The sequence below is a fragment of the Cupressus sempervirens genome, chromosome 5 (assembly GCF_028749045.1).
Source record: "Cupressus sempervirens isolate cs-2001-9-10 chromosome 5, ASM2874904v1, whole genome shotgun sequence".
NCBI classification, from domain to species: domain Eukaryota; kingdom Viridiplantae; phylum Streptophyta; class Pinopsida; order Cupressales; family Cupressaceae; genus Cupressus; species Cupressus sempervirens.
Window position 1 is genome coordinate 1,011,714,946 of NC_143122.1, and position 72,089 is coordinate 1,011,787,034.

The window sequence follows — 72,089 nt, forward strand, 5'->3', positions numbered from 1 at the left end:
AAATTTGCACTAAAATCAAAAAATATATGAAAACATTCATAAATGTTAAGCAACAAAGGATCTTGATGACTCATCTATTGACACTATAGTCATGTTTGTTATTAGTGGCATACAATTATTCAGATTTTAAGTATCTTTCAAGCACATTGTATTGTTAATAGTGTTAATGAAGCATTTTAGTATCTACCAAATTCTACAGTTGCTACCAAGTCCAAGGGATAGTATTCAATTTGTGCTAAGTAATTACTACCAAGGTGTTGATTAGTAATATAAATCAAGCATCTTAGTTTGCTAAGTTTATCAATGCAAACCGAGTTATGCAGTGCTTACTGAGTTCATAGTTGATGTGATGTGAGTCTAGTGTTAACTGGGCCACTCAATGTTAACCAAGTGACTCAGTTTATACCAAGATTGTAGTGATAGCATTGACTGAGCTATGTAATGAGAATCAAGTGATTCAGTTTATATGCTAAGATCTATAGTATTCACCAAGTCGCCAATGTAGACTGAGTTCAAGACTACTTAGAAGTGATCAGTATGATTTGACCTTCTATGTCTACCAAGTTCATGATGATGTCAATCATTGATAGTGGATGTTGAGTATTAGCACCTCACTAAGGTAGTCTTCAAAACTTGAGTTCCTATAGTTGGGCTGAATTTTTGGTTTTCATGTAAACTTGAATTGCGATTGACTTTGTAATTTGTAAATTGGATCAGTATATATGTAACATATTGTATCACATCCAATCTATGGCATGAAGTAATGTAATTTGTAGAGAAGATTAGAAGAGAAAATTATAAAGGCTACATCAGTATAAGGAGCAATAAATATTTATCTACAATAACAAGGTGATTACTATACTCAAAGGAATCTCATTCAGCAAACCATGTTGTAGATTAGAGATCAGCTACTGTTTCATTATAATAGGTGGATTAGTCAAATTCATTCACAAGGTAGACTTAATAGTCTTATGTAAATCTCTTTACTAGGTGCATACCATTGGAATATTCAAATGGGAAGAGTACTTTTGAGAGGCGGGGGGGGGGGGGGGTGGTTGTGAATCAAAAGTACCACACTTTTAACCTTTTCCAATCCTTAAAAATAAATAACTAAAAGTAAACTAACTGCATGTAAATAATCATAAATAAACATAAAGTAAACACATTCATCAATACACATAACACAAGACTTGGTAACCCAAAAACCCTCTAGGAATAAGAAGGTAAAATTGGGGTGGGGATGATACCCACAAAAATCATTGCAACAATAATTGTTTGACCACTTTTAATAGTCTACCCTATGAAAGGCCTACCCTTTAAAAGGCTTTACACTATGTCAATAGTGACCTAATTAAAGGATTTATAAAAACTTTACATGAAGTGCCACCCTATTAAAAGATTTAGTCACCTCTTCAAATGATCTACAAAATAGCTATTAAGTTAACCTACCATAGGATTTTCACTATCAAATACAATTGCTAGAGAGCATTAGAAACCTTTGACCTGATTGCTTACAATCTTCAATTGCTGATTTTAGGCATTTGATTTACTCATTCTGATGTGATCCTTGATTGATCTAGTATCTATTTGTATCCCTTGTACTATTTTGACTAGTTGGATGTGTAATTGTTGCTCAATTCATTAAGCTTGTGATGACCCTGTTGTTTCCTCTATTCTAAAACTTTGATATATATGTAGCAACTTCCTTAACTTCTATTCAGCAACCTAAAATCATGGGGTCTAATCCTTCTTATAAAGACCTCGTAGACTTAGGCTTAGGTGTGGATCTATGATCCATATTGAATCTTGAATTCCCACTCATTCCTTGCATTTTTCTCATTGGTTGCATGCCTTCTCCATTTTTTTGATTGGTTGCATGCTGATTGCATAGGAAATATACAAGATTCATTCTTATCCTTATTATTCTTCAAAATCCTTCTATGTCAACTCAAAAAATGGTTTACATCTGAGTTTGTGAGGGCACAAACTCATATGTTGATTCTATGTTACTTGACAAATATTGGATTGTTGGTGCTCAACACATATACTATCCTTCTTTGCTTGGCACCTATTGCATTCTGTCTTGCTCAACATCAACTATGACTTGCCACCTATATATCACTTGACATTTGTATGATGCTCGGCACCTAAAGTTACTCAGCATCTGTTGGACTTCTAACTAGGAACATACTGTGGCTCGAGATACATAGTGTACTTGGCTTCAATGTAGAAAGTGGTTAAGTGTGTTGAAACTCAAATGTCAAAACCATTCTAAGACCAAAAATATTGCCCTATGACATGAGTGTCAAAAACACTTAACTAAACATTATTCATCTGTACGTATGAGTACCCTATCCAATCTATTCTACATATGTACAAAATTTCAAAATTTGCTCAAAAAATACATTATAACTCTCTTGAGCTGATTGTGCCATTTCATTCTTGTAACCCAAAATTTTGTGCTAGATGTGCCTGATACTCTTTGTCTTTACTCTGTACCGATGTGCTGAGCTATTTTGTCTACTCTATCTATACTTTTTGGTTTTATTCATATCTCCCTCAAAACATTATTTCTCCCCCATACTATTTACACATTATGACTTATCTCCCTTTTGGCTATCTACAATTCTTTAAAAAGAATGAAAAGAATGTAATCAAAAATTAGTATTCTCTCCCTTTGTCATATCTTCCTTATTGTTATTTCTCCTCCTATCTCCTTTATTATTTCTTCCCCTTTTTGACACTTATGTCAAAGGGTGCTAAGGAGTAATACCATATTTAGCCAAAAATGTGTTGTTTACCTCCATTATCATTTTTAGAGCTGCATCCAAATTCTCCAAAGCATTGTCTAGTGACTTGTGTTGTATGGTAGTCTATGTAGCAAGATGTACAAGTCCATGAATAAACACATAATATGGCTTGGCATACATAGTGTACTTCGCTTCAGTGTAGAAAGTGGTTAAGTGTGTTGACACTCAAATGTCAAAACCATTCTAAGACCAACAATCTCCCCCTTTGACATGAGTGTCAAAAACACTTAACTAAATGTTATTCATATATACTTATGAGTACCCTATCTAATCTATTCTACATATGTACAAAATTTCAAAATTTGTTCAAAAAATACCTTATAACTCCCTTGAGCTGATTGTGCCATTTCATTCTTGTAACCCAAAATTCTATGCTAGATGTGCCTGATTCTCTTTATCTTTACCCTATACCTATGTGCTGAGCTATTTTGTCTACTTTTTTTTTACTTGTTGGTTTTATTCATGTCTCCTTCAAAACATTATTTCTCCCCCATACTATTTACACATTATGACTTATCTCCCTTTTGGCTATCTGCAATTCTTTCAAAAGAATGAAAAGAATGTAATCAAAGCTTAGTATTCTATCCCTTTGTCATATCTTCCTTATTGTTATTTCTCCTCCTATCTCCTTTATTATTTCTCCCCCTTTTTGAAACTTATGTCAAAGGGTGCTAAGGAGTAATACCATATTTAGCAAAAAATGTGTCTTTTACCTCCATTATCATTTTCAGAGTTGCATCCCAATTCTCCAAAGTAATGTCTAGTGACTTGTGTTGGATGGTAGTCTATGTAGCAAGATGTACAAGTCCATCTAACATAGGAAGATTAGGATCTTTCTTTAAGATAGTTTTAGCATAGACTTTCTCTTTGTGGAGGACCTCCAAATGTGGGGTTATGGAGGATTGAATCTGCATTAATTTGGCCTTTATATTGGCCTCTTCACTTGCTAGTGCAGCTAATTCTCTTTGAGTGTGAAGCGATTTGGAAAAATGCTTCTCATTTTGAGCTAGATCCCTTGGCAATTGCATGCTATAAATCTTCAAATTTCTCCCCAAGTTCAATATCCTTTGATTTTTCTCTTGTGTGGAGTTGGAAAAATCACATAGCTTTTTATACAATGAGAAAATATTCTCAAGTATAGTTTTGACCTTGTCAATTTTCTTGGCCAATCCTACCTATTCAAGTGCTATACCACTTGATATTTTCTCATTCACCTTCTCCTAAAATTTCCTCTTAGACCATTCAATAAGTTTAACATTGGTATCTTGGTCTTCACTAGTCACTTGGTCAACTATATCAGACAGTTGTTCTATTATGGGCTTTGCCTCATCTGGTGACTACAAGCTTAAGGCATCCATACAAATTTCCTTAATCTCATTTAATGCTTGCTTGTGTTTATATTATTTTCTAAGTATTTCCTGCCTTTTTCTCCTATTTAATGCATCTTGCATTTTTGTGATTTGGTCCATGGTGATGGTCTTTGAGTCATAGGCTATAGAGGTATTCAGACTTAACAAGGCTATTGAAAATGAGAAGCTAGATTTGAAATTAGCTATTGGACAACTCAAAAAGGGAAAAAAGAAACTCTTTCAATCCCTGAAAAGAAGAAAAGATCTTGTAATCCAGATGAATAACCAACTCTACATTGTAGAAAGAATTGAAGACATCCATTCAAGTAATTTAGATAAAGCTAGTGAAGCAATCAAAGAACTATTTGAAATGAATAGTACTCTTTAAAAAGAAGTAAGAAAAGTGAGAAGAGAGCAAGAAATTTAATCACTAAGATTGTGTAAAGCCATGGAAGAGAAGAAAAAGATAAAAGCAGATATGGAAGGAAAGAACAATGAAATTCGACACCTATCCCTTCAATAGAGAAACTTCATTGATTAGCTCACTAATGCAAATGAAGAAATCATGAATCCAAGGCTAGAGAATGAAAGATTACAGAATTATCTAAACACTAAAAGGAAAAAAAATGAGAGGATGATAAAATCTCAAGCAAACATAAATCAATTGAATGAACAAATTTATCACAAACAAAAAGGAAAAGTAGGAATTATATATATAGAAGAAAGTGAATCATCCAAGCAAGGAGCTCAAAGGAATTAAAGGCCTACTTGCAGTCATTATGATAAGATAGGTCATACATCAAACCGATATTGGAGCAATAGGAAAGAAAGTTCTACAATTGCAATTAGCATGACCATATGGTAAATGAATGCATAGAGAAACCTAGGTTTGAAGGAAAATGTCATAAATGTAAGAAGCATGGGCACAAATCCTCATAATGCAAAACTAAGATATTGAACCCAACAGAACTGAATGTGAAATATATACTTGGTTGGGACTATAACACTTGTTACAGATGTCATTACTATGAAGAATTTGGACACATTGGAATGAATTGTGTAAAACATCACATTAGGATAAGAGACACTACCAGAAGATGTTTCATTTGTACAGAACTTGGTTATCTTGCCAAGAACTATATGAATACTAGAAGAGTTGAAGTTAAAAAAAAGGCAAAGGCTAATAACATCAGAAAGTAGATGAGATAGAAATGGGTTCCAAAATCTTCTAAGAATGCAAATGTGAGAAATGATGACAATGTCACTCAAGAAATGGGTGACTCCAACATTTTCACTTGATCTCTAAAAGGAGAACTGGAACTAGGATTCTGAAGATATCTCACATCAGTTCCAATTAGCAGAATGGTAAGATAAAAATCAGCATTTAAGATGCAAAGGAATCACTAAGTAAATAATACTAGCCTTTACCAATCATGGTTGGGTTAAAGACCTTATTGAGTGAGGTCATGTTCTAAAATCCAATTGAGCAAGGTCAGGAGATACTATATTTGTTGTGTGGTTGTCGAGTCATTAAAGACTCTATCAAGCATTCAATGCAAGCAAAGTGGATGAGAGTCTGTCATTTCAGAAAATAATCATACCAGACATTTATGGTAAAATTTGATGAAATATTTGTTGAAATATTCAAAATGGGAAGAGTAATTTTGAGAGGGGCTTGAATCAAAAGTACCACACTTGTACCTTTTTTACAATCCTTTTAAAATAAATAACTAAAAGAAAACTGCATGCATTAAACATATTAAATGAACATAGAATAAACACATGCATCAACACACATAGCAATAGATTTGGTAACCTGGAAACCCTCCAAGAATAAGAAGGTAAATCTAGGGTGCGGATGAGACCACAAAAATTACTACAGCAATAATTGTTTGACCACTTTTGATGGTTTATCGTGTGAATGGTCTTCCCTGTTAAAGGCTTTACACTATGTCAATAATGACTTGGTTAAAGTATTTACAAACACTTTACATGAAGTGTCACCCTATTAAAGGATTTAGTCACCTATTCAAAGGATCTAAAAAATAGCTATTAAGCTAACCTATCAACATAAGATTTTCACTATCTAATACAATTGCTACAGAGTATTAGAAACCTTTGACCTCATTGCTTACAATCTTCTATTTCTCATTTCAAGCACTTGATTTTCTCACTCTAATGTGATCCTTACTTGATCTAATATCTATTTGTATCCCTTGCTTTGTTCTAATCAATTGGATGTGTAAATTGTTGCTCAATTCACTAAGTCTGTGATGCCCCTCCTATTCGCTCTATTTTGCAATTTGCTATCTACTTAGAAACCACCTTAACTTCCCTTCATGAACAAAAAATCATGGAGTCTAAGCCTCCTTATAAAGACTTTTTAGACTTAGGATTAGTTATGAATCTATGATCCATATTGAATGTTTAATTCCCACTCATTCCTTGCATTTTTCTCATTGGTTGCATGTCTTATCCATATTTTTGATTGGTTGCATGCTGATGACATAGAAAATATACAAGATTCATTCTTATCCTTATTCATCTTTGAAATCATTCTTATGTCAGCTCCAAAAATAGCTTACATCTGAGTTTATGAGGGCACAAACTCATATGCTAATTATGTGTTACTTGGCACATACTGGACAACTGGTGCTTGACACATATGTTATCTTGCTTTGCTTGGCACCTATTACATTCTATCTTTCTCAGCATCAACTATGACTTGGCACCTAAAGTCACTCAACACACATTGTGGCTCAGCATACATAGTGTACTCAGCTTCAATGTATGAAGTGGTTAAGTGTGTTGACACTCAAATGTCAAAACCATTCTAAGACCAACAATCTTGCCCTTTTACATGAGTGTCAAAAACACTTAACTAAACATTTCTAATGTGTCCTTATGAGTACCCTATCCAATCTGTTATGCATATGTACAAAATTTCAAAATCTATTCAGAAATACCTTATAACTCCCTTGAGCTTATTGTGCTATTTCATTCTTGTATCCAAAAATTATGTGCTAGATGTGCCTGATATTCTTTATCTATTGAGTAGTTTTGTCTACTCTATCTGTACCAGCTGATTTTGTTCATATCTCCCCCATACTATCTACACATTATGACTTATCTCCCTCTTAGTCATAACTTCCTTATTATTATCTCTCCCCCTATCTCCTTTATTATTTACATCTTCCCATTTTTTATACTTATGTCAAAGGGTTCTAAGGAGTAATACCATATTTAACCAAAAATGTGTTGTTTATCTCCATTATCATTTACAAGCTTGTGTCCCAATTTTCCAAAGCAATATCTAGTGACTTGTGTTGAATGGTAGTCTTTGCAGCAATATGTACAAGTCCATCTAATCTAGAAAGATTAGGATCTTTCCTTAAGATAGTTTCAATGTAGACTTTCTCTTTGTGGAGGACCTCCAAATGTGGGGTTATGGAGGATTGAATTTGGCCTCTTCACTTGTAAGTACAGCTAACTCTCTTTGAGTGTGAGGCAATTGGAAAAATGCTTCTCACTTTGAGTTGGATCTCTTGGTAATTGCATGCTAACATTTTCAGATTTCTCTCCAAGCTCATTATTCTCTGGCATGTCTCTTGTGTGAAGTTGGAAAAATCACACAATTTTTTGCATAGCGAGAAAATGTTCTCAAGTATAGTTTCAACTTTTTCAATTTTTTTGTCCAATTCTACTAGTTCAAGTGCTATACCACTAGATATTTTCTCATTTACCTTCCCTTGAAACTTCCTTTTAGACCATTCCATAAGTTTAACACTTGTATCTTGGTCTTCACTAGTCACCTAGTCAACTATATTAGATAATTGTTCCATTATGGGCTTTGACTCATTTCATGACTACAAGTTGAAGGCATCCATAAAGATGTCCTTAATCTCATGTAGTGCTTGCCTATGTTTATACTCTTTTTTGAGTATTTCCTACCACTTCCTTCCATCTAGTGCATCTTGCATTTCATTAATTTGCACCATTGTGATAGTCTTGGAGTCATAAGAAGGAATGATTATCTCTTCATCCAACTCAGGGACTCCATAGTGAAGTACCTTGGACAACTTGGTTGAACTTGAGCCTGGTGTGGAGATTTTCAAAGGTATGGCTTCAATGCTCAATTTCTAAGGGGTCTTTGTGAGAGTGCTTATTTTTGGTAGTTTTACCAATGTCTAAATAGCGGCCTACTCCTCTTCCTTTGATGTTTCCTCCTTCTCATCAGACTTCCCTTCTTCTACAATTGGCTTCTAAATGGTGTCACCTATTTCTATTGCAGTTGTTGGAGGTGGTAGAAGCATTAGAATTTTAGTGCTAGTAGCTATATAGGTCAAAGGTGGTTCATGTGGTTTCACCTTGTCTCTTTTTGGTTCTACTACTACCTTCTATAGCTCATCTACACTCACCAATATAGGGTTTGTGAATAACTATTCCTATAAAGTGGATTGGTGAAGGATGTTGGAGAGATCCTCTACAATTAGAGGATTTATGTTTTGGGTTGAATTGTTAGGAACATCCTTGATAGTTATTATATCTGCAAGTGTGATGGTTACATGTGGAGGGCTAGGAGGTGGCATTTGTGTGTCTTGAACACTCTATTCCTCTTCTTACTATTTTTCAACTATTGCCATGTCTCCTCCTTCATGTGATTCTTCTTCCTCACCTTTTTCTTTATCCTACTCATCTTCTTATCTTCTTCCTCTTTCTTCTTTTCTTCATCTACTCTTGCTATTGCTTCCTTCTCCTTCTCTTCCTCTTATTTCTTATCTTTTCTTTTCTTTTCTTTAGCACTGACCTCTACCTTATTTTCTTCCTCTTCCTTTTCATCAGTTATTTTATAAATTATTTTCCACAACTGTGTGGATTTATTTACTACATCCTTAATCTTGTTTTGTATGATGTTGAAGGCTCTGTATTTGGGTGTAAATTTGCCACTATGTTTCTTGTTAGCCTTTTTCATTTGTCCTCTTGTTAGGTCAGACATCACTTGTGCTAAGATAGATTCTCTAATCTCCTTTTCCATTTTTAGACAATAATGCCATTTATTTTCAATTATCTCATATAGCTCTCTAGGCATGGTATTGTCTAGCTCTAAAGGTGTATTCTTAAGTTTAGCCATCATGGCATGTACTAATTCCTCTATTTTATCTTTCTCTTCTCTACTTAGCTTGTTGAAATCAATATTTTTCAAATCATTCAAATTTGCATTCTTAATATTCTCACAAATCTTATCTATGGTAGATTTGGGAGGATAGCTTACCACTCTAAATTGGCTAATATCCTCTGATTTTGTTCTCTCCTCATCATCAGTGTCTAGCTATGCCACATACCTTCTTCTTTTCTTTGGCATTTCATCATTCAGTTTAGTGGCCTTTTTCGTCTCTTTTACTTGCTCCTTGGCCTTTCATGTGGATGCCCTTGTGCTAGCTCTTGTTGCTTGTGTTGGCTTGGTTTGTGTAGGCTTGGCACCTTCTTAGGTTTGGGCTGAGCTAGAGACTGAATTTTAGCCTTTCTATTCTTTGACTTGGCTTCTACCTCTTTTGTACCTTCCTCCTTGTCTTCTTCTGAACCTTGGTTCAACTCCATTGGGCCTTGCCCTTGTTCTTCTTCTTCTTCACTCTCTCCTTCTTCTTCTTCTGCACTTGCTTCTTCTTCAATATCTAAACCAAAGCTCATTTTTATCTTCCTCACTAATTTTTTTTTCTTTTTTATTATAGAGGTTATCTTCAATTTTGTTTCAAATTTGTATTTGACAACATCATATGTTCTGTATTCGCTTCTGGGTGTGATTGTGTATGTTTTTTTTTAACATCAATGTTTCGGATCATACTCTATGATCCGTCATCAGGATGATAAAGAGAGCTAAGAAACAAAATGATATGTTGCAGACCAAGCAAAGCAATAAGAGGAGAGGGAGAGGTGGGTGGGAGTGACACATAAATCAAGAAAAACTACCCACTGAAGAGAGAGAAAAAACTTGAATAATAAGTTGAAAACTAAAACTAAAGAATTAAAATAACACTAATTAAAAACTAATAAGAGAAGAAAGGGAAACTAGCAAAAAGGCACTGAAGGAAAAACCAAATAAAACGATAAGAAGAATACAAATTAGGCTATATAAATGTATAAACAGAAAGGAAAGACCAAGTAAAGAAGCAAAAGGAAGGATAGGGAGAAGGAAGGACAGAATGGAGAAAGACAAAAGCAAAAAGAGAGGGACAAGGATTGAAAAAATTAAAATTAAAAAATTAAAATTAAAATTAAAAATTAAAAATGACAATAAATTAATTAATTAAAGGGAAGGAGAGACACAAAGAGTAGGAAAAAGACCAAAAAAGAGAAACCAAATATAAATATATATGTACCTTAAAAAATAAAAGTCAAAGCCTGCAAAGGAAGCGATGGGGAAAAGGGGAAAAAGGAAGACGAAAAATTAAAAATTAAAAAATTAAAAAATTAAAAAAGGAATCAAAATAAGGATTAAAGAGGAAGAATAATAAAGAAGGATAAATAAATAACTAAAAAATAAAAGGATAGAAATGGAAGAAACCCGAAAAAAATAAAGGAGGAACAAAAGGAGAAAGAAAGACAAGAAAGACCAACGAAGCACGAAAGAGAAAAATGAGAACTGACACAAAAAAGATTTACAAAATATAAAATAAAAGAACACAACGAACAAGAAGGCTAAAAACTAATAAAGACAAAACCTAGCCTATAAATCAACAGAACCGCCTGAGGGAAAGGAGGGGGTGGGGAAGAACAAGGCCAAGGAAGGAAAGGGGGTGGGGAGAGAGAGAAGGAGATTGGAGGCCGGAGGGAAAGGAGAGGACAAGGGGGTAGGGGGGTGGCAAGAAAGACGCAAGTGCTACAGAGATGAGAGAAGGAAGAGAAAAGAGAGATAAGGGGGAGTCAACGGGGGGAACGATGGGGTCTGTTGATGGAAGATAACAGAGGGTGCCACGCTAGGCTAAGGGCCCAACCATCATCACGATTGAGGTTGGAAGGGTGGTTGAAAATTTCAATCGCTTCCTTCATCTTCCTCTTAAAATAGCTATCCTCTTTAGCGAGGATCTGAGTGTTCTCCAAACAAATGTGATGTTTGGTGGAGGAAGAATGCTCGGCTAGGGCTGATTTGTACACTCTATCGTGCTTGATGTCAGCACTATGCTCCCTAATTCTTGTGGAGAACGATCTACCTGTTTCTCCAATGTACGGAGTCCCACAAGAACAAGAAACTTTATACACACTTGAATCAGCGAGAGCATTTTGAGAGTCTTTGAGAGGGGGCACGTGATTCCTGATAGTTGAAAGGGGTTTGAAGGCACAATGAACTCCTTTTTTGAGAAGGATTTTTGAAATTTTATGCGAGATGCCCTCAATGAAAGGAAGGATGATGAAGGGGGTAATGTTGTGCTGGGAAGGGGGGGTTCTTGGGGTGGAGTGAAACAACTTGGCTAGCTTGAAAGCTTTGGAAATATTTTGGTTGGTGTATCCATTGAGCCTGAAGACTTTGCGAAGGTATGAAAGCTCATCGTCAATGTTGTCCTTGTCACAAATGCGAAGGGCCCTAAGAGCCAGGGTTTTGAGCACTCCAACTTTTTGGTGAGGGTGGTGATGGGAAGAAGAATGGAGATACAAATCAGTGTGGGTGGCTTTACAAAACACTTGACGAGTTAACGAGCCGTCCGATTTCCTTGAGAGTAAAACATCGAGAAATGGCAGACGCCCATTCCTCTCTAGCTCCATGGTGAAGGAGATATAGGGTGACACCATGTTAAGATGTGCGTGAAATTCTTCTAATTTTTGGAGACCATGAGGCCAACAAATGTTGGTGTTGTCAACATAGCGTTTCCACCACTTAGGCTTGAAGGGGAAGGAGTGTAAAGCCAAATCTTCGAAGTACTCCATGTAAAGATTGGCAATGATAGGAGAAAGCGGGGAGCCCATAGCTACACCATCGACTTGTTCATAAATAATATCTTGGAAGGTGAAAAAGGTGGATCTTAAACATAACTCCACTAATGTGGCCACCTCTTCATTGACCTTGCATTTGACAACTTCGATGGAGTCCGAAATGGGGACCTTGGTGAAAAGGGAGACCACATCAAAACTGACCAAAATGTCATCATTTTCTAGTTTGACATCTTTGATGAAGTCAACAAAATGGCTGGAGTCTTTGATAAAAGAGTCACACTTACCCACTAAAGGGGAGATCTGCTTCGCAAGGAACGAAGCGAGAGGGTAAGTGGGCGAGCCAATCGTATCAACAATGGGCCTGAGAGGGACGTTGGCTTTGTGGATCTTTGGGACTCCGTATATGCGGGGAGTGACTTCTTTGGAAGGAATGAGAAGTCTCTTGGTGGAATCATCAAAAGAAGAACCATTGTCTGCATCTTTGACTTTTTTGAGGATTTGGGAACATGGGTTGCGGGCTAAGATTTTGTAGCTCGCCGAATCAGAGAGGAGAGTCCGCATCTTGGAGATGTAGTCTCCCTTGTTCAAAATGACCGTGGTGTTGCCTTTATCAGCTCTAGAAATAATTAGGTCATTGTTGCGCAAAAGGTTCTTGAAAGCAAGAAATTTAGGATTAGGGATGTTGCGCTTCGGAGGCTTGGCTCGTCTAAGAGCCACAGCGCAATCTTGTCTAACCTCCTCACGAACTTCAGATGGGAGAGCACGAATGGAGTTTTCAATTTCGGCTAGTAAGTCCACACAAGGAATGAAGCGAGGAGAGGGTGAAAAATTAAGGCCACGCTTGAGGAAATTGAAGCACAGGGGATCAATAATGGCATGCAAGAGGTTAACCACCAGCTTTGAATCCCAGTCATTAATGATGGAATGTGAGGACGAGGGAGCTGGTTGGAGAATGTTGGGGCAAGGCTGGGGTGGCTTATGATGAGAGGATAGGGTGGGCAAACAAGAGGTTGAGAGGCTTGGAAGAGAGGACCACGATGGACTCCTCACGTTGTTGGGAGTAATACAGGATGGGGGAGGGGCTCGAGAAAGGTTGAACTGGCTGGGAGCAAGATCACAGTCATAAATGCGATGTGAAGCCAAAGGAGAAACAAGAGAGAAAGGAGTGGACGTACCTGGCAATCCCAAGAAAGAGCCGTTGGTGACAAGACTGATCTGAGGAGCGGCTGCAGGAGAGCCATTGGAGTCGACTAGAAGCGTGTGAGAGCCCACCTCAGCAACGGAGGGAATCCTAGCGAGCGAGTGGAGGACAATGGAACACGAGCTAGAACCCACAAGAAGGGCTGCTGAAGAAGCAAAAGGAGGGAGCGGGGAGGGAGAACCCACTGGAGGAGAGGATGACCCAGGCCCAGGTCGCGAAAGGAGGGAGCTCTGTTGCATGGAAGAATGAGAACTAGTTACGTGCGACTCGGGCAGAGGTGAGGAGTCAGGCTTGTGGCTAAGCAGCGGGGAGGCAATGATGGAGCTGCCTGCGTTACGAGGGGAGGCAGCTGCACATGAGGAAGGGCAGGATGAGCGGTCAACCAACATGAGGGGGGCAGTGATAGGAGATCCGAGAAGAGATGACGAGCCCAGATTGCGTCGCTGCAGAGAGGCACGAAGAAGGTTCCTGCCTACACTGTGAGGGGAGGAAGCTATAGGCGAGGAGTGAGAAGAATAGCGGACCCACATGTCAGGGGAAGAGGGAGGGGATCTATGCTTGTGGAGAAGACCGAAGAACTTTCTCTTTTGCCTGTTGATGGAATCCAGCTGACATCCTTGGGCGCGAGCGAAAGATGTTGTGTCAAAACTGATCCATAAGTCTGAGCGGAGTGTAGATGCGAGCTCCAAATGAAGAGGAAAAAGCTGCGAGTTGAGAGCATTGATCTTCCTCCTAGAGGAAGAAATGATAGATCTGAGGAGGGCCAAGCCTGCACGGATGAAAATGCGATCAGTGTGGCAGTTACGCAGGTGATGCACAACAGACACGAACGAGGGAATCAGCCGAGAGTCTCTGCATCTTTTTTGAAAGGCTAGGTCTGCAACAAGCTTGTAAAGCTTTATTCTTAAACTCTCAAACTGCTTGCATTTCATGAATATTTCCCTCCCATGAAGGGTTTCAATTAATTGTAACAGATTTCCACAATCCATAAAATTCTGTATTCGCTTCTGGGTGTGATTGTGTATGTTTTTTTTAACATCAACGTTTCGGATCATACTCTATGATCCATCATCAGGATGATAAAGAGAGCTAAGAATCAAAATTGTATGTTGCAGACCAAGCAAAGCAATAAGAGGAGAGGGAGAGGTGGGTGGGAGTGACACATAAATCAAGAAAAACTACCCACTGAAGAGAGAGAAAAAACTTGAATAATAAGTTAAAAACTAAAACTAAAGAATTAAAATAACACTAATTAAAAACTAATAAGAGAAGAAAGGGAAACTAGCAAAAAGGCACTGAAGGAAAAACCAAATAAAATGATAAGAAGAATACAAATTAGGCTATATAAATGTATAAACAGAAAGGAAAGACCAAGTAAAGAAGCAAAAGGAAGGATAGGGAGAAGGAAGGACAGAATGGGGAAAGACAAAAACAAAAAGAGAGGGACAAGGATTGAAAAAAATAAAATTAAAATTAAAAATTAAAAATAAAAATTAAAAATGACAATAAATTAATTAATTAAAGGGAAGGAGAGACACAAAGAGTAGGAAAAAGACCAAAAAAGAGAAACCAAATATAAATATATATGTACCTTAAAAAATAAAAGTCAAAGCCTGCAAAGGAAGCGATGGGGAAAAGGGGAAAAAAGAAGAAGAAAAATTAAAAATTAAAAAATTAAAAAATTAAAAAAGGAATCAAAATAAGGATTAAAGAGGAAGAATAATAAAGAAGGATAAATAAATAACTAAAAAATAAAAGGATAGAAATGGAAGAAACCCGAAAAAAATAAAGGAGGAACAAAAGGAGAAAGAAAGACAAGAAAGACCAACGAAGCAAAAAAGAGAAAAATGAGAACTGATAAAAAAAAGATTTACAAAATATAAAATAAAAGAACACAACGAACAAGAAGGCTAAAAACTAATAAAGACAAAACCTAGCCTATAAATCAACAGAAGCGCCTGAGGGAAAGGAGGGGGTGGGGAAGAACAAGGCCAAGGAAGGAAAGGGGGAGGGGAGAGAGAGAAGGATATTGGAGGGCGGAGGGAAAGGAGAGGATGAGGGGGTAGGGGGGTGGCAAGAAAGACGCAAGCGCTACAGAGACGAGAGAAGGAAGAGAAAAGAGAGAGAAGGGGGAGTCAACGGGGGGAACGATGGGGTCTGTTGATGGAAGATAACAGAGGGTGCCACGCTAGGCTAAGGGCCCAACCATCATCACGATTGAGGTTGGAAGGGTGGTTGAAAATTTCAATCGCTTCATACATCTTCCTCTTAAAATAGCTATCCTCTTTAGCGAGGATCTGAGTGTTCTCCAAACAAATGTGATGTTTGGTGGAGGAAGAATGCTCGGCTAGGGCCGATTTGTACACTCTATCGTGCTTGATGTCAGAACTATGCTCCCTAATTGTTGTGGAGAATGATCTACCCGTTTCTCCAATGTACGGAGTCCCACAAGAACAAGAAGCTTTATAGACACCCGAATCAGCGAGAGCATTTCGAGAGTCTTTGAGAGGGGGCACATGATTCCTGATAGTTGAAAGGGGTTTGAAGGCACAATGAACTCCTTTTCTGAGAAGGATTTTTGAAATTTTATGCGAGATGCCCTCAATGAAAGGAAGGATGAAGAAGGGGGTAATGTTGTGCTGGGAAGGGGGGGTTCTTGGGGTGGAGTGAAACAACTTGGCTAGCTTGAAAGCTTTGGAAATATTTTGGTTGGTGTATCCATTGAGCCTAAAGACTTTGCGAAGGTAGGAAAGCTCATCGTCAATGTTGTCCTTGTCACAAATGCGAAGGGCCCTGAGAGCCAGGGTTTTGAGCACTCCAACTTTTTGGCGAGGGTGGTTATGGGAAGAAGACTGGAGATACAAATCAGTGTGGGTGGCTTTACGAAACACTTGACGACTTAGCGAGCCGTCCGATTTCCTTGAGAGTAAAACATCGAGAAATGGCAGGCGCCCATTCCTCTCCAGCTCCATGGTGAAGGAGATACAGGGTGACACCATGTTAAGATGTGCGTGAAATTCTTCTAATTTTTGGAGACCATGAAGCCAACAAATGTTGGTGTCGTCAACATAGCATTTCCACCACTTAGGCTTGAAGGGGAAGGAGTGTAAAGCCAAATCTTCGAAGTACTCCATGTAAAGATTGGCAATGATAGGAGAAAGCGGGGAGCCCATAGCTACACCATCGACTTGTTCATAAATAATATCTTGGAAGGTGAAAAAGGTGGATCTTAAACATAACTCCACTAATGTGGCCACCTCTTCATTGACCTTGCGTTTGACAACTTCGATGGAGTCCGAAATGGGGACCTTGGTGAAAAGGGAGACCACATCAAAACTGACCAAAATGTCATCATTTTCTAGTTTGGCATCTTTGATGAAGTCAACAAAATGGTTGGAGTCTTTGATAAAAGAGTCACACTTACCCACTAAAGGGGAGATCTGCTTCGCAAGGAACGAAGCGAGAGGGTAAGTGGGCGAGCCAATCGTATCAACAATGGGCCTGAGAGGGACGTTGGCTTTGTGGATCTTTGGGACTCCGTATATGCGGGGAGTGACTTCTTTGGAAGGAATGAGAAGTCTCTTGGTGGAATCATCAAAAGAAGAACCATTGACCGCAGCTTTGACTTTTTTGAGGATTTGGGAACACGGGTTGCGGGCTAAGATTTTGTAGCTCGCCGAATCAGAGAGGAGAGTCCGCATCTTGGAGATGTAGTCTCCTTTGTTCAAAATGACCCTGGCGTTGCCTTTATCAGCTCTAGAAATAATCAGGTCATTTTTGCGCAAAAGGTTCTTGAAAGCAAGAAATTCAGGATTAGGGATGTTGCGCTTCGGAGGCTTGGCTCGTTTAAGAGCCACAGCGCAATCTTGTCTAACCTCCTCGCGAACTTCAGATGGGAGAGCACGAATGGAGTTTTCAATTTCGGCTAGGAAGTCCACACAAGGAATGAAGCGAGGAGAGGGTGAAAAATTAAGGCCACGCTTGAGGAAATTGAAGCACAGGGGATCAATAATTGCATGCGAGAGGTTAACCACCAGCTTTGAATCCCAGTCATTAATGATGGAATGTGAGGATGAGGGAGCCGGTTGGAGAATGTTGGGGCAAGGCTGGGGTGGCTTACGATGAGAGGATAGGGTGGGCAAACAAGAGGTTGAGAGGCTTGGAAGAGAGGACCACGATGGACTCCTCACGTTGTTGGGAGTAATACAGGATGGGGGAGGGGCTCGAGAAAGGTTGAACTGGCTGGGAGCAAGATCACAGTCATAAATGCGATGTGAAGCCAAAGGAGAAACAAGAGAGAAAGGAGTGGACGTACTTGGCAATCCTGACAAAGAGTCGTTGGTGACAAGACTGATCTGAGGAGTGGCTGCAGGAGAGCCGTTGGAGTCGACTGGAAGCGTGTGAGAGCTCGCCTCAGCAACGGAGGGAATCCTGGCGAGCGAGTGGAGGACAGTGGAACACGAGCTATAACCCACGAGAAGGGCGGCTGAAGAAGCAAAAGGAGGGAGCGGGGAGGGAGAATCCACTGGAGGAGAGGATGACCCAGGCCCAGGTCGCGAAAGGAGGGAGCTCTGTTGCATGGAAGAATGAGAACTAGTTACGTGCGACTCGGGCAGAGGTGAGGAGTCAGGCTTGTGGCTGAGCAGCGGGGAGGCAATGATGGAGCTGCCTGCGTTACGAGGGGAGGCAGCTGCACACGAGGAAGGGCAGGATGAGCGGTCAACCAACATGAGGGGGGCAGTGATAGGAGATCCGAGAAGAGATGACGAGCCCAGATTGCGTCGCTGCAGAGAGGCACGAAGAAGGTTCCTGCCTGCGCTGTGAGGGGAGGAAGCTATAGGCGAGGAGTGAGAAGAACAGCGGACCCACGCGTCAGGGGAAGAGGGAGGGGATCTACGCTTGTGGAGAAGATCGAAGAAGTTTCTCTTTTGCCTGTTGATGGAATCCAGCTGACGTCCTTGGGCGCGAGCGAAAGATGTTGTGTCAAAACTAATCCATAAGTCTGAGCGGAGTGTAGATGCGAGCTCCAAATGAAGAGGAAAAAGCCGTGAGTTGAGAGCATTGATCTTCCTCCTAGAGGAAGAAATGATAGATTTGAGGAGGGCCAAGCCTGCACGGATGAAAATGCGGTCAGTGTGGCAGTTACGCAGGTGATGCACAACAGACACGAACGAGGGAATCAGCCGGGAGTCTCTACATCTTTTTTGAAAGGCTAGGTCTGCAACAAGCTTGTAAAGCTTTATTCTTAAACTCTCAAACTGCTTGCATTTCATGAATATTTCCCTCCCATGAAGGGTTTCAATTAATTGTAACAGATTTCCACAATCCATAAAATTCTGTATTCGCTTCTGGGTGTGATTGTGTATGTTTTTTTTTTAACATCAACGTTTCGGATCATACTCTATGATCCATCATCAGGATGATAAAGAGAGCTAAGAAACAAAATGATATGTTGCAGACCAAGTAAAGCAATAAGAGGAGAGGGAGAGGTGGGTGGGAGTGACACGTAAATCAAGAAAAACTACCCACTGAAGAGAGAGAAAAAACTTGAATAATAAGTTGAAAACTAAAACTAAAGAATTAAAATAACACTAATTAAAAACTAATAAGAGAAGAAAGGGAAACTAGCAAAAAGGCACTGAAGGAAAAACCAAATAAAATGATAAGAAGAATACAAATTAGGCTATATAAATGTATAAATAGAAAGGAAAGACCAAGTAAAGAAGCAAAAGGAAGGATAGGGAGAAGGAAGGACAGAATGGAGAAAGACAAAAACAAAAAGAGAGGGACAAGGATTGAAAAAATTAAAATTAAAAAATTAAAATTAAAATTAAAAATTAAAAATTAAAATTAAAAATGACAATAAATTAATTAATTAAAGGGAAGGAGAGACACAAAGAGTAGGAAAAAGACCAAAAAAGAGAAACCAAATATAAATATATATGTACCTTAAAAAATAAAAGTCAAAGCCTGCAAAGGAAGCGATGGGGAAAAGGGGAAAAAAGAAGAAGAAAAATTAAAAATTAAAAAATTAAAAAATTAAAAAAGGAATCAAAATAAGGATTAAAGAGGAAGAATAATAAAGAAGGATAAATAAATAACTAAAAAATAAAAGGATAGAAATGGAAGAAACCCGAAAAAAATAAAGGAGGAACAAAAGGAGAAAGAAAGACAAGAAAGACCAACGAAGCAAGAAAGAGAAAAATGAGAACCGACACAAAAAAGATTTACAAAATATAAAATAAAAGAACACAACGAACAAGAAGGCTAAAAACTAATAAAGACAAAACCTAGCCTATAAATCAACAGAACCGCCTGAGGGAAAGGAGGGGGTGGGGAAGAACAAGGCCAAGGAAGGAAAGGGGGAGGGGAGAGAGAGAAGGAGATTGGAGGGCGGAGGGAAAGGAGAGGACGAGGGGGTAGGGGGGGGGCAAGAAAGATGCAAGCGCTACAGAGACGAGAGAAGGAAGAGAAAAGAGAGAGAAGGGGGAGTCAACGGGGGGAACGATGGGGTCTGTTGATGGAAGATAACAGAGGGTGCCACGCTAGGCTAAGGGCCCAACCATCATCACGATTGAGGTTGGAAGGGTGGTTCCCTCCAAGAGAAAATGTGACTCCCTCGAGTTCATTGACAATTTCATCAATCTGCTGCCCTAGTGTCTATAGCACTATGGATTCAACATGCCTCAAACTCTAATCCAAAGCACTATTGGCCCTTTCAAACTTTATCAAAATGAACCCCTGTAATGGCCAAGTATAGAGTGCTACAATCTGCATAGTGCTGAAGAAGTGTTTTAGCTTTCTCAAGTGCTAGATGCAATGCACACAAGGACTATATGGCTGATTGACACCTAGGGAATGCCCCTCCTACTACAGGAAATATTTTCATCATCCCATATACAACTCTAGCTTCATTATTTTCAATTCTTAGGCTTACTCTGTCTGATAGAATTAGTTGGACCCCAAAGTGGGTCCAGCTAATTTTTTTTTCATTTTCAGACAATTGAACCTTCAAACTAATCTATTGACCTTCTCAGACTAATTAGAATCAAGTTTTACCACTGATTAATCAACTAACAAACCATTTACCACTGATGTGCATACTATCATATTTGGTGCCAGAAGGTCTATTGACTACCCTTAAAAACTGATCTAAACAGATAACTGGGCTTTGAAATCCAGCATACCGATTCTCTATTCTGCACACTTCTATCTTGCCAAATCTCGTCTCATGATGAATTCCCATTCAAAAGATATTCAATGTCAAATTTTCCTTCTTAGAATCACCTGCAGATTAACATGTTAGAAAATTGAAAAATACATTTGGTTTGAGCTCTGAAAACTGGGCAAATGGACACTTGGGAAAATGAAACTTGGGGCACTGGTTCTCTATCATGAAGACATTATGAATCTATGATTTTGGCTTATGATGAATAACAAAACATGAATGGCAAGCGGTCAAAGTGGGCTACTTGGATTTTGTCAATTGGAACAATTATTAAAAAGTGATTTTGGCAAACGGAATGGACTTGGAAAAGTGTGCAAATGGATTCGTCATGACTTACAAACTGACACACTTGGAGTATTTTTAGTATAGAACATAGGGAATCAAACCATTAAATCTCACCTATCATGGATCAGAAGATATGATGTCATGAATAGGGGTTCCAATTAATCTGTAAATAATGACACCAGTAAAACTTTAGAAATTCCATTTGGAATCGCGTTTGAAAAATGATCAAATGGATTCCTCAAGAGCTGAAACTTGAAGCATGACAAGTCTTTGATGTCTACAGTACAATGCAATAGGAATTTCAACATTTTGGTCAATTGGTCAAAAGTTACAACACGTCAAATAGGGTTTCCCAGAATTGTGAACAACTACACAAATGGACAAAACAGTAAATGACCAACTTTAAGGGGTTTAAAACCTAGTCAAACAGACTCGAAATGACTCAAAATCTGAAACGTAGGCTCTTAGGTATGGAACTAGGTACTCCCGAAGTGGTGAGTCGTAAAATTTTTTTGGGTGTGAGATATTCAAAGGCAAACACAGCCTCCTTTCTCTGTTTGATACTTAGGGTAGAATGTAGATTTGGAATTTGCTCAAAACGAGACTTTGCCAAATAGCTTGGAATGATGTTTTAACTTCATGGAACCGGTGGACATGCTAGATGGAGGGTGTTAGAAACATTAAACACCACAGGGGCTTCATAGGTATAGTTGGGTACACATGCAATTATGGGCATTCATAAGGCTTGATTTGACTCAAAATTTTAAATGGTCGCTGAAAATGAGAACGCAATTTTGAACACCAATAGTGGCTCTATCTGGGGATGCATGTCCCTTGTGGGCATGGCAAGATTTCAGATCTCTAGGAGAAGCAGACCACACAATTGACAACAAAGACTTCTCTCGAATAGCTTATTGAAAGCAAGGGAAAACTACACTACTATGTACAAACAGTGCCCCCGAACTTAGCAAAAACCTTTACCTCTGTCATATACTTGATTTTCATTCATGTCTTCATGAGGTAAATTATGATTCTCATTCTCCCTTGTTTCACCACTCAGATCAGCATATTGAAACAACTTACTTGGCAAAATGAAACAACTATAATCTTCATAGTGCGTATGAAAATCATACATACTTTCTTCATCTTGCCCACTATGAAAAAATGGATCAGCATGACCATAACAACTGATATCAAACTGAAATTGGTCACTACTGATTGAATCATGGATTCTTTCAAATAGAAACACAAAGTGCTCAAATTCAACTTCATTCAAAGAGTTACATGGAGCAGATTGTAACTCACCTTGTGCCTCTGTAAATGAAGAGTATGTGAAATCTGATCATTGCCTACTTGCAACCATGTTACTCATCGAATCAGATTTATCCTTTGCTGAAACCTCTTCACATTCAAACAACTGATTAGTCACCAAAATTGAAAACTCATTCTGAAAGTACTGATCCAAACTATGTTGATCACTATCATTGTCTTCATCAAACTGAAAGTTAGAATACACCTTGAACTTATCTTTACGAGACTTATCAGCACATGAAGAAAATCTATAATCTGATTGACAACCTTCACTATTTTCCTCCTCATCATATGAAACATTAAAACTATGTTTAGCAAGATCAACATAAAAAGAATCTGAAATAGCATTAACCTTCCCTTCATTAACATAATCAGCATTTAACAAATCGTCATGTGCAAAGACATTTGAGGTACTGTCATCTACACCTCCAAAGTCTAACAAAGATTGTTCAGATTCTACCTCTTTTTCCACATCAAACTTTGGGGAATTGATTTGACTGAATGAGAAAGTATTATGAGAGAACATATGAAGATCCTTAGAGATACTTACATGCTTTTCAAACTCACGAGCCAACAATTTTGAGATTTCATCAGAGCTCAAGAAGACTGCCTCACAAATCTTCTCTTGGCTATGATTGTCATCTAGGTAACATGAAGAACTTGCAATAGGAAGATCATTAGTGTAACAATCTGGAAAATCAGAATTATTACAAAATTCTTTCTTATCATGGCAATCACTGGATCTACTATTGTTACAACTTTCTTCAACTTCATATGTACTGTAACATAATTTATCTTCTCTTTTATGTCCATCTTTTCTCATGCTGATTGCTATTACCTAATTCATTAACATTTGAATCCACCTCTTCACATTCAAAAGACAGATTATCTTTCTCTACGGACTCATTGTATTTGTTCCTACCTTGGCTTTCAACACACTTGTTATCATTAAGAGAGATAACTTGAAATCTATAATCATCACTCTCCATCTCCTCAATGAATTTTTCAATTTGTAAAATTATTTGTAACCTTATAGGTGCTAGCCAATTGACTGAATCAGGCACTAGAACATCAAGGAAAACATTTGGCAGGGAAGATTCATCAGGTCTACAATGAAAAGCCTTAAAAAACATTGTTCAGCAGTTAAACCTTGAGTATTTCCTACCTCAATCCTTATAAGATTTATAATCCTTTTGTAGACCAGTCTATTCAATATAGCAATGTTATTATTCACAATTTCCAAACTCTTAGAATTTGGTAAACTAATCTCAGATCTGAGATCTGACTCTATTATAGAATGAAAATTGTACCTCTTCTTTCTAGTGCTAAAAACCACTTAATAGAGGCAACTTTTGTAAACACTTGATTTCCATGAAAAGAAATATGAAAATCAAAATACTTCAAGTACTGATGCTAAACTTCGATCTACTAATTTGGCATAGGTGCAAGACTAAAAATCCTTTGCACCACTGGTCAAACTTTGTAGAGTCGCCACCTCCTTTCAAGAGGATAAAGAGATCACTACTATGATCTACTTTTTACATTTCAATTTCTTTATAACAGTAGATTTCAAATAGCACTTTAAAACTTATCAAGAATTTAGAATTCCTTTTCAAGAAACTATCAACAATTTCAGATCTGCCCATACAACTGAAAGTCCTTCAAGATTTTGCAATGAAATCAACTAGTAACAAACTGGTACAGAGATTTGAGAGTCGCCACTCACTCATGTGAGAAAATAAAACATAATTTGTCACTTAACAAATCTGAACCAGACCTTCAATGTAGGAAACATGCAGATCACTAACATCTTGAAAATAATTTACACTTTATAAATGAATTCTTGACTCTGGACTTTCTCAACATCACTTGCAAACTGAACTAATTGAAGATAGACCTATAATAGTCATAGCACACAATTTTAATCCAATTTTACAGCATACTATTGTCTAGGGATAAAACTTACTAGGGTGCATGATATTTGAGTAAGAGACCTAGAAAATACATCAGATAACCTACTACTGTAAATCCTTTATGCACTTTTTCTACTGTATTGAATCTCTTCTTTTAAATTCTCAAGGTTTGTCTTAAATCTGATTCAATACAATCCCCAACAGAGTCACCATTTTGTTGGTGTTTGAAAACGTTACCCATTTTCAATTACCCTAATGAGAACAAAACACATCTAGGGGCAGCTAACTCCCATTTTCAACATGCCCATTCAGACACCAAGCCAACTATAAGGCATGACCCTTCTTCTTCTTCAGGCTCTACAAAACCTAGGTGGGTAGACTTATAGATTCTTTATATGGTACCAATTATCAAAGCATACACTAAATCTATTGAAAGCAAATAAAAACCTTAAATCTCCTGATAACTCATGAAACAACATCAATCTATAGTAGCTAAATGTAGATCTACAAACCTCATAAGCTGAGTGAGGGCATTATATTATAGCTCTTCAACATGAAAGGGGAAAAGCGTTTGATTATTGATGTTGATGTTCAACAAATCCTCAAACATGCAAAAAAACCTAATGATCCTATCTCTGATCAGTGCCTAATCCAGTGGGAAATTCCATGAATTGAAAACATACATCCGTGACATCAGGACATATTCTGTATACCCAGACATTAGATCTATCTAATCACCTTGTGATTCAGACATCAATGTTCATTCAAATATCATTCTTACAAAATATCCTTCTCAAGTAACTAGCAACCTTGTTAAACATATCAAGCATTTACTTGGCCCTTTGGTCCAACAGAAAAATACATCAAACATACAACCTGAAAGGGATGCAAATAGGTCTCAGATCTTTGTTCCAAAACCACATAAGACTTACTGATTGCTGACATAGGAGACAAGAAACAGAATGAAGCTAGTGAAACTATTGCTCATAAGTATTCATTTTCTTTGAAAATATACATTCAAGTGCATGAAATCAAAACATGAAACAACCTAGCATCTCAGAACTATCTATATTATCTTTACACTTGCTGTTAACATGAGAGAAATATGCTAAAGAAAATGGTGTCATAGTCATGGGAATGCAACCAGAACTGGATCCAAGACCTTGGTATCATAGTAATGTGAAGATTTTTCTCCAAAAGACTGGAACCAACTGGTTTCTCAGTAATAAAAATTGGAACCCCTAGAAAGAATGAAAAAGAGAAAGATATAGCAAAGGAAAGAATCTTGGATCTGATCTTCAAGTGACAAGTTTCCATTTGAAATGCAATCCTCTATAACTGAATAACTTCTTCCTTCCATCTCCCATTTTTATCCAATCTTGTTTCATCATTTCTGTTACTGACTTGCAAAATATCTCTTATTGAAATGATGAAACCTTGTTGAGTCACCAAAATATCTGATTTACCCATTGAAATGCTAGGGAAATCTCAATTTTCACTGAATGAGCACTATCAGAATTCGGCCCAAACTGCATTTCAACTTTCTTTTAACCACATTCAAGTAATTTCTTGGCTAGAATTCAATTTTGAACTTTCATACCTGAATACGGTTACAATCTGGGAACCTAGGAGAAAACTTGGTATAGCTCGAACACATTGCTACCTATGCAAAATCTGACTCCAAAAATGGATAGCTTGTATTTTCCTAACTATGGCGCTATATAACATTGCCTATTTTTCTTTCTAGAAACCCCTCAAAAGTTGGTTTGAAAAAGACTCCTCTGCTAGAAATGCTCAAGTCTGCAACTCATTTTTGAATTTTAAAAATCCAAAAAAAAAAAAAATAATCTAATGTCTTAACATTAGAATTAAAACCCCATTTGATTTTTAAAAAATTGACGTGCATTTTTGAGAGAAAACATTAAAAAATTTAGTTTTTCAAACTTTTTAAATTAGCCCTCTTCTTCAATCCAAGTCAATGAGTTTATACGAACTTGTCACCACGTGGCGGCCTATGATTTGCCAGCTGATGCCTCACTACCCACCTCATCACTCTTGGGACCTAGTGCCACATGTCAAAAATTTGCTTCCCCACATTATTTAACATCCTTGGAACTCCATTTTGTGGGGAAGCGCCAATCGCACGATCGTGCCACGTGGCATGATCCTGTGAGCCTGCCTTAACCTACACGTTCCCTCCATGTCACTACATTTGGGACCCACACTACCACATGTCAAAAATGCGCTTCCCCACATTTTTTATCTAGTGTGCTTCTTCATATTGCAGTTTTGCATCCTTCCTAGATCTCTGCCATGTGTCACAATCTCAACACCTTCCTGCCACATCAGCATGTGCATTATCTAGTTCAAAATTTTACCTTTGTCTCACCGACGTCACCCGGGTGGGCCCACCTCAAATAGCTAGCGCTTCAAAAGTGCATGTCTTTGAAGAAACTATGCATTCGAGTACATTTCTATTTAAATACCTTTTAAAACATTCTCACATAGAATGTGGGATAATCAAACAAAAGGTTTTCTCTGCTCTTATGACATCTTCCTTGTTCAGTGCTGGATCTTCATGTTGGGTGGCTTTTATTGCTTTGTTAGCATGATAGACTCCCTTTAATGCGTGAGTAATCATGCTCTATGCTTTATGTGAACTATGGAGGGTTTCTTTTATTTTGAAATGGCGTGTTCACCTTTGCTTTGTAAAAGTTCCTCTGCAGGTTGTTGTTCCAGCTCCTTGTCAAAACGTGGGGATCTTTTTATTTTGATGCCAACTGACTATAGGGCATCTTTTACATGGCTTGACTATTTATTTAAACATGTTGCTTCCCATCTCCTTGGTGGACTTCCCTTGTCTTTTAATTACCGCAGGCTCTTCTTTTTTTATGTGTTGGTTCTTTGAAACTTGGTGGATTTATTACGTTTTCTCATGCCTGCTGATATGGATGTTTGTTGATCAGCTCTTTTATAAGAGGTGTGAGTCACCCTTTTCATGTGGACTGACCCAATGTGTGAGGCTCTTTGAACATGTGAGTTTCCTTTGTTAGACTCTTCAGACCTCTACTCTCTTTGCGTGATCTTCTCGTGTGATGTGGGCACCCTTTTTATGAGTTTTGACATGTTGAGAGTACTTATGAATCCTCTTACCAAAGAAAAAAGCAAGTCACTGAAAAGAAAATCAGAGTAGATGGAATGCCTAGTCCTCAACTCCAACTCACACTATCCTGAATATACATAATGATTGTGAGTGCTATCATGACTGCTATGGTGAAGGAAAAGTAGTACCAGTTGAAGAAGCTTTGGATGCTTCTCTTTCCCTTTTTGCTTGCCTTCATCATGGCGAGCTTTATCATGCAATCTCTTAAGAGATCTTCTTTCTATCAAGAATACTTTAGAGGAGATGATGTCTAGCTTCAAAGCCACCTGATGGAAAGCATCCAATTCTGATGTACCATTTTCACAACTAGAATCCTTGACCTACTATATCAATGCAATGATCTCATCACCAACCTCCTTGTCTAATGGTTCAAGAGAAAATGTGACTCCCTTGCATTCATTGACAATTTCATCAATATGTTGCCCTAGTGTCTGTGGCATTATGGATTCAACATGCCTCAAACTCTAATCCAAAGCACTATTGGCCCTTTCAAACTTTATCAAAATGAACCCCTATAATGGCCATGTATAGAGTGTGACAATCTGCACAGTGTTGAAGAAGTGTTTTAGCTTTCTCAAGTGCTAGAAGCAATGCACACAAAGCTTGTATGCCTGACTGACACCTGGGGCATGCCACTTTTACTGCAAGAAATATTTTCATCATCCCATATACAGCTCTAGCTTCATTATTTTCAATTCTTAGGCTTACTCTATCTGATAGAATCAGTCGGACCCCAAAGTGGGTCTGGCTAAAAAAAATTTCATTTTCGAAGAACTGAACCTTCAAACTGATCTACCAACCTTCTTAGACTGATTAGAATCAAGTTTGACCACTAATTAATCAACTAACAAACCATTTTATCACTAATCTTCATACTATCATATTTGGTGCTAGAAGGTCTATTGATTGACCTTAAAAACTGATCTAAACATATAACTGGGCTTTGAAATCCGGGATACTAATTCTCTGCTCTGCAAAATTCTATCTTGCTAAATCTCATCTCATGAAGAATTCCCAGTCAAAAGATATTCAATGTCAAAGTTTCCTTCTCAGAATCACCTACAGATAAACATGTTAGAAAATTGAAAAGTACATTTGGTTTGAGCTCTGAAAATTGGGCAAACAGATACTTGGGAAAACAAAACTCAGGGAACTGGTTCTCTATCATGAAGACATTATGAATCTACAATTTGGGCTTATGAAAAATAATAGGACATGAATGGCGAGCGGTCAAAGTGGGCTACTTGGATTTCATCAACTAGAACAATGATTGAAAAGTGATTTTGGCAAACGAAATGGACTTGGAAAAGTGTGCAAATGGATTCATCATGACTTACAAACTAACACACTTGGAGTATTTTCAATATAGAACATAGGGAAACAAACCATTTGATCTCACCTATCATGGATCAGGAGATATGATGTCACGAATAGGGGTTCCAATCAATCTGCAAATAATGACACCAGTAAAACTTTAGAAATTCCATTTGGAATCGCATTTGAAAAATGATCAAACGGATTCATCAAGAGTTGAAACTTGAAGCATGACAAGTCTCTGACATCTACAGTGCAATGCAATAGGAATTTCAACATTTTGGTCAACTGGTCAAAAGTTACAACACATCAAACAGGGTTTCCCAGAATTGTGAACAACTACACAAATGCACAAAACAGTAAATGACCAACTTTAAGGGGTTCAAAACCTAGTGAAACAGACTCAAAATGACTCAAAATCTAAAACATAGGCTCTTAGGTATGGACACTAGGTACTCCTAAAGTGGTGAGTCGTAAAACATTTTTGGGTGCGAGATATTCAAAGGCAAACACAACCTCCTGTCATTGTTTCATACTTAGGGCAAAATGCAAATTTGGAATTTGCTCAAAACGAGACTTAGCCAAATAGCTCAGAATGATGTTTTAACTTCATGGAACTGGTGGACATGCTAGATGGAGGGTGTTAGAAACATTAAACACCTCAGGGGCCTCATAGGTATAGTCGGGTACACATGCAATTATGGGCATTCATAGGGCTTGATTTGACTCAAAATTTTAAATGGTCACTCAAAATGAGAACGCAATTTTCAGCACCAACATTACCTTTGGAGGGATTTGATATTGTGCTCCACTCAGATCTAGGGTTTTAGTGATCATAGGAGTGAGCTTTAAATCTAGTGCCTTCCATTCCACTCCATGAACCAACATGTCAAATTCTTGCTTAACCTTGCTACTGCTAGATGCTAGCTTCACTTGGTAGGGTTTGAGAGAATTCAAAAACTTTCGTTGCAAATTTTTTCAAATCTCTTGAAAACTTTAAACATCACACTTTTGTAATAGAACTCAAAATTTCATGGTAAGAAATGACTTTGATTTTATTCCATTTGTTAAAATTTTGCCATAAATGCTCAATACAAAAGGTAGGTCAATTGACATCATATTGGATAGACTATCATCCATTACTTTGTATCAAACACTTGGCAAAGTCTTTGTGACTCAGTAACCATATGCATCTTCATTACTCTCAAACCTGCTCAGTAGATTCTATGACCCAAGCTCACTCAGTAGAGAAGATAACTTGGTAGGACTTATACTTGGTGATCCCTTTGTATCCTAATACAAATTTGGATCATTTTTTTCTTTCAATTTGGAACTATTTTGGATGTCTTCTTTGATAGCATAGTTCCAATTTCTCCTCTGAGAACTTAAGTAGAAATGGTAGTCACCCAATTCTTGAGTGACTTGATCATTATTACTGGGAATTGTATCCTTGGTAGACTTTGGAACCCATTGCTATCTCATCTATTTTTGGATGTTATCAACCTTTTCCTTCTCCTCCTCTTCAATTCTACCTATATTCATGCAGCTGTTGACAAGATGACCAAGTTCGATACAAATAAAACATCTTTTAGTAGTGTCTCTTTTTCTCAAATGATGCTTTACACAATTTATACCAATGTGTCCAAATTCCCCATTGTAATGAAATTTGCACCAAGTGTTGTAGTCCCAACCAAATATTGCTTTCACAATTTTATTTGCTAGATTTAACATCTTAGTTTTGCATTCTGATGACTTGTCTCCATGTTTCTTGCATTTGTGACATTTGCCTTCAAATTTTGGTTTCTCTTTGCATTCATTAGCCTTGTGACCATGTTGATTGCAATTGTAGCACTTTCTATTGAATTTTTTTTTTCCATTGCTCCAACATTTGTTTGATGTATGACCTATCTTACCACAGTGATTGCAAGTAGGTCTTTGGTTCTTTTGAGCTCCTTGTTTGGATGATTCTCCTTCTTCTATATATTTAATTCCTGCTTTTCACTTTTGTCTATAGAGATTTTTCTCATTCAATGTATTCATGTCTACTTTGGATTTTTATCATTTTATCATTTATTTTCCTTTCAGAGTTTAGATCATTCTATAGTCTTTCATTGATTTGGCTTTCAGAATTTAGATCATTTCTCATTCTTTAATTTTCAAATCTTAGGCTCATTATTTCCTCATTTTCATTAGAGAGCTAATTAATAAGGTCTGCTTGCTGAAGGGATTGGTTCTAGATTTCATTGTTCCTTCCTTCTATCTCTTCTTTTATCTTTTTTTTCTACTCCATGATTTCACATAGTCTTTTTGACTGAATTTCTTTCTCTCTTCTTAGTTTTATTGCTTCTTGTTGTAGGGAACCATTCTTTTCTAAGAGTTCTTTGATTGCTTCATTGGCTTCATCTGAATTGCTTGAATGAAAGTCATCAATTCTTTCTTCAATGTAGAGATGATCATTCATTTGAATTGCAAGTTCTTTTCTTCCTTTCAGGGATTGAGAGAGTTGCTCCCTTGCTTTCTTGAGTTGGGCAATGGCCATTTCCAAATCTAGCTTCTCATTGTCAATAGCTTTGTCAAGTTTTAATATCTCCATGGCCTTGATCTTTTCTCAAGCTATTAAACTTTATCCTAAGAATCATAGAGCTTTGATACCAATTGTCGGAAATATTCAAGACTATGATAAGTTACTAAGAGGGGAGGGGTGAATTAGTAACTTCTAAAACTTCAACAATATCAACTCTTAATCCAATAATCAAATTAGCATTCAATCCATCACATATAATTAGATCTAATTGCATGCATAAGAAACTAAAAACATGAAAGCATTCATAACAATATGATACAAAGATTTGGTGACACAGAAACCTTCCAAATACAAAGTAAAACTAGTGTGGGGATGATACCCACAAACTTTAGTACTGTAGTATAAAGTTAGTCTATTAAAGCTTACATTGATCACTTCTGATAATCTTCTCTATTAGGAGTAATAAGGACTACTAGGTCCACCTTGTGAAAAGATTTACAAACATACTATGAAGTATGCACTCAATAAAGAGATTTACAAAAGACTGTTAGGTATACCTTGTTAAAGAATTCGACTGATCCACCTATTAGGATGAAATAGTAGATGATCTCTGATCTGTAACTTGGTTTTTTGAATGAGATTCCTTTAGGTACAAATCACCTTGGTGTGATAGATATGACTTTGCTACTCCTTACACTATTGTAGCCTTTGTAATTCACTCTTTCTACTTTTCTCTAATTATATTCACTTACATTTCATTCACATTAACATTCCTTTTTCTTTTATTTGGATATGATAAAATTCATTACATATATTCCAATCCAATTATATAAATTACAAAGTCGGCCACAATACAAGTTAACACAAATATTACAAAGTCGACCCAAATGAAGACACTCAGGTTCTGAAGACTAACTCTATGAAGTTCTAATACTCAGCATCCATTGTCAATGCTCAACATCATCATGTGCTTAGTAGAAGTAGAAGCTTGGTCCATACTGATTATTTCCAAGTAGTCTTGAACTCAGTTTGCACTGGTGACTTGGTAGATATTGTGAAACTCGTCATATAAACTGAGTCTCTTGGTTTACATTGTATGACTTGGTAAGCACTATCATTTTGATCTCGGTATAAACTAAGTCTCTTGGTAAACACTAAGTGGCTTGGTTAACATTGGACTCACATCACATACACTGCGAACTCAGTGAACATTGCATAGCTTGGCTTGTACTGGTAAACTTGACATATACTAAGATGCATGGTTTACATTGTTGATCTTCACTATAACTATGATTGCTCAGTAACCACTGGCATTTGTCCAAAGGACTCAATAGTAACTGTAGAACTCGGCAACAACTGAAATGCTTGGCAAACAATGATAGTTGTACAATAAACTTGGTAGCTATATACAATCTAAATAAGTGTGTGTCACTAATAACAAACTTGACTGATATGTCAATATATAGAACATCGTAAAAATAATTGTGCTCATGCTAAAGCTTATAATATTGTTATTCAAAAATCTTTACCTTCTTTGGGTATAGCTATACATGATGTGTTATAAGAAGTTGTTACTAATAATGATGTTAAGTTACCTTATTCTAATTATTCTATTTGTATCTTAGATCCTATTTTGATTAATCTAGATGACGAAGATACACTTGATTATACTAATGTTGTTAATGATAAATATAAAACTATTGACATTTATGTTAATTTAGCTAATATGTTTTCCACACAATTGATACTTACACCTATTATTAAACATTATGATTCTCAAGAGGATCCTTGTTTGGAACTAGCTATCATTCCTACTATGTTGGATATAGTCCCTCTGATGAGTTACCCACCTTCCCTAAATGATATACAATGAGATGTGGAGAGTAGGTGACATGCTTGATTGGCTTGTCTTTCATGGTACTCTTTGTTGTGTGTTTATTTGTTGTACTATGTTTCTCTCATGATATGTTTAAATGTTGTTAGATTCTTTTATATGATCTTTGTTTCTTTGTTTGTGCAAGGTGATAAAAGAATCAAACCTATTGTATTATTCCTCTATATGTATCTCTATTCTTCCATATGCTTTTTCATGTTATGTTGTACTTGTTCTATTGTTTGTACATGTTTCTTTGTGTAATCTTCTTGGCTCTACAACTTGGTAGCACTAATTCATTTTGGTCTCTAAGTCACGGTCCAAAAAGATACTTCTTTGTATTTTTAATATGACCTTTCCTCCTTTGTGATTGTAGTTCTACTTTATATGGGGAATGATGTCAATTCATTTGCAATAATGTACATACATACATACATACATATACATACATATACATATTCATATAGATATACATATATATATACATATACATATACATATACATATACATATACATATACATATACATATACATATACATATACATATACATATACATATACATATACATATACATATACATATATATATATATATATATATATATATATATATATATATATATATATATATATATATATATATATATATATATATAATATCTCTTACAATCATGCTGACCCCACAATAGGAAGATCCCTTCTGTGTTCTCTATATGTTTATGTGATATTTCCCTTGATTTATCTTCATTTGGGGGCATCTCATACTGGAAATGTAATCAATGGAGTTGTTTATGTTGTTGTCAAAGACATTACTCCTATTAAAGTGTTAGCAATGACTTTAACATGGGGGCATACACTCTGCTCACTTATTGTGTGCACATGCACACAAACACACACACACACACACACACACACACACACACACACACACACATTTCAATACACATATAGTATTTTTGAAGATAACTTTTCTCCCTTTCTAGATTAGAGTCAATCCTTAAAGGATGGATTTATATTTTAGAATCTCTTGATCCCTCTAGTTTCAAATATTGTTGATCCCTTAAGGTCAAACGTTTCCTTAAGATTGGATATCTTTTGATTTTACTCTTATATAATATAATATTCTTGAGGGTGAGTCCTTGATGGGTTGACTAGTGAGTAGCCACATTCACTAGGGGGTTAAATTCTATCTTTCCTATTGCGCAGTGTCCTTGTGTGGTTCACAATGGGGCATAGGTTCTCATTAGTGAGATGATCACACTCTTTTTCCTTTTCTCTTTTTCTTCTAGAGATGTCTATCTTATTGTGATCTTGGAGTTGACAAAGACTTGAGTCTCTAGGGGCTTGAGGATCTCTTCATCCCTTTGATTTTAATAAACATATTTTTTTGTTACGATCTACTTTACCAAGAAAGTGTTCAATATAGAAATGGATCGAGTGATGGAGAAAAGGGTTAAAAGAGGTTCAATTGGTCTTCTTTCTATTTTGAGGGGAGTATGTGCTTAAATCTTGAAATAGATAAAAGACAAATACTAACCTTGAATCTAGAAGGTGTTGTTTTCTAATGTCTGTGTATAGCTTTTTGGAATTCTGCAACCTATTCTGGACTAGAAATGTTGAGATGGAAAAAAACCATAAATATTTTATCTTTTTGAAGGGAGTTCAACATTGACCCTGTTGGGAGGGTGCAATATTAACCTAGGTTATAATTATACCCTGAAAATTTGACCCTAACCTACACTGCTCTAACAAAATTTATGTTCACAAATCTTGCAAGTTTGATTAAAAGGGTATCCAAATCTGCTCTCTTATTCACTATAACACACCTCTATCTAGAAGGGAAATGGTTTATTTTTTGGATGGGTGGGTTTTCCTTAGTCAAACCCCAGTTTGGAATTGACCTTGAAATATAATTGAAATTGTAATATTCACAAGTAAAGTATATGAAACTATTCACCTTACTTATTTGGTAATCCTTGTGAAGGATTTGAATCCTTGAATCCACAAGCATGGATGCTCCAAATGAATGTAGAAATGTATGTAGGATGTTTCAAATCAATGTCATTAGATCTTCTACATCAATCTTGAATGTATATCTACATAGAAAAAGGAATAGATAGATCTTCAACAAGAGGGCTCCATAGAGATTGAATCCTTCAATGGCTAACAATGGACTTCCTTGATGAATTGGATGCTTGAACACTTGAATGCTTGAATGCTTAAATGCTTGGTGGATAGTAGATCTTCACATCATGTAGGTGGATGTTGTTTGATATCTCTTGTCTATGTAAACTTCATAATAGGTGGATATGTGTGGATGAAAAAGTAGATGTCAAAATGAGGGAAGAAGGCTTCCTTATATAAAGATCTAGGGAAAAAACTCCTAGAGAATCCCAAAATAGTAGCATTAAATCCCATTTAACCTTAACACATAGGAATGAACATAGACTAAATGTAATATAAGAGTCGACCATTGTGAAACCCAAAATAGCTGACCCAAAAGCAGGAAAAGAAACTTTTTGAAGCCTAAGCTCCCAAACCTCTACAAAATTGAAAATTAGACCTAGGTCATGGATGAACTTGATCCTAACCTAGGGTAGGGTTGACCTCATCCCTGACCCTAGGTCCCATTGTCAATTTCTTAGAGATTTGCGATCTCAAGCTTCAAAAAGTTTCTTTTCCTTCTTTTGTGTCATCTATTTCAGGTTTTAGAATGATAGACTCTTAAATTACATTTAGTCTAGGTCCATTCGTAGGGGTTAAGGTTAAAAATAATTTAATGTTCCTATGTCAAGCTTCTCTAGGATTTTGTGCACTAGATCTCTATATAAGGAAGCCTTCTTCCCTCATTTTGACATCTACTTTTTCATCCATACATATCCACCTATTATGAAGTTTACACACACAAGGGATATTGAACAAGCATCCACCTACATGAATTGAAGATCTACTATCCACCAAGCATTTAAGCATTCAAGTATTCAAGTGTTAAAACATATAATTCATCAAGGAGGTCCATTGTTAGCCATTGAAGGATACAATCTCTATGGAACCCTCTTGTTGAAGATCTATCTATCCATATTCACCCAATCCTTCTTCTATCTAGATATACATTCAAGATTGATGTTGAAGATCTAATTACATTTATTTGAGACATTCTATATACATTTCTACATTCATTTGGAGCATCAATTCTTGTGGATTCAAGGATTTGAATCCTCCATAGGTATTTCCACATAAGCAAGGTGAATAGTTCCATATACTTTATTTATGCATATTACAATTTCAATTATATTTCAAGGTTAATTCCAAACTAGGGTTTGACTAAGGAAACCCCACCCATCCAAAAAGAAAACCTTTTTCTTGTAGATAGAGGTGTGTTATAGTGAATTGGAGAGTAGATTTGGGTACCCTTTTCATCTAACTTACAAGATCCATGAACAAATATATTTTCAAAGTAGTGTAGGTTGAGGTCAACTTTTCGGGGTACAACTATAACCTAGGTTAAGATTGTGCCCTTCCAATAGGGTCAAGGTTGAACTCCCTTCAAAAAGATAAAAGATTTAAGGGTTTTTTCCATCTCAACATTTCTAATTTAGAATAGGTTGCAGAATTCCCCAAAACTGTACATAGACATCAAAAAACAACACTTTCTAGATTCAAGGATAGTATTTGTCTTTTGTCTATTTCAGGATTTAAGCACATACTCCCATCAAAATAGAAAGAATACCAATTGAACCTCTTTTCACCCTTTTTGCCATCACTTGATCCATTTCTACATTGAAGACTTTCTTGTTCTTAATCAATTTGGATCATTCCTTTTGGAAATAAGGGTTGAGAAGAAGTTTCCATTTTCTTTCTATTTGAAACCATTGGTTAAACTTTGTTGATGATTATGAAGTCAACATCAAGAATTATTATAGAATGGATCTAGCATTAGCAGAGAAGGCTTTCAATCTACAAATACTACTTAAGGTTTGGGACAAGAACACCCCATATGGTTCTGATCATATTTATAATAGGGATAATATTTTTGAGCACCCAATCATAAACGTAAGGGTAGACTAGGAAGAAAATGATGACATCATATATAGGGCCTAACACATTATTAATATGACTAGAGCTTGGGTATATAAACTGATCTAGGGGATAAAAATCAGTGAAATAATTAAAATGTCCCCAATGCTCCAAGACTGACCACATTACAAGGTGTTCACAATTTTGACTCCAATGCAACTTGAATAGGAAAAATTGAAGTGTGGATGCCAAATTTATGGCTAGTCAAAGTTTGGTCAAACCAACAACAAAGGTTGTAAAAAGTTAAAAAGTTAATCATCTCAAAATTAGTTAACAATGGATCTCAAATTAAAAAGCATATCAAAAGCTTCCCAACGATGTTTGTTTCATCAAAAATGGAGTCTTTGTATGGAAGTTATGACAATTTGAAATGACATCATCATGCTGATGTGGCACATTGGAAATAAGGCAAAAAAATTGAGAGATTCAAACTCATAACCTCTTTGTTCTAACCATCCACCTTTGTTACTACACAACACATGATATTCACTATTTTATAGAGGTAGTTTGTTTTTGAAATAAGAAAATAGCCAAATAGAGAGTGGAGGCTAATAGGAATGGAACCCATGATCACTATCCTCCCAAAATAACTTATAACCATTGTGCTATTCATAGCACTTGAGATAAATTCATATTTTATTTTATTTAAACTATGTTAATTCCCACCTATTCTTAGGTAAATAGGGATATGGGTCAAAACTAACCACTAAAATGAAATAAGGCCAAACTTGTAAAATATAAAAGGGATTATTATGAAGATCAAATTAGCTAAAAGGATAATTTTTTCAATAAGTGGTTATAACCCATTTTTGGCTAAATTCATGTATAGAAGGGGATAGTCAGCTTTGGAAATTCATCCAAGTTATGAGAAGGAGATTATCAACTTGAAGGCTTGTTAATTATTCCTACACATTTGAGAATAATGTTGCCATTGTGCTTGAAGGGAAAATCTTGTAAACACTTGTAATTGATTTTGGAGCTTATCGGTTAAGTCCTTCTATTGGAGTAGGACCTAAAGATGTAGTCTGACCCATTGAAAAACTTCATTATCAATTGTGTTTTATATTATATCTCTCTTCTCTCTGTCTTTCAATCATTACTTTATTATGCTTTGTTCATTTAAGCATTCAATTCATGTTATCTCACTAAATAATGCTTGAATTAACTTTATGTAATTATGTAAAGAATTCCTCTGTAATAGTCCTATATCCTAATCAGATCAAATTTGGTATCAAAGCTCTTATGTGACTAGTATTGTAGATTTGAATGCTAACAAGATCCAGGATTGAGAAAGGAAAAGCAAAGCTCAAGGAATACAATCCTAAGATTAGAAAATGAAGGACTAAACCATCATCACAAATGGAAGACAAAGGTAGTGGACAAGTTTTTCAAGATAACAGTATCTAGAAGTCTCTTGAGAATTTGTAGTCAAGAGGAGAAGTTTTAGTACAAGAAAGAGAAGAAAAGATGCAAAGACATTTAGCTCAAAAGGACAAAGGGAAAAAGAAAGGAGGTGACCGTGATCCTCCAAAAACACCCCCTTGTTCTCCTTCTTTTGTCTCTTCTCCTTCTTCCCCTTCTTCTCCTTCTTCTACCTATTATGAGTCTTCTAATATTTTTAAGGGTGGACATAAGCCTCAAATCAAGTTGGATGTAAAGTTTGACTTGCCAAAGTATTGTGCAGAGTTAAATGATGAGAAATTAGATGACTAGATTCAACAAGTAGAAGTCTACTAGAAATTTCAAAATCTTGTAGATGATGTCGATAGAATTCAGTTAGCCACTCTTTGGTTAGGTTGTGTAGCTCTAACCTAGTGGGAGAGTAGGGCTTGGGGTGAAACTTCATAGCATGGTAAGTTAAAATTATCTTGGTCTGAATTTGTTACTACTTTAAAGAAGTAATTCTACCCCCTAGGTCATATGCAATAGTTAATGATGAATTGGAAACATTGTAGGCAAGCAAAAGGTCAAAGTGTCTAGGAGTACACCCATGATTTTTGTAAAAAGGTTATTTCATTAAATGTTATATTGTATACCCAGGATGCTTTACTCAAGTACATAGGTGGTCTTCATTCTTACCTTAGACATTCTATTTTGATTTTGAATCCATGTAATTTGGATGAAGTATGTGTATAGGCTACACATTTAGAGTCAAGGGGTAAGGGTACTTCCATTGATAAGGTTGATAAGAAGACATCTAAGTTTGAAGGTAAATCCAAAGACAAAGGAAAGGGGGAAAAGACATCTACAGTGAAGAAAGAGGGTGAAAAACCCACATGCTCACATTACAACAAATAAGGGCATGATGATTCTAAGTGTTGGAAGCTACACCTAGAAAAAAGGCCAAAGCGATATGGTGGAAACAAAGGAAAACTAAAGACTACTATTGTAATTCAATAGGATCTTGGATCTAACTTTGGTAATGAGACAAAGATTGTTGCTACTAGAATCCAAGGTAAAGGAAAAGGTATATCTCTTTATCCAACTACAAGTTTCTCAAATATAAGTGCAAGTACAAGTAAAGAATTTTCTCCTAAGAATGATAAATGAAGGAATGAATTATTTCATATTAAGGTTGTTATCAAGCATATTAAGGTTGATACTTTGTTTGATACAAGTTCTCAAGTTAATTTGATATCTGAAGAGGTTGTTAAAATACTTAACTTGACTACAAAACCTCATCCAAAACCATATCCACTTGGATGGGTCTACAACGATGCATAATTACAAGTAACTAAGAAATGTAAATTGAGATTTTCTATCACTAAAAACTTTGCATATGAGGTAGAAGTTGATGTATTCCCTTTAGATATTTGTGGTCTTGTGCTTGGGAGTCTATACCTATATGATCGAGAAAAGCTATCTTTTATTGGGGGAGAACAAGTATCACCCTTTTAAAGATAAGGTTGAATACATTGTATGTGCACATAAGATATAAAAAAATCTTGCACTAGTTAATGTTGGTTAGATGGAAAGGTTAGTTAATTCCCAGTAAGAACTTTCCATTATTGATTATAACAGCCAAAGAAGATAAAATATTTGAGGCATTCAAGGGATGTGATCCTAAACATAAGTCTAAAAAGGTCAAGATTGTTTCCTCTTATGATGACTTGTTTCAGGAATCAAAAGGATTGCCTCGTAAGAGAGAGATTCAACATGAAATTTAGTTATAGTAGGATGTGCCACTTCCTAATATTGGCATGTATCATTTATCAGTTTTGCAAAATGAAGAAATCTAAAAGTAGGTTAAGGAGTTGGTTGAGAAAGGAGTTATTTTTCCTAGTACTTCTCCCTGTGTTTCTTCTATTGTGATGGTTCCAAAGAAAGATGGGACTTGGAGAATGTGCATTGACTACAAGGCTTTGAACAAGATAAAGATAAAGAATAGGTATCCTCTTTCTAGAATAGATGATTTACTTGATTAGTTGAAACCTGCAATTTATTTCACTAAGCTAGAATTGCATAGTGGATATCATTAAATTCAAATTGCAAATAATGATATCTAGAAAACTACTTTCAAGACAAAACAAGGGCTATTTGAGTGGTTGGTCATGGCTTTTGTGCTTTGTAATGCACCAGCTACATTTATGAGAGTCATGAATGATGTCTTTTGTCCCTTTATTGATGATTTTGTCATAGTCTATTTAGATGATATCCTTGTATTCAGTAAGTCTTGGGATGATCATGTAACTCATGTAAAAAGAGTCTTCAATGTATTGAGAAAAGAAAAACTTAATTTAAAGATGTCTAAATGAAAATTTGTTGAGACATCATTAGTGTACTTAGGCTATGTTGTAGGGGATGGTCAATAGAAAGTAGACCTTGTGAAATTTGAATGCATTGTAAAATGGCCTAAGCCAAGTATAGTTATAGAAGTCAAGAGCTTCTTAGGTGTAGTTCAATACTAGAGGAAGTTCATTGCAAACTTCTCTTACATTGCATCACCATTGCATGCATTAACTAGTACAAAGGTAACTTTTTAGTGGAGTGGTTTGCAACATAAGGCTTTTGACATTTTGAAGGAAAAGTTGAGCACTGCACTAGTTCTAGCTATACTTGATTTACATCAACCATTCAAAATTGAGATAGATGAAATGGGTTTTGCCATGGGAGCTATACTAATGCAAAGAGGTCATTTTGGGGTAAGTAAAAGACTAGCTCAATCACAGAAGTATTGTTACTAGCCTCGTATGCAAGAAACTGTCACTAAGTATATAAAAGGATGTGTAATGTGTGCAACTAGCAAACCAAATAATAGGAAATTGGGTTTTTACACACCATTACTTATACCATCCCATCCATGGGAAAGTGTATCTATGGACTTTGTGGGGGGTTTACCTATGTCTAGGAAGAGTCATGATTCTTTGTATGTAGTAGATGATCAGTTTAGCAAAATGTGTATTTTAATGCCTTGTAAAATGTAGGTCACTATTAAACTGACAACTCATTTGCACTTTCAATTTGTATGGGTTCATTTTGTGTTACCTACTTCTATTGTATTAGATCAAGATTCTCTATTCTTGGGGGAATTTTGGTCATCTTTGTCAGGACTCATGGACACTAAGCTAAAGAAAAGTACATTCTTCCATCCATAGATCAAGGGATAGATAGAGGTAGTCAATGGGACAATTGTTCATCTACTTAGAGGTTACTACAATAAGCATCCTAATTTGTGTGATGAAAGTTTTCATTATGTGCAACATGCTTACAACCATGCTGCACACTCTTCTACAAAGAGGTCTCCTTTTGAGGCTTACTTCGGTTACTTGCCTAAGACACCAATGGATTTGGCTTTTGGGAAGAACAACATTGTAGATGGATTCCATGATGTACAAAAGGCTTTAATGTTCATCCAAAAGGCCCAAGCAATCCACCAGGTAGTAGGAGCATAGATGGAGTAGACCTAAGCAAAATAGAAGGCTCACCATGATAAGCATCACATCGATCACCATTTCCAAGTTGGTGATAGAGTTTGGTTATGTATCAACAAGGAAAGAATGCAAGGTGAGGGAAGGAAGCTCAAGCCTATCCAATATGGTCCTTTTGGAATATTAAAAAAGATCAGTACTAATGCCTTCCACTTAATCTTCCTTCATACACACAAATTTACTCAACTATCAATGTTGAGAATTTGAAGTTGTATGAACCTCCAATGATCTTGGATGAAGAGACAAACATTTGGGTTCCATCCATTGATGATCTTTCACCAGAGTACATGTCAAAATTGCTAAAAGATGCCATCCTTGATAGGAATGTTAGGACATCATGAAGAGGACTAGTTGAATATGTTCGAGTGGGATTGAAGGGAATGCATCCAAGAAAACCAAGATGGATGGAGATTGGTAAAGTGAGGGAACTATACCCTCACCTACTTTCTAAGTAATCAAACTTTCAGAGGTCCAAAAGATCTTCAGTGGGGAGGCTTGATCTAGGTGATAAAAATTAGTGAAAATTAAAATGTCCCCAATGCTCCAAGAATCAACATCATTACAAATTGTTCACAATTTCGACTCCAACGCAACTTGAACGGGTGAAATTGGAGTTTGGATACCAAAGTTATGGCCAATCAAAGATTGGTCAAACCAACAACAAAGGCCATAAAAAAGGTGAAAAATTAATCATCTCAAAAGTAGTTAATAATAGATCTCAAATTAAAGAGCATATCAAAAGCTTTCCAACGACGTTCATTTCATTGAAAATGGAGTCTGTGTGTGGAAGTTATCAGAATTTGAATTTTAGGTAAAAATGGTAATTATGATGACATCAGCATGACATCATCTCAAAAGTAGTTAATAATAGATCTCAAATTAAAGAGCATATCAAAAGCTTTCCAACGATGTTCATTTCATTGAAAATGGAGTCTATGTGTGGAAGTTATCAGAATTTGAATTTTAGGTAAAAATGGTAATTATGATGACATCAGCATGACATCATTGTGTTGATGTGGTGCATTAGAAATAAGGAAGAAAAATTATTTGGGGAGATTCAAACTGATAACCTCTTTCTTCAAACCATCCACATTCGCCACTACACCACAGATGCTATTTACTAATTTATAGAGGGAGTTTGTTTTTAAAACAACAAAAAATACCAAATAGAGAATGGAGGCCAATAGGAATGGAACCCGTGATCAATATCCTCCAAAAGTATATACATTCATATTATATTGTCTTTAAACTATGTTGATTCCTGCCTATCCTTAGGTAAATAAGGATATGGGTCAAAACTAACCACTAAAATGAAATAAGGCCAAACCTATAAAATACAAAAGGGGTTATTATGAACATTAAATTAGTTAAAGGAATTATTTTTGCAATTAGTGGTTATAACCCATTTTTGGCTAATTTCATGTATACAAGGGGGTAGTAGGCTTTGGAAATTCATCCAGGTGATGAGAAGGAGATTATGAACTTGAAGACATGTTTATTATTCTTGCACATTAGAGAATAATGTTGCCATTGTGCATCAAGGGAAAACTTTGTAAACACTTATAATTGATTTTGTAGCTTATCAGATCAGTCCCTCTATTGGACCAGGACCAAGAGACATAGTCTAACCTATGGACGAACTATGTTATCAATTGTGTTTTGTCTTCTATCTCTCTTTCTTTCAGTCATTACCTTATTATTCTTTGTCCATTTAAGCATTCAATTTATGTTAATTCACTAAATAATGCTTTGAATTAACTTTATGGAAATATGTAAAGCATTCCTCTATAATAGTCCTAGATACTAATTAGATCATAAACCTTTCAAACTATACCTTCTACCCAATATACCCATACTGGAGGCAGCCTCTAGGAAAAATAAAAGAAAGGGAAACAAGGTCATTGTCCCTACACATAAGGAAAAGTATCTTGTCACAACAAATATAGTTAACATGCACAAAAGAGATGTGGCCTATTTTGAGAGGGGAGAAAAAGCTAGAGGTAAGAAGGAGAAGAAAGTAGTTGAGGTGCAAGAAGAAGCACACCCTCAAGAACTTCAAATAGAATTCACTCCATCATTTCCAAAGAAGATGAGGACTAAGACAATCGTTGCTAGAGTGAAAAGAAAGAGGTTAAAGAAGATGATAGCTACACCTTCTATCTTAGAAACTATATTAGAGGAAGTAGAAGTAGAAGAAGAGGAGGTAGATAATCTTCAGTTGAACAAAAGAACACAATCAACAATGGTGGTAGAAGAGGAAAGAAGAAGGATTTTCACACAAAAACCTCCAGAAACACAAGAAAAACCCATTCAAGTTGATGATACAACATATTTGGAATAGGAAGGATGGATAGAGTCAACACTTGAGAGTGGGTCATATTTGTTTGAATGGTCTGATTTTGATTTTATGTCTATGGATATACATTTAGAGAGGGGATAAGTAAGGGTCACATCATGCCAAGAGACTTTGGCCAATGACTAGAGAAATATACCTTCACTCCCATAGGGCTTGGTAGGGATACCTCCTCAACCTTGTAGGAAACTAGAAACACTTTCTCTACCATCACTGGCACAAGAGACTATACAAGTGACCCATTCAGTAATCAGATTGTAAGTCCAAGGTGCTAAAGTAGTAGGAGAATACATGACCCATATAGAAGAAGCCTATGCAGAAAGTCAAACTAAGGAACAAACCCTTTTGATAGTGCAACCATCCCTTGTCATCCCAACAATAATAGTGATCACTTCTAATGTAAAACAGATAGGAGAAGAAGAAATTTGGGGAGTATGGATAGGGGCAAGGGTCTAGGAGTTACCACTATTTCATCTACTAGCCAAGATACATCCTCCATGGGTAAAACTTCTCCATGGTTGAAGCTAAAAGTGGAGACCTGTCAAAGGAGGTAGATATAGACTTAGGTAGAAGGAATGTTAGTGCCAACGTAGGATATATAGAATACAACATCTCCCTAGAAGAGCCACATAGGATGGTCTTCATTTCAAGGAATATACAAGATGACATGATAGAACATATTGTTATTCCTTTAGCCCCATAAAGATCCTGAGGCAATTACACCTTAAGATTTTGAGATACAAGAGGTTGTTTTGGAAAAATACACTAAGGACACCATCAAAGATTTAGCAACCTTGGGATTGAAGCATGTATTTTAGTAGTTAGATAAGGGAGAATAGGAGTTTCAAGTTTTCAAGTGTAAAATCAAAGTTTTGGAAATTTTTTATCGAGAAGTGTCAGGTCCCATTGATCCAAATCATACAAAAATTGCATTAGTGATTGCCCTCAAGAAATGAGCTCTAGCCTCAGCACTCACTAGCTCATCTTTTGATATGTGCTAGAGATAGAACCAAAATTTTGAAGAGAAAGTGGCGGAGATAATTTAGGCTAACATGCATATATTTTATAGTATAAAAAAGAATGTAAATAGTCTTGTAATAGTAGTCAACTAGGATTTTGGGCTATTAGAAGAGGTATCACCTTGATGAATGATTTGGAGGCCCCAAGGACTATAAAGGGTCTAATATATCAAATGTTTCTAAATGTATATTGAGGAGAAAAGCTAGATAAGATTGATGATTGGAATGAGAGTATTCGATCAAGAAATAAGGTTATATCAAGTCTATATGAAGACATCTAAGACACACATGCTAGTTGTCAAGCTCAAATTTTGGAGGGTAATCAATGGTATAGCATGGCTAGTTTGGAGATTTTGCAAATTGACTCTAGGATGTAATTATGTTCAATGGAGATAGTTGAACAATATTTAAAACATTATTTTTGGCAGTATCCTCTGAGGATGATGCACAAATGATTTTCAACACTAAGGAGATACTGAAGGGATTGGAATCTAAGATGGATGATTTTGTAGAAGGTAAGAGGTTCAGGATTATCATAGAGAGGTAAGGAGTATTTATAAGTTCCTCTACTTACTAGAACCTTGAGAGATTGCCTTCATTATCCAAAAGTTCAAAGATGCACATCTAGACATTATTTGGTAAAAGGTCTAGAGGACCTAGATGCTGGAAACTGAAATTTTGGGAGTTAGAAAATCCTACCAATTTTGACCTTGTCACATCTCAAGGTGCATAGGTGTGTAGGTGTGCTATTTTGCAAGGTGTGCTAGTTCATTGATAGTTTTGGATAATTTGTCATGGTGCTAACAGTTTCACTACCAGTTCTATTTTTTGAGGGTTTTATCCACTAAAAGTGCATTTTGGCCAAAGTTTAACTAGTAGAAATACAAGTGACCCATTCAGTAATCAGATTGTAAGTCCAAGGTGCTAAAGTAGTAGGAGAATACATAACCCATATAGAAGAAGCTTGTGTAGAAAGTCAAACTAAGGAACAAACCCTTTTGATAGTGCATTCATCCCTTGTCATCCCCACAATAATAGCGGTCACTTCTAATGTAGAACAGATAAGAGAAGAAGAAATTTGGGGAGTATGAATAGGGGCAAGGGTCTAAGAGTTACCACTATTTCATCTACCAGCCAAGATACATCCTCCATGGGTAAAACTTCTCCATGGTTGAAACTGAAAATGAAGACCTATCAAACGAGGTAGATATAGACTTAGGTAGAAGGAATGTTAGTGCCAACATAGGATATATAGAATACAACATCTCCCTGGAAGAGCCACATAGGATGGCCTTCATTTCAAGGAATATACAAGATGACAAGATAGAACATATTGTTATTCCTTCACCCCCATAAAGATCCTGAGGCAATTACACCTTAAGATTTTGAGATACAAGAAGTTGTGTTGGAGAAATACACTAAAGACACCATCAAAGATTTAACAACCTTGGGATTGAAGCATGTATTTTAGTAGTTAGATAAGCAAGAATAGGAGTTTCAAGTTTTGAGGTGGAAAATCAAAGTTTTGGAAATTTTTGATAGAGAAGTGTTGGGTCCCATTCATCCAAATCACACAAAAATTGCATTAGTGATTACCCTCAAGAAATGAGATCTAGCCTCAGCACTCACTAGGTCATTTTTTGATACGTGCTAGAGATAGAACCAAAATTTTGAAGAGAAAGTGGTGGAGATAATTTAGGCTAACATGCATATATTTTATAGTATAAAAAAGAATGTAAATAGTCTTTTAATAGTAGTCAACTAGGATTTTGGGCTATTAGAAGAGGTATCCACCTTGATGAATGACTTGGCGGCCCCAAGGACTATAAAGGGTCTAATATATCAGATGTTTCTAAATGTATATTGAGGAGAAAAACTAGACAAGATTGATGATTGGATTGAGAGTATTCGATCAAGAAATAAGGTTATGTCAGGTCTATATGAAGACATCTAAGACACACATGCTAGTGCTCAAGCTTAGATTTTGGAGGGTAATAAATGGTATAGCGTGGCTAGTTTGGAGATTTTGCAAAATGACTCCAAGATGTAATTATATTCGATGGAGATAGTTGAACAATATTTCAAACATTATTTTAGGCAATATCCTTTGAGGATGATGCACAAATGATATTCAACACTAAGGAGATACTAAAGGAATTGGAATCTAAGATGGATGATTTTGTAGAAGGCAAGAGGTTCAGAATTATCATAGAGAGGTAAGGAGTATTTATAAGTTCCTCTACTTACTAGAACCTTGAGAGATTGCCTTCATTATCCAAAAGTTCAAAGATGCACACCTAGACATCATTTGGTGAAAAGTCTAGAGGACCTAGATGCTGGAAACTAAAATTTTGGGAGTTAGAAAATCCTGCCAATTTTGATCTTGTCACATCTCAAGGTGCATAGGTGTGTAGGTGCACTATTTTGCAAGGTGCGCTAGTGTGTTGATAGTTTTGGATAATTTGTCATGGTGCTAATAGTTCACTACCAGTTCTATTTTTTGAGGGTTTCATCCACTAAAAGCACATTTTGGCCAAAGTTTAACTAGTAGAAATACATAGTGAAGCTCAAGCTTGCATCTAAAGAAGGGTCAAAGACTCCCTGATTATCTCAAGTCTTATCTCTTCTTATCTTGTTCTTCTTCATGATTTTTTGATTCATGTAAGGGTCCATGCACCATGTAATTAAAAAAATAAAGAGTGCAAGCCTACTTAGCACCTAGTGAGGAGTTTCTTTGTACATAATTTTCTTTAAATGATTGATTTTAGCATTTTTTTTGCAAGGAAAATGCCTTAGATCCGAAAATTGCATTAAGGATGGGGTTTCCTATAAATACAACTTGATGTAATATGTATTGAGGGCTGACATATTGATGTCATAAAGTATGTTATTGGTGCTTTCATTCTGTGTGTAATGTTTCTTGTGGGAATGTACATTTCCTTTGTGAATTTTATGTTCATGAATAATGATAGAGTCAATGGTTTTATTGTATTTTAATTCTTCTGTGATCAATTAGTTTTGGTGTTTGTCATATGTGCTAACAAAATTCCTCTATTGTGATGAATTGGAGAAAGATTCACCTTTGAGTTCTTACAAAGCAATTTATCTCATATGTGAAAACTTGCCATATCTATATGATTTGTTGAATTGAGAAACATCCTTCAGTTTCTATTAATTTGGTTTGAAATTGCAACACTAGAGTTGAGGATGCACTGCTCCTAATTTCATTGGTTTATTGTTGATCTATTTCAAAAATTTAATTCATAGACATGTTGTGGCTATGACTTATGCCCATTAGGAATTTCATTTTCAGTAATTTCCCTTAATTTGTTGTTATGCTAACTCTTTTATTTTCTTTTGAACATGTCCTCAGAATATGAATTCATATAGTTGCATGATTAAAATTTGCAATCAGATGCCATTAAAATCATAAAATAAAAATATGCATTGGCTCATAATTGTATTTCTTCAGAGTTTTGTAGGATTTATAGATATGAGAAAAGGCCTCCTTGTGAACATTAACATTAAGCTTACATTGAGCTACCTAGTGGGTTAAAAAATAATCATCTGAAACCTTGGATTTGGTTACTTTGATCATCTTTTCAAGAGAGGAATCTATAAGAATTTATTTCGTTGTTGTTATGTAAAATGATCACTCAATAGAAGTGGCACTAGAAGGAGGGCCAAATCACAAATCTACCAAAAAATGTTTCCACAGTCCAACAACTCTACCATTTTTGCAATTCTATTTTTTCACAGTTTGATAGGTGCGCAACTTTGTAACTTCATAGGTTTGCAACTTTGTAGGTGCGCAACTTTGCAAATTTGTGGGTTTGCAACTTCATAGGTTCAAGGGTGCATAGGTTCACAAGATAGAAAATTTTGATCCATTGTCTCCCTTCCAATGAGTGTTGATGTCTTCACCCAACAAGTGTAAGTTTTTGGAAATCAACCATTTCCAAAACCTCGTAGAGACAAAGGGAGACCAAAGCTCCACCCATTTATGCCATAAGTTCGACAATCATCTTCATCCACCTCACAAATATAAAAACTATTGATATAAATGTTTAGTCTTTTTCATTTTTTGACAAAATCTATAAATTAGTTAATTTCAATAGTTTGGATTCATGGATAGATCTAGCTTACTAACTATTCAATTATCTGAATTCTACAATATTATTTAAACTCTCTCTTATTATGATAATGGATCACATAGTATAATCTAAAACATTGAAAATTAAAATTTCTTTACACAATCAAATCCAACAATATTTTATATGTGTTGTGCTTTAGACTCTAAATTCCTACTCTATTTTTCACATCTAACAACACTAGTCAAATGAATCTAAATCCTGGCAAATAAAACTTAATGCAAATATTCACCAAGGAAAAATCCTATGATCTAATCCCAATATCAATTTGGTTAGGCATTACAAATCCCTAATTATTTAACACTAAATATCAATAGACAATAGAAATCCCTAGCTATTTAATATGAAGAAATAAGAAAGATCCATGTGTGGCCATAGATTAGTAAAAGTGGTCCTTAAGAATGGCTTAAATTCAACATTTTCATTACTGTAAGAAGTTGTATTCACCAACTCAAATCATTTATCTATGAACAAATGGAAGTAAATAGTATAATTGTCAGTGGGTTTTTGGTCTATTGCTGATGTTGAAAGGTTCTTAAAGAGTCCACTAGGAATGAAGTGCAGTGAAGTGCACAGACACATTTGACAGAATGAATACCTCTTAGTTTCTAACTCGAAAACCCCTTAGTTCCTCACTCTTTCCGCTGTAAGACTCATGACCCCATAGGTTCAACCATAAAACTAATGACCCCATAGGTTCAACCATAAAACTAACTCTATCCCTCAATTAAAAAATTGGTATAATTAAAAATAGAGAAAAGAGCTATTCTGAGTTCTCAATTTCGTGCTAGTTTTGATGGACGACTATTTTGTTTAGACACGAGCTAATTTACAAAAGATAAAAGAGAATCCTTTTGTTGTTTTTTGTACAAACAAATTAGGTTTTTCGTCATGCTTGAAAAGTAGACTCTATTGCTTCTGTATTAGATTCTGCATGTTTATTCTCGTTGAATGTAGCCGTAACATTGAAAATAAAATCAGCCATAAATTGCTGGAAATACGATTAAAAGAAGAATAATGAAGGACGAAATCGTTGACTATCTATGATTGTGCGGCTCTGCTTTCAAATTTGTACACCGATGCTGATTTTTAACCACTCGCCTTGGAAGACATTACTTCTAACAGATGTCATCTGTTTAGTCAGTGGATACGGGGTAACATATATGCACTCCTCCCAAGTGTTAAATAGTGGAAGTCTTTTATACTTCCATTGAATAATGGTGCATATATGTTACCTCATAGACAAGTTAAGTATGGTTTCATAAAGGTGAGGTGCATATTTCTCTTTTAGAATACAATTATATATTCCTCACGTTCACATTACTATAAGTCAAATGTCTTATATAATTATTAATTATTACTAAATTCAAAAATAGACTCTCATGTACATATCATTGATTAGAATAGAACTTATTTCATTTTCATTTTTAGTTCCATTTCCTTTTTTAATCATTGTATTCATTATTAAATTGTATTGTGATGCAATATAAGAAGTACGACTAATTCAGCATTATGTTATCTAATCTCTCAATTCATTAGTTCAAATGACAAATATATTTTTCAAGAGCAAATGTCTATGAGATATAGAGTATAAGAATATAGATATGTGATTTATTAGGAAGAGATAATGCAAAACTCAAGAGGTAAAAATTCAAGTATCCAAGACATTAGTAACATTTCTCTCATGTTCTCTTTTCTTATCTATTAGTTCAAAATTTATTGTGAAATGAAATTAGTTCAACATCATGTGGCTAAGCCTCCTGATTCATGATCTTTCGATTAATTGAGAAGAAAGATAATAACTAGAACAACATAATTTTTTAATTTTAATTTTAAATTTTGTTGAAAGATTATACATTTATAACTTAAGATCACACTTTAAAGATAAAATGATAATGTTAGAAACAAAAAAGAAATCTGATCTTGTTAATATAGTTTTTAAAGAACCATAATGACTATAGAACCTCAAAATTATCCATTGCAAAACAATGCAAAAATGGTCTTGTTGATACAAATTTTGAAGTATTTCTCTTGTTTTCTCCGTCTTTTTTCACCCAATAGTTAAAATTAAAATTGTATTGTAATGTAATATAAGACATAAAGTTATCTCAACATAATGTCAAACTCTTGAAGTTAATGAGGTGGTTTTGAAAGTGTTTGTTAAGGACAATGAATAAGATCAAAAAAAATTTGCTAATCACTATTCAACAAACTTGGGACATAGAGGAATACACTTTGGAGAAGCCCTGTGGTGTTATCACTACATTTGATCCCTCAGAACTTGAGGAGAACTAATGTGAGAAGAAATATGTCACTTTCAAGATAACTCACAATACTATATTTGAATCTATTTCAGAAGAAGAATAAAATGTTGGAATACAAAAGAAAGGTTCTATCAAATATAAAAGTAAGTTACCCTTCAACATTTCAATTCTAAACAAATGTGATTGTGATGTTAAATATCCATTTAGAGAAAATAAAAATCTTCCATTAATAAAAGGAAAGAGTTCTACAAAAGATATAATTATAAAATCCTGGTGAATCTACCACTATTAATAATAATTAATTAACAAACTTGAATATTCAAATTTTATTTCTTTTAACACTAAAATTTTCCTTGGGATCAAGGGGCAACACCCTTTGTGGGGTCCAACAGTAGTTCCCTTAGTGCTTTCCTTGTTGCAGAATAGGGCGGGGTTGACTAGCAATGCACCCACAGGAATTTTTGGGACCAACACCCTTGGAAGATCAAATAAATTTTAGTATATTAATAAGTCATATTACTTAATTTTATACCATCTAATATATACTAACCTGATTTTTTGTAACTATTGGATGATCATGTATCAATGGCCTAAATTATATTTTGGACCAATATTTAAAGGACATGAGATTTTTCATAGTCTCCAAAATAAAGGCAAGAGACCTTTATTAAATGTATTTTGTGCTAAAATTTAAAAGGACAAAAGGTTTCATATAAAGTATCTAGAATAGAGGTACATGTAATATATATATATATTTACATTGTTCCCTAACCTTAAAATCTTGACCACATATTGGTGAAAATGGTTGCCAATTAAGACAAACCTTCAAAATGGCTAGTGAAAATATTTAATTGACCATGTGGAAATTATAGATTCTATTGGTGAAGTCTTCATTGAAATACAAATAATTTCATATAACTATTGGTGATTGTATTATGCATGGAACATACTTTTTATAATATATAGGTGACATGGCCACCACAAAAGTTCAAAATTTTTATCCAAATTATGGGTTCCCAATGATTGAAATTGGCCAATTGGTGAATATTAGCCACGAAAGTTATCCTTTCACCCAAATACACATATTTTGACTCCTATCTACTCTTCCAAAATTTACATGAAGGTAAACCTAATGAAATGTTGAATGGAGACAATTTTACAATACGACATTCAACAATATGTTAAACATGACATACAAACTTTTTTTAAAAAAGTAATAATAATCCATACAAGACAAGAGACTATACAATATATCAGACTAGCAAGATAAGATAAAACTAAACATTTATATTCATGAAAGGCCAAATGAGAGTTACAAATACAAAGAATAATGCTACTATAATGAAGCAGAGTGGGACCTATAAACTATTTACAAGTTTGTGGTTTAGAGAGTTTAGGCATAACTAAGAACTAGACTTAAAGTTCATGTTTTAATGTGAGGCCTAATCAAACTCAAAGGTTTATTTGACATGGCTTCCCCCTAGATTAAGATGGGGTCAAGGAATAGTGCCCCATGTAATGGACACCCAAGAATGCCCAAAAGCTGAATCAATTGCTGAAATTATATTAATTCTAACAATGCTGCAATCAAGTACAAAGAGATGTATTCCAAAGGCCAAACCCTAAGGGAATGGCATCTAGAATGTTACAATAGAGAATGAACATCCTATATTGCCAAAAGAAGGGATTGTGATTCACACATCCAAGCTCTTATCAAATGCAAGTTATAATCATCCGATGATCAACAATAAAACTTTCAGCCCTATTTATCCTTTTCTTCATCCTTCTGGAAGGAACTAAACATTAATTAATTGCAAGAGCTAGAAGCTTCTCCCTCCAATAATTAATGCATACCCCAGAAATTCCTCCCTGGCAATAATTAATTAAATCACGAAAGGCTTCCGTCCTTCCAATAATTAATACATACCCTAGAAGCTACTCCCTTGTAATTAATAATTAAATTAATTAAATATAAAGCCACCTTTTAATTTTAATTTATTTAATGACTTTATAAGAAATTAATTTAATTGCTAAAGTGGGAACATTACACCCCAGGTGTGCTCCACAATAAGGGTGGGGTTGAGGGGAAACACACTTATAGGGGTTTTCAGGGGCAAAACCCCTAAAGCCAAAAAATGACCTTATATTGTAAAAGGCATTGAAAATTATTTTTCTATTGGATGACTTATTCTAGCCAAAATTTTATACATGACAAAATCTTGTATAAACTAGGTTAGGGTTAGGAATTTCATAATGTAATGGTGATATTGTAGCTTCTTGCAGTGGTATTGAGCTATAAGAGATTGTAGATTGTAATCACTAGATAGTAATAATATGGGATTTTTTGTTGGTGGATGTAGCCCAAGGATTGGGTGAACCACATTAAATCTTGGTGTCTTATGTTCTCTTCTTTGAGATCTATTATTTACTAATATTGGTTATATTTCCATGTAACTATATTTTATGTCTATGGTTAATACTAACAGTTCAAACACCAACAAGACTTCAGTTAAAGTTACAAAGTCGAGCAATTAAGAAATATTAGAAAGAAATCTTATCTTTGAAGAAAATTTACCATTTGAAGTGATATGGAAAAACACAAATAATGTATCCATCAAATGTGGTGCAAGAGCAACCTAACCATCTCCGTGGAATTTTGAGTCCTAGATAGTATTTTTTTGAGTCTTCATAGGTTAGTGTATTAGTTGTTTCAATTCATGTTATTAAGTGTTCCTTTAAGGTCATGTTGACCAAGTTCATGTTTTAAGGTATATGGGTCAAAGTGAGTCAAAGTCCCTCAACATGTGGAAAATTTCATGTAAGGCAATAGATAGAGAAATAAAAAGGTCATAATAAGATGTTGGACCTATTTAGGGTGCCTAGAAAGCATATGAAAAATATAGAATGCAAATATGTGCAAAAAATGTAAAATTGTCAAAAAAAAGTTGCTATCAGCATTTTTTTGCAAAAATGACAAGTTTTGGAAGATGGAAAGTTGCTTTCATCAAAGATGTAGAGCTTCTCTTTCAGAAAACTAGGCTCTGATACCAATTGTTGGGGGGGGGGGGGGGGGGGGGTTTGGGGGGGATGAATCAGTATTTTAAACTTGGACCCATAAAGCTTTCACCACACATCCATCTCATGCATTCAATAAGTAAACTAAAATAACATGTAAAGCATTTAATCAATTTAACATTCACATATATATGACACCAAATATGATTATCCATAAACCCTCCAAGTGAGAAGGTAAAAATGGGATGGGGATGACACTCACAAATCTTGACTACTCTAGTAATAAAGTGTATACAATGAAGGTTACAATGTGTTGATAATGAGACATGATCTATCTTGTGACAAGTCTACATTCTTAAAGACTTAGAATATTAGGTATCACCCTGTTAGAGGATTTCAACACCCTATAAGAAGTGTATCTTGATAAAGGACTTCAACTTACAACTAAGTAAGCACCTTGTTAAATGATTTCAATACAACCTATTATGACTACTCTATTCAGAGATTTTGACTAGAATCACCTATTAGAATGTCCTAGCTTTGATCCTTCAGTTAGCACTTGCTTGTTTGATGATAGATAAACACTAAATGATTTTCTTCTTGATCCTTCTTGATTAGATGTCTCTTTGTTGTATACTCTTTTCTATCCTCTATTCTACTCTAACTAATTCTATAATGTTGTCTTAGTTTGTAACTACTTAGTCACCATTAATGGTCTATTTTTTTTGGAATTATAGATGGAGTGACTGAGAGGAGGGGTGAATTAGTTACCACAAAAAAAAATCCACAAATGCCTTAGATGTCAAAAATTTTCTTTCTATTATCACTTGGCTAACATTCACAAAAATTGTTGCAACTCGGTAGATTATCTTGTTACTTATCTATAAGCATTCACAATTATTGACATCCACACAAAAGAAAATAACATGAACACAAGAGACACTAGATTTAACATGGAAACCCAATATCAGAAAAACCACAAAGTAACTACCTACCAATTTTTACTCTTCTAAAGTGAGCCCTATTAGGAGCCAACCCTGTTAAAGGTTACAAAAACACACTGTTAGGTGTGACCTTATTAGAGGATTTAATCACCCTATTAAGAGTGGCCTTGCTAGAGGTCTTTAGAAAAATTCAACTAAATTGTCACCTTATTAGAGGATTTACAAAATGGTTGCTAAACCAACTCTATTAAGAGATTTTGAAATCACTATTACAAACATTAGAAAGTAATAATGAATTGACTTGAATATGATGCAACTAAATTTTTTGATTATAGATCTCTATTATGTACCATTAGATCCTCCTTGATCTAATATAGCTTTGTTTCTTCCTCAATGATCTCTAATCATCCTTCAAAATTTTATCTCACAATAATCAGTCCTCCTTCACATTCATATCACATCAAATCCAACACACACTTAGAATTTTTAAATTGACCTCTTATATATACCATTTAGATTATCAAGTCAGCTCATTCACAAGTTACATTTACATATAAACCATACATTAGTCAGCTACAAATATTACATTAAACAAATAAACTTTATTTCACAAAATAATGAAATCCTTCATTGGCCAATCCAGCTTGATAAACACTACTCTAGAAACAATTTCCTAAGTTAACCATCTCAACTCGGATAACACAACAAAATCGAAAAAATCCTTTTGCTACCGAGTGAACTCAGTAAGAACTATTCTTTGCCATATTTTCCTTTGATTACCGAGTAAGCTTAGTAGAGACTGAATTATCTTTCTTAACCTTGAAATCTTGGTAACAACTGTTTGCACAAGGTAAAGCCTAAGAATGCTTGGTAGACACTATAAACCTTCTTTGCTAACCTTTTGAGCTAGGTAGACTCTGCCTTCTACCTTGCTGACCAACTGAGCTTGGTAGACTCTGACTAATAAATGATATGACATTTGTGTAACATCAAAGACAACACACAATTGAACAATTGTATCCAACACTGTTTGTGTATGCAAACTTCTCTCCTCACTCCTTCAACACCTTACACAATTGCTAGAGAGTTTAGGGTTTTTCCTCCTCAGACTTTGGTGACTTAGGGTTAGGTATGAATCTATGACTGAGATTCTTCCATTTTTTCACTTAATCCTTCTTATTTTCTTATTGGCTACATTTAATTGCATAGGGAATCAAACTTCAGATTCATCCTTATCTCCAAAATATCATAACTTGTCCTTAAGTCAGCTCAAAAATAATTTGCATAGTTGTTTGTGCCATTACAAAAAAATATTTCAAAGCTATCTCACTCAAAATCTAAAGTCTTTGATACTCGGGATGTGCTAATATTTATACTATGACTCATAATTTCTATCACTCAACATCCACTATTTACTCAGCTCATGAATCATTTGGCATAGACTGTATACTCAAAACTTGAGTAAGTTGGCACATGAGTGACTCAACACTCACTATGAGCTTGGCATGGTCTAATATATATGTTGTGCTTGACATGTACTACTTTTTAAGAATGAACTAAGTAAATAATTTAATTTTTTTGACACTCACTTGTCAAAACCAATTTGACATCAACAAAAAAAAATTCCCCACCTTTGGAAAAGTTTCTTGGAATACTAACAGGACAATTGCACAGTAGATTTTAGAATTTATTCAGCAACTTGAAGACAACTTTGAGACAGTGGTGACTAGTTACCTTGAGTATTTTAAGAAATCCATGAAGAAAAAATTGAGGATTCTTGTACCATTAGTGGAACAACATTATGATGATGTTTGTTTCTTAGTGAACATAGACCACACATATGTGCAAGCAACAAAACCTAGGGTCAGATGGATGAAACCCTTGCCATATGAGATCAACATGGATTAAGCCTCTACACTAATAAAAAATTTATTAGAAAACACATTGACAATATTTTAACCTCATTTGGAAACTATGACAAAGCCAAATATAGGATAAAAATTGATTTAAAGATAGTTACAATTATTAGGAAGAATAACAAACTAGTTAAAAAGGTGAAAGAGTGATTTTGTGAAGTTGGAGAAGGTGAAGAAGATGATGAAGAAGAAGAAGAAGGGGAAGAAAGAGGTCAAGCCCCATTATAATTGACACAAGGCATGGGTGAATATGTAGAATGTGCCAAGGGAGAAGAAGTTGAGGAAGCACCTAAAGAAAATGCCAAGAAGGGGAAAGCAAAGGAGCAGACAGTGGAGAAAGCTAAGAAGTCTATAAAGAAGCTGTAGTAGAATCTAGTTGTACCTATAACTAGTTCAAGCACAAGACAAGACACTATTTAGGCTACAAAAGTGATAAAGCCTAAAGGAAAATGAGCAACTAAGACAACAAAGCTGAGTGACCCTACTATGAAGACCTACAAAAGACTACAAAAGAAATGCACAACTTAGATAGATTTAGAAGATGAGAAGATAGAGTCAGATGACTTGATTCAATACAAGGTGGTAATCCATAATCCCTCTTTTGATATTGATAATTTGTGTGAAAACATTACTACAAATGAATATTTATTTGGTTTCACACATGTAGATTTTGATAAGCTAGGAAAAGTTGATAAAAATAAAGTTGTGGAGGCCATTTATGACATGATGGTTACATTCAAGACAACTCCTCTAGAAATTTCCAACTCTTTACCTAAAAGTCTTTATAATAAAGCTAACCATAAATGGAAATACAAATTAAAAACACAAAGATAAATTAGGGAAACAACACTAGCCAAAGTTATGCCTAAATTAGATTTAAAAATGATTTACAAAGCTATGGAAAAGAATACAAGTAAATTTTCCCCCAAATATAGAGCTTTCCATATTTTAAAAAAAAATATAGAAGATGTGGTAAACAAAAGTACATCGATTTGGAAATATGTCTATGGGTTATTCACTCAAGAAATTAGTGAGAAAGGTGAGCAAGAAAGGTAAGAACCTGAGAAGAATGAGGAAGTGAAAGACAAGGATGAAAACCTAATCAAGGAAGTTGATGTGGAAGGTAGTGAAGGAAAAGAAGAGGAGGCCAAAGCTGAAGATGAGTAGTAGGATGTACATGATGTACAAGTGTTGAGTGCCAGTCCTCCACATGTAGACAAAGAGAGTCAACAAGACTCATTTGTTATTATCAAGGATGCTTTTGATAATTCAGCACAGAATGTGAATCCTTTGTCTGGGGATGACTTGAAGAAAATCATATAGGACTCTACCAATTCAAAAATTCTATACACAAATCCTATATTGGTGAGAGATGATGAATTTCAAAAGGCACAAATTGTATATGTACGGGAGAAACCAAAAGACACATCAAGTGTGCCCCCATAATCTAGAGAGTTGAAAGAAAAGGACTCATAGGATCTTTCAAAAGATCAAAGTGTAAACTAGGATCAGCAAGAGGCTAAACAAGTGACACCATCTACAATGCCCACAATTTTGTTTTAGATGAACGAGGTAGAAGCACAACCTTTAGGAACATTAAAATATAGGTTTATCATAAATAGTAACTATTTAGAAGGATGGAACTGAAGTAGACATAGGCCAAGAAGCAAATAGGATAGGAGGAAGATGACAAGACTGAAGAGTTGGAATTGACTACTAAGCCTGAGGAACATATTGCTATACAAACACTAGTCACATTGTCAGTTTCTACATCTCCTCTTAGCACTCAAACTCTTTAGAGGCCGAGTAGCTAGGATACACCACTACAAATATCAAGACTGAGTTCCAGCACACCCATGAGTGTTGAAGTTCCATCATTTGAGGATGTAAGTTTAGATGAAGTGATTGAGCTCCCAAATTTTGATTTGAACACAATCATTATTGAACCAAAAGACATATTTTTTGATGCCTTTAGCCTCCTAGAACCAAATGAAAATAAGCCTATCATAGAGAAAATTTTCACTATTGTGGACAAGATAAAAGATGAAGACCTAGATTCTAATGTGAAATTATTAGAATGGTCAAAAAGAAAGTTTCATACCAAGGTACTGGAAAAGATATCTAGTGCTATTGCACTTAGAGAGGTTGATCTAGAAACCAAGATGGAAAGTGTGAATATAGTGTTACATAACATCTTCTCCTTATACACTAAGTTATGCAATGTTGAATTATTCACACACAAGACCCAAAGGGCTATTAACTAGCTACAAGGAGATCTATATCTCATAGGTAATACTTTAAAACTATCTCCTAGTCAAAGTTAGATACACTTTCAGAGGTTACTAATGACTCAAAGTAGGCTTGCTAAGTTGCAACAAATAGATGCTAATATCAAATCTACTCTGATCAATATCTAGTCAATGCTAACTCCTCACATGGAAGTATTGCATAAGGAAATAACCTATGTAGAAACTTTGATGAAAAAAGATTCTCATGTTTCAATACATGAAGGCTTATTTGAGCTTGGTACCCAGCTAGACATACAATTTCACTCTCTAGAGGTAGCCTGCAACAACTAGGATGCAAAACTAAAGATAATCTTGGAGCTTCACAAGTCATTTCTAGACAAACACATAGTTAGTGTACAACCCAAATGACATAGTGTCAAAAAAGGGGGATTGTGAAATTTTGAAGAAAAATGTTTGTCAAGGTAGATATCTACTTAGTCTGAGTATTCGACAAGAAATAGAAACAAAACATTTACTCAGGGGGAGTAATAAAGTATTGGAGAAATAACAATTTTGCAAATTTTTAATTTTTTTGAAGTTTTGTACATGAGCCAAGTAATGAAGAATATATTTTCTAACTTATGCATAGAGTAAGGATGTATATGCCATGAAAAAGTTATTTTTCTACTCAAGTCAAATGGGGAGATTGTTAATCTCAGATTGGTTTTGACAAGGCAGTGACAAAAAATTTAGTCATAATCTAGTAGAATTACACTACAAGCTAAGTACATAGTGTATGCTGAGTGATTCGAGTGAGCCAAGCAATTAGTGTGAGCTGAGTGACCAAAACATGCTAAGAAATATGGATAGTTAGTGTCAAATATCTCAATTGTTGAGTAGTCTATACATGTCAAGTGATTTAGGTCTTGAGTAAATAGAGAGTGTTGAGCTATTTAGAAGTTGAGTTACAACATTAGGATCATAGTAAAGGCCAAGCATCAAAGTCTTTGGATGCCAAATGAATAGTTTTTGGAATAGTTTCTCTAATGGCACAAACTTCTATGTAAACCATTTTTGGGCTAGCATAATCATATTTTATGATTATGAAAGATAATTATGGAGGTATATTATGAATCCCTATGCAGTACATGCAACCAATCAGAAAAAGGGAAGCTTAAGATAGAAATATGCACCAACTATAACTATTGATTCTAACCAAATCCATCACCACTAATGCTTATTTAACAAGGAAAACCCTAAAGGGTTTGTATGTGTGTGACGAGATGAATGGTAAGAGTTGTCAGAGCACTCATGGTGGCTAAGATGGCTATGACAGAGCTATGCTTTCATGATCAGGTTTAGAAGAATAAAGTATAGAATTGAAAGGATAGAGGAGACATATCTGATCAGGAAGATCAAGGTTTAATTAGTAAAGAGAAGATCTAACATCAAGCAGAAAGGTATTAACTAAAGGATCATGGTGCTGAATCATTCTAATAGGTGATATAGAGAAAATGTCTTAATTAAGTAGTCCTAACAAGCTATTGTAAATATCTTAATTGTGTGCTTGCTTTATTGTATGTTTAAATCCTTTAACAAGTTGAGACTTAATAGCCCTTGTAAATTTTTAATAGGGTAGAAATTTCATAGGGTAGATCATATATTATGATCAAATACATTGTAGCTATAATAGGCCACACTTTACAATTGTAGTAGTGAAGATTTGTTGGTGTCATCCCCAATCGAGTTTTACCTTCTCATTGGAGGTTTTCTAGGTAACCAATTTATTATGTCATATGTTATTTACTTTATGCTATAGATGTGATGCATGTTATGTTATTTTAGTTTACATGTTAATTTAAGAGATGGATGTTGGTGATATGTTTTAGAGACAAAGCTTTAAGCATTGATTCACCTCCTTGCTCTAAGAACTTACTTTTGTATTTTTATTTCCAACAAAATATTTGTTGATGATATCTATAGGCACCCAAAAATTGGCAAAGACTTAAAACACCACAAATCTTGATTTAACAATGCAAATTGAGAGGAAGATAAAAGACTTTAAATTAAAGATTACATGAGGTAATTAATCAATTAAATCATCTATCAAATTAATAAGACCTAAACTAACCTCAAAAAGAGGAGAAAAATAATTCAAAATCATAAAATGAAATTCAAAAGGAAGAAGGAAAAAAATAGACTTTTGAAACTAAATGGAACTTTTATTAAATCCATTTATCCTCACAAAAATGAAAATCCTCATTTCACATTTAAAAGAATTGGAAAAATCCTCATTTATCCTCAAAATCAAGTCTTTTGGACTCTTCCACTTATCTCTTATGAGATATTTTCATTTTCACATCTATTCACTAGTCAAAGATAAAACCTAGATTCTTACCCCAACCTCTTCTAAAATCCTATAAATAGAAGGATAATTCAACAGAAAAGGGATCCAATTTTTAGGCATTTGCATTATAGGCATATTAGAGTTGTCATATTGAGTGTATTAGCATTTTTATTCTAGCAAGATTTTGTTATTTTGATAGCATTTTAGCTTTGTTTTCATATTATTTAGTATCATTTTAACATATGTTTAACTCATTATACATCCATTTTGATAGTATTCTAAGAGCTGTTACACACATATAATCTACATTTTCATATTAGATCTTGCATAAATACTAGTAGATCTTCATTTTAAGCATACTCTCATTCTAGAACTATCAGTGAAATGCTGGTCTATGAGCATTCTTAGCTATTGTAATTAGGGAAACATGGGATGTTCGTAGAGTTTACATTTTGACAATGGTTTCTTGGGTTTAGTAGAGTTTGTTGTCATTTTATCTGTGCTCTGCATTAAAGTTTCATGAATATGTGAATACATCATGTACAAAATGTTGGCCAGCATGGGGCTTTGTATTAAAGCCTCATTATTCTTCAAGTTTTCTTGCTAATCTATTATTTTTCTTTTAGATCTTTTTTTTCCTCTAGTTTTTGGTGCAGATATGACCTTCTCTAGGTTTTATAGTGTGTGAGATGCTTCATAATGAGATTAAAAAACTTTCAAAGATGTTTCCAAGCTCATGAATATCAGATCTACCACTCCCTTGATGCAGCGATGATTTTCATACTATTTTAACACTTCCACCCAATCTTTTAATGCATTTGAAGCATTCTACTAAGCATTCTCTCATTCTTATAGTGCATTTAATCATTCTTATAGAACATTCCATCATTTTTACAGCACATTTTCTTATTGTCATAATACATTTTCTCATTTTTATAGTGCATTTGAAGATTCTTATAGCACATATACCACTTTCTATGATGCATATTTTGTTTTCTGTCATACATATAATAAGAGCTATTAACCTTCACATCTAATGTTTAGATCTAATTTTTGATTGTTTGTAGACCTCATCTAAGTTGAAAAGAACTCTAAGGCTACTAGAAATGTATGATAGGAATGAAGATCCTCAAAAATGCACCTAGCCTTTGCTAGCTCTAAAATAGATATGTATATCTAAACCCTCATGAATTAGATTGTTGGATTTTTTTAAATCGATAACCTATTGTAAGTAGTACATTTGACCTCACTGAGCTAATGAGAAGTAGGCCTATGCTCTCAACTTAGGAGAGTTGATTAGAATGCCAAACCTTCTGTGAGGGTTAGTAACAGTCAAACAAGGAAAGAACAAACACATAGTTTAAGTAGGAGTCCCTTTGTTGCTTGTATTTAAGGGCTTGGAATTGAAAAAAACTTGTTTTTTGTGTTTGGAAGGTTAGAAAAATAGGGATATGCTCCCACTCTCTTAGAGTTGTCAAATTGACTTGTTTATGATAGGGAATGCCTCCCAATCTTACATTCCTAATTGAATGAAAGCCACCTATATTTGGAACATAGCCTTCCTCTAATAGTCTTGTAAGGGATTGTGCCAAACCTTCTTAGTGTTGGTGGGAAGCTCTCTATTACAAGAGAGGTAAATCCAAACATTGATGGTTTAAAACTAAAATCCACTAGTCACTAGCTCAAGACAACCTTGTTAGGAAGCCCTTTTCTTCTATTTTTTAAGTGCATGTGATTTTATATTCTATTGTGGCTTCTACTATTGTGATTGGATGTGTTTTAAAAATTTAATAGCAAACTCTAGTTTGAATCATAGTCCTTCCAAATGATGTAACTATAAACTGACAATGAGAAGCCAAGTTCAAAACTAGAACATCATTAAAAGACTCTAAAACAATGCATCTACCACTCTAAACAATGTATCTAGATAATTATGCAACATGTTTGAACTCTATTATAGTGCATATAACTACAAAACAATGCATCTGAAGCTTTGAATAGTACATTTGCCTTGCATAACAATGCATATGATAGATAAAATAATGGATTTGAACATTTAAATAGCACATACGATCAATGAAATAGTGCATTTAATCAATCCTATGAAACATCTGAGAAAGAACCTAAAATAGATGCAATCTATGTACACGACATTTGAAAATGAATGATGGATTTTGATACCCTTTTTCCCATTGATATTTTCTAGATTGAGAGATCTTGAAATTGATCAAAACCATTTTTGAAACAAGCAAAGCTACAAACATTATTATTAATCCAATAGTCCTCATTACTTCATTTTTTATATCAAGCCAAAAATATTTGAAGACACACATCCATTTCCTACCTGACTTCATGAGAGTGAACTTATCCTATCGATATTTCCAAACACCTTGTCCAACCTAGCTTGTGACTCTAAATAAATCATGGTAAAAAAAAAAACCCTCATAGTATGAAAATGCATAATAGTTAGAGGAATCCTATTCACTTCTCATGCCACTCCATAAAACTAGTGTAACCATGAAGCCAAAATGATCATCTCTACAAGCAAGGGCTGGAATAACCATCAAAACCATCAAACACCCAAAACCTCTAGATCTCATTGAACCTGTTACCCCAATAGATTGTTCACCAAGCGTAGTTACTCACAAGTCAACCCTATTCAATAAAAGTTCATTACCCTTTGCCAAAATGGTTTCATCTAACATATGGGATGAAAAGAACATTGAAACTAAAATTGAAGATTTTCAACAAAATCCTAAACTTGTCGATATCATGGAAAAGATACTTGAGAAACACAAAGAACACTACATACTACCATTAGCACAACAAGGTGCAAAATTATCATCTAACTTTGATATGGCCAATCTAAAAAGAGATGAAGAAGATGTTGGAAATTATTGAAAAGCTCATGAGGGAGATTGTTGCAAATGACTGAAGAGATCATACATAAAAAGTAATGGAACTAGTAAAGAATGTTCTCAATCATTGTTTTTTCATTGATGTCAAACTTGCTACTTGCAAGAATGACAATTGCTTTAGTGATCTAAATACTATCAATTGATTGATTGAAAAGGAGGAGGAAATCAATAAGATGTAACTAGAACACCTAGAGAAAGGTTGAAGTTATGATGTTGTAATGAAGTAGAAGGATCAGCTAAGCCATTGATGAAAAAGTGTATTGATGACATACTCTAAGACATAGAGAATGGGCACACTGAAATACATCAAAGATGTAAGGTTTTAGCTAAGTCATTTGTAAAGCCTAACTAAGTTCAGTAGAAAGAAAGAGCTGAGCAAGCTAGTAAGTGCCAAACAGATTCCTAGTTGAAGCTGAGCAAGTTCAACTTTAGTAAGTGTCGAGTGAACTTCAAAAAGTGCCGAGCAAATACAAGTGTTGAGCAAATATAAGTGCTGAGTAGATACAAGTGTCAAGAAAATACAAGTGCTGAGTAGATACAAGTGGTGAGCAAATAAAAGTGCCGAGTAACACAGAGGTGCCGAGCATCAGTAAACCAATAGTGCTGATTTGCTGCATTATTTCAAAAATTGAAGATTCGTCAGATCTAAGCTGGCAAGGTTGTTATCTTGAATTATGTGAATTAAATAGAAGATCAGAGTGATGAGCTGGTGGCATAGATCACCATGTAGAATTTTTTTGGAGAATACAACTAGACTCTAGATGAAGTTTCTAGATAAGAGCAAGATATGGGGTAGATACATTGTACCCTACCTAATCCATTTGAAACCCTAAAAGTGGAAAGGGAGAATCGAGCAGAAAAGGCAATCCAAATTTCTATTTAAGGAGTCATAAGGTCACGAAGCAAAGAAGAAGAGGTAAAGCATGAAAGCATAAAGTGCTGAAGGAGATGCTAAGGGGTAAGAAAGCACAGTTACTCTACTTCAACAAATGACCACAGATATGGTTGCATTGGTATGATGAGTAAGAAAAATCGAGAAGGTGAAGCTTGAGATGACAAGCTGTCAGAGTTGAAGTGATCAAAGCCAAACAAAAGGACTAAATTGAAATGTGATCTAAAATCTACAAAATATGTTGGTGACATTCCAAGTGAATGTTCTAAAGTCCTTTGATCAGGCCCATTCCTAATAGTATGGTGAAATCCTCTAACAAGGTCACATTTAACAGTGTGTTGTAAGCCTTTAACAAGGCATCACTTTATAAGAGTGAGAATTAAGTATCATGTTACTGGTAGTTTTTCCCAAATTGGGTTTACACTTAAATCATTGTGTCATGTGTTGATCTTGCATGTTTTATCTCTGCATATTGATTTATTGTAATTTGCTAGGATGATTGATTTAAGCTTGGATGGATGAAAAGTTTATGGATTCATTATAATTTGTGAAAAAGTATTATTAGGGCATTTGGACCTTGGATAACTGATTCAACCCCCCCCCCCCCCTCCCCCCCCCCCTTCTCTCAGTTATTCTAAAGAATTTTAACAATTGGTATCAAAGCCAAACTGCTGATTTAGTTTAAAGGGACTATAAGCAGAAAAGATCAGAATGCCTAAGAGAGAAGTTCCCAAGCTCAATAAAGACAACTTTGTTTCATGGAAAAGTTTGATGAAGCTAAATCATGGATCCATAGGAGATTATGCCCAAAATTCAATTATTACTGAACATGTTGATCCAACTGGTACTCTTACTGCAGAAGATTTGAAAAACAAATAGGAACACAATCAAACAATACTGGAAATTGCTTCTGCACTCAACTATGCTGAATTTGATGATATCAAAGAATGTGACACTACATTCAAAATGTGGAAAGCCCTATCATACATCTATGGAGGAGATCAGAATGTCCAAAGAGCAAAAAGAGAAAGCCTCAGAGGAAAGTTTGATGATATGAAAATGGAGCAAAATGAGAATGTTGCTCAGTATGGCGCAAGAATAAAGGAAGTGGTAAGTGCAATAAGATGTTCAAGAGTGGTCAATTAGATGAAGATATTGTTAATAGTAAGTTCTTAAGAACCTTGCTCCCTATCTATGCTATTAGAGTATCAACAATACAAGAACTGAGATGTGTGCCAGGAAACAATCTAAGTTTTGAAGGTATAATGGGAAGACTAACTGCATTTGAGTTATCCAACTTTGATAACTATAGACCTGAGAATGTTAAGTCTACTTTCAAGGCCAAGCTATCACTAAAAGATGCTGAAAAGGTGAAATCAAAGAAAGGAAGAAAAATGAAATATGTATCCAGTGACAGTAGCACTGATGAGGAAGATGTGGAACAATTGGAAGCATTGCGAGCTAGAAGATTTCACAGAGGCAAAGGAAAATTCAAAGGTGAGATGCCTATCATTTGTTTCAATTGCAATGAAATAGGACATTTTGCTGCAAGGTGTACACAAAAAAAGACAAGGAAGGCAACAAGTACAAATATAGAAGAGAAGATGATAAGAAAGATTACAAAGATAAAGGTAAGAAGTGTTATATTGCCGAAGAGAATTCTAATGATAATGATGATGAAGTTGTTTATGTAGCCATGAAGGATCAACCTGATGATGAAGAACCTATAGCACTGATAACATGTATGAACAAAAATGATAGATGGATCATAGACAGTGGATCTTCACATCACATGACAAGAGATAAAAGTAAGTTTGTTAACTTTACTCAGTATGATGGAAATAGTGTTAGATTTGGTAATGATGTTCCATGTCAAATAAAAGGAAAAGGCTCCATTAAGATCATAGAACAAATTTCATGTGATAATGCATACTATGTTGAAGGATTAAACTACAATTTGCTGAGTGTCTCACAATTAGACAATGTAAGATGCAAAGTAGAATTTAGAAACAAAACTGCAAAAATATATGATACTAATGGTAAATTGATAGGAAAAGGAGATCAAACAAGAAGTAATCTATTTTATCTTGATATGGATGATGTTTCTTGTTTTGTTGCAAAATTTGATGATGAATGGTTATGGCATAAAAGGCTATTTCATGTCAACTTTGACAATCTAGTCAATATCAGTAAAATGAAGAAAGTTAGAGGTTTACCAAAATTGAAGAAACCTGATAATATCATGTGCAAACAATGTCAGCTAGGAAAGATGACAAAGTCAAGTTTCAAAAGTAAAAACCATACATCTAAAGAAGTACTTGAGTTAATTCATACTGACTTATCTGGTCCAATGGAAGTACAAAGCTATAAAGGAGATAAATGCATAATGTTTTTTGTTGATGACTATTCTAGGATGATGGCTGTTATGTTCTTAAAGCAAAAATCTAATGCTTTTCAAATGTTTAAGTGGTATGTGGCTAGACTTGAAAAGGAAACAAGAAAAAGTTTGAAATGCTTGAGATCAGACAGAGGTGGTGAATTCATGTCAAATGAATTCAAGATATTTTTTAATGAAAAAGGAATCAAAAGACAAACGTCAACTCCTAGAACTCCCCCATAGAATGGAATTGTTGAGAGAAGAAAGAGATCTATGATTGACTGTGCCAGAACATTAATGATGGAAAATATTGTTGCTCTAAAATACTAGAGATAAGCTATAAGTGTAGCTGTTCATATACTGAACCGAGTACAAGTTAAGAAAGGTACTAATACAACACCTTTTGAATTATGGTATGGTCACTCACCCAATGTAAAACATTTCAAAGTATTTGATTGCAAATGCTTTATCCTTAAAGATGCTAGAAATGGGAAATTTGTTGCAAAAGTGATGAAGGTATATTCCTTGGTTACTCCACTAGAAGTAAAGCTTATAAGTGTTTGAATATTAACACTAACAAAATTGTGGAAAGTACAAATGTAAACTTTGATGAACATATAGAAGTCCAAGCTTAAGAACCAAAGAGAATGAATGAATAGAAAACCTTTGTGTATTCTCATGAAGGAACGCCTATTGACGAGGATGCTGTCAATCAAATTGAAATTCAACCACAAATTTTAGTTTCAGTTGAGTCACAACCAATGAATGTTGAGTTACATTCAGAAGCTGAGTTACAGAATGAAAGAAATGCACAATCTGATCCTGAAGTCATTACACATGAAAGAGATGAGGAACAATCTGACAACTCAATGCATAGTGACCCTAAATTTGAAAGATCAGACTTGGAAACAAGGATAGAACTAAGATTATCCAAATATGTAAAAAGACATCACCCTACTAAATAGATAATTGGTGACAAAGATGCAAGACCAATGAACAGGAATAGACTAAGACATGAATCATGTCTAATCAGCAAATTTGAACCTAAAATAGTATATGGTGCGTTACGAGATGATGACTAGTATAAAGCTATGGAAGAAGAGATTGATCAAATAAAGAAGAGCAAAACCTAGAGTTTGGTTCCCAAACCATTTGACAAGAATGTGATTGGCACCAAGTGGGTATTCAGAAATAAGTTAGATGAGAATGGCGAGATTACTTGAAACAAAGCTAGACTAGTATGCAAGTGTTATGCTCAAGAAGAAAGATTAGACTATGGGGAAACATTCGCCCCTGTTGCTAGAATGGAAGGAGTAAGAACTTTACTTGCATATGCTTCATATAAAGGTTTTAAAGTCTATCAGATGGATGTAAAGTCTGCTTTTTTGCATGGTATACTAGAAGAAGAAGTCTATATTGAACAACCAGAGGGATTTGTTGATGAAAACAACATGGATATGTGATGTGAATATCAGGATTTAACTGTGTGATTTTTGAGTCAAACTCGATGACCCAAAAATCACACAGTTAAATCCTGATATTCACATCACAATTTGACTAGCTGTGGAAATCATCTCCTACTTGTCAACATGGATATGGTTTGTAAATTACATAAAGCACTCTATGGTTTGAAATAAGCACCCAGAGCATGGTATGAGAGACTTCACAAGTATCTAGTGCAAATAGGATTTGAAAGAACTAATGATAATAGCAACATGTACATCAAATCAAAAGAAGGTAAGGATATTATTGTATCTTAAATCTTTGTGGATAACATAATTTTTGGAGGAAAGGAAGTGCTTTGCAAAGGCTTTGCTGACAAAATGAAACATGAGTTTGAGATGTCTATGTTTGGAGAGATCAAATTTTTTGTTGGATTGCAAGTACATCAACTAAAACATGGTATATTTGTGAAACAATCAAAATACATCAAAGAGATACTTAAAACATTTGGATTGGAGGAGTCCAAACCAGTTAGCACACCAATGGCAATATGAAATAAGCTATCCAAAAATGATGTATCAGCTAAAGTCAATCAAACAATGTATAGATCCATGATTGGAAAACTACAATATGTTGTACATAGTAGACCAAACATAGCATTAGCAGACCGGACATAGCATTAGCAGTTGGAATAGTGGCTAGATTCTTTGCTGATCCCAAAGAAAATCATCTCATAGTAGTAAAAAGAATAATGAGGTATCTCAAAGGAACTGATAACTTTGGTCTATATTACAAAAAGAATGAGAAGTTTGAGCTTAATGCATATACAGATGCAGATTAGGGAGGCACCATTGATGACAAAAAAAGCACAAGTGGAGGTGCATTATTTTTAGGTAAAAGGCTAGTTACTTGGACTAGCAAGAAACAAACATGCACTTCCCATTCCATTGCAGAATTAGAATATGTGGCAGCAGCAGTTAATTGCACAAACATTGTGTGGCTCACACATCTATTGAAAGGATTGAAAGAAGAGGTAACTAAACCTGTGATATTGTATTGTGATAATACAAGTGCTATAAACATATCCGAAAATCCAGTAATGCATGCAAAAACTAAGCATATTGCAATCAAGTATCACTATGTCAAAGAATTGGTAGAAGACAAACAAGTGAAGTTGGAGTACATTCATACAAAGGAACAAACTGCAGATATCTTCACCAAACCATTGCCCAACGATGCTTATGAATAGCTTAGAGGCAAGTTGGGGGTAATGCCCCTAACTCAAGAAGTTTAAAGCAATAAGGTAGCTGCCCTGCATCAATAGGAACAAATCATTGAAATATTAGAAGAATGATGCAAAGGATGATAGCAGGAGCAGAAACTCCAAATCAATCACAAGCATGGTGATAGAGGGAGAAGACATCATAGCCAGAGCTTATATTGTGTATATCAAGGATGCTCCATCTTTGGCATTTATGTCAAAGAGGGAGAAATATGCAAGAAAATGGTCGATACAAACCAAGAGGGAGATATATAAGAAAGAGGGAGATATATGAGATTAGTAGTAAGGATGTAGCAATCAAGAAAGTAGCAGACAATGTATACAATCTTGGTGGTATCTAAGTTGATCAATTGATTAGTTTGGTTTGCCATCAATGCCAAAGAGGGAGATTGTTGAAAATGATTGAAAAGCTCATGAGGGAGATTGTTGGAAATGACTGAAGAGATCATACATAAAAAGTAATGGAACTAGTAAAGAATGTTCTCAATCATTGTTTTATCATTGATGTCAAACTTGCTACTTGCAGGAATGAAAATTGCTTTAGTGATCCAAATACTATCAATTGATTGATTGACAAGGAGGAGGCAATCAATAAGATGTAACTAGAACACCTAGAGAAAGGTTGAAGTTATGATGTTGTAATGAAGTAGAAGGATCAGCTAAGCCATTGATGAAAAAGTGTATTGATAACATACTCTAAGACACAGAGGATGGGCACATTGAAACACATCAAAGATGTAAGGTTTTAGCTAAGTCATTTGTAAAGCCTAACTAAGTTCATTAGAAAGAAAGAGCCAAGCAAGCTAGTAAGTGCTGAATAGATTCCAAGTTGAAGCCAAGCAAGTTCAACTTTAGTAAGTGCCGAGTGAACTTCAACAAGTATTGAGCAGATACATGTGCCGAGTAGATACAAGTGCCGAGCAAAAGCAAGTGTCGAGCAGAAACAAGTGCTAAGTAGATACAAGTGTCGAGCAAATAAAAGTGCTGAGTATCATAGAGGTGTCGAGCATCAGTAAACCAATAGTGCTAAGATGCT